Below are 60,948 nucleotides of genomic sequence, written 5' to 3' on the forward strand. Positions count from 1 at the left end.
TCCATTCCGACATTGCGTCAAAACCGCGCCTTCCAACCGTTTAGCCAATAAACATTCAGATTTCTCGTAAGCAAAAATAAAGAGGGAAACTATTTTCCGATTCTTGTAGGAATTTTATTCTAAGAGAGAATTTTGTATTAATAGTTCGCAATCTCTCTTCCTTTTAGTCAAAAACATATAAAAGTAAGGCAGATGGAAGAAAGTGCTGCGTTTAAATAATTCATTTATTTCCTCCAAGTTGGAGGAAGAACTAGTAGCACAGATGTAAGTAAATATTTCAATTTACTTGAACATCAGGTCTATTGTCATTTAAAATCAATCAATCAAAATTCTTTCACAAGTAATTAAAATGAGAATTATAATGCAGAGAAAGCTGAATATTTTAAAACTGTTTAACAAAAAATGAAATATAATTTTTAAAACTATTTTATTTAAGAAAAAAAAACTCAACAATTTATTTACTTTTTTTGATCACCCTGTTCACTAATTAAATTATAAAAGAAGCAAACCCTATAAAAACAACAACTACTGTCTGAAGAACATCCCATGAGCGAGCCCCGACACTGAACTTGTTAATGATGGTCTCTACAGTAAAGATTGGTATTTTTATTTTTAGGTGGGAAGAGTACTGGTACATTAGACTAAAAAAAAATTTTCATTTGGCGGATTGCTTTAGCTAATAATCAACTATTTCATGAAATCAGCAAGACTTTTACTCTTACTGGGTTATATCTGGTGATTGACAGAGAGTATTAGAATTCACAGTTTTGCATAATAATTTGTTATCACTAACTATGTACTTTAAAATTTAAATCTTCCACATAGAATTGCTGCAGTTTTCTAACAAAACAACGATTTCCAAGAAGCTCAGCTTGCGTTCTCACTCACACTCTTAAGGGATATGCGTAATCAGGATGACGATAAACTTTTAAAATACAAGACTTGCTGCTCATAGGATTTAATCGAAAGCTGGAGTGATTTAAATCGAAAAAATAAATAAATGAACGGGCCAATTCTTCAAAAAAATTGTCAAAAAATATTCTAATGCACAAATTCTAAACCACTACAAAAAACCTTTTTTCCTGAAATTTTTTTTTTTAATCTTTAAGGATAGTATAAATCCATATATTTATATATTTTCGTGAATGAGAATGTATATATATATATATATATATATATATATATATATATATATATATATATATATATATATATATATATATATATATATATATATATATATATATATATATATATATATATATATATATATATATATATATATATATATATATATATATATATATATATATATATATATATATGTATGTATAAATCATTTACTAATTATTTTTTCATTTTGTTTTGAATCGGAAACTGATTTTATGCTTGTATTAGTAAACCCTCTAATTTTTTATGAATGAAAGATTTAACTAGTAGCTATTTCAGTAAAATTATTACTAATTTCTGATATAATACTTAAAATTATAATATTCAAGTTTTAATACTAACTTTAATTATAAAGTTAAAATGAATAAAATATTTATTTTTACTAAAATAAATTGTTAAATATCGCTTTGGTTTATTTTTCGGTCACATACTATTTTTACGTTTATTTAAATAGAAATATTTTAACTCTTGAGAAATTTTTAAATCACAAATTTTAGAAAAGTGTATTAAAGAAATCGTGCTTACAATATATAACAAGCTATTGAAAAAATTAAAAATATTAAAAAAATATTATTTATTTAAAAAACGACGATAATAATTTGATAAAAACAAAAATCAATTCTAAGTTGCTACTTTATAACCAATTAATAATTGTTTTAATTTTATAAAAGCACCATTTATTAACAAATAATAAAAATATAATCTAATTACAATTTTATAATATTTAGCTATAAACAAATTATCACTATTCCTGAAATTGAATAAAATACATCATAGCCTCTTTTTAAATTATAAAGTTATTAACATACTATTGAGAATTCAAAAAATATAGTTTATCGTTAAAGAAAAATAACTAGATGTAAATATTACCAAGCAATATGTTTTACTAAATAAAATTAAATTAAAAAATTTTAATTTTTAGATTTTTTTAAATAAAAACATTTATACATTAAAAGAAAAAAAATTTTCTTTGTAACCGGATACAATTAACATTATGAACCCAAATTTCTGCAACGTTACTTAAAGAAATTTAATATTTAATGCTAATTACAGTTAAGTCTATAATCCAAATCTATATAATATAAGGCTTACTACTAATAAGGATAACTTTTAAAGTATAAGGTATGCAAATGACTAACTATATAATGAAAATGTGTTCTTTGTAAACATTGAAAGCTCAATAAATATAAATAACAAAAAATATATGCTTTAAAATTTACAAAATAGAGCTATGGAATATATTTTTCCTACATTTAATATAGTTTAGATTTCATGCTTATTTACATATATTTGATTAAGAAACATTATAGAAACGTGCGATTAAAAAACGTTAAGCAACTGAGTAAAATAACAGGAAATATATATTTAAAGAGACGCGGGAAAAAAAATGTATGAAAATTCTATAACTTACGTGACAAGCCATATTCAGCAAAGATACAGCTCAAAATATTCTGCACGGACACAACTACCACCAGTACAAAATACTTGAAGAGTAATATCACATTCCTTCCCCCCCACACACACACCCCTAAGTTCTCTTTAAAAAGGGATTGCACGCTTAGAACTCTAATGTTCTAAGGGCGGAAATGATAATAGCGCCCTCTTTCCTTTTTCCCGTTTTAAAGATTACGCATTTTAATTTTTGTATTATTTAATCATGTTTTGTTACTTATGATTTAATAATGATCTATCTTAATACCTTTGGATTGTCATGTAAATATTTAAAATTTGTAAACTTTGATTAACAGCAATATTTTAATTTTCTGTTCACTAAAATAAAAATATTTTTTCTTTTGAGAAATTTTTAAATCACATTTTTTTACCTCACAAATATGTTACAAAAGACAATCTATAACAACTTATTCAGAAAAAGAAAAGTTTAAAAAAAACTCATCAAAACAGAATTTTAATTAATATTTCTAGGTTACAGAATAATGTTAAAAATATGTACTCATATTCATGCTACGTTATTTACACAAAATTAATATTTAACACTAACTACTGATATCTCTATAATCGAAAACTATATATTATTGTGTTTACTACTAATTAGGAAATATCTTTAAAATAGTTGTTTCAATGAAATTGTTACTAATTTCTGATATAATACTTAAAATTATAATATTCAAGTTTTAATAATAACTTTAATTATAAAGTTAAAAAGGAATAAAATATTTATTTATACTAAAATGAATTGTTAAATATCTCTTTGGTTTATTTTTGGGTCACATACAAGTTTTACGTTTACTTAAATAGAAATATTTTTACTCTTGAGGAATTTTTAAATCACAAATTTTAGAAAAGTGTATTAAAGAAATCGTGCTTACAATATATAACAAGCTATTGAAAAAATTAAAAATATCAAAACATATAATTATAATAATTATATTTGAAAAAAGGGCGATAATAATTTGATAAAATAAAAATCAATTCTTAAGTTGCCCCATAAGTGCAAAAATCATTAATATGTTTTAATTATTTATAACTAATCAATAATTGTTTTATTTTTATAAATACACCATTTATTAAAAAATAATAAAAATATAATCTAATTACAATTTCACAACATTTAACTCTAAACAAATTATCACTATTCCTGAAATTGAATAAAATACATCATAGCCCCTTTTTAAATTACAAAGTTATTAACATACAATTGAGAATTGAAAAATTAATAGCTTATCGTTAAAGAAAAATAACTAGATATAAGGATTACCACGCAATATTTTTTGCTAAATAAAATTAAATTAAAAAATTTTAATCTTTTTAAATAAAAAAATTTATACATTAAACGAAAAATTTCATATATATTTTTTTTTCTTCTCCGAAACATGTTATTATAGAATGTTTAAAACTTCCCGAAATTCAAACAATAAAATATTACAACTTTAAAAAAAAATCAACCAAACTAAATTTTTATTTAAAAATTCTTTGCAGCCTGATACAATTAAAATTATGAAACCAAATTTCTGCAACGTTACTTAAAGAAATTTAATATTTAATGCTAATTACAGTTAAGTCTATAATCCAAAACTATGTAATATAAGGTTTACTACTAATAAGGAGATATCCTTAAATTAGTTAAACTTTTAAAGTATAAAGTTAGCAAGTGACTAACTATATAATGAAAACGTGTTCCTTATAATCATTGAAAGCCCAATTAAGATAAATAACAAAACATATATGCTTTAAAACTTACAAAATAGAGCTATGGAATATATTTTTCCTACATCTAATATAGTTTAGATTTCATGCTTATTTACATATGTGTGATTAAGAAACATTATAGAAACGTGCGATTAAAAAACGTTAAACAACTGAATAAAATAACAGGAAATATATATTTAAAGAGACGCGGAAAAAAAAATATATGAAAATTCAATAACTTACGTGACAAGCCATATTCAGCAAAGACACAGCTCAAAATATTCTGCACGGACACAACAAACACCAGTACAAAATACTTGAAGAGTAATATCACATTTCTCCCCCCCCCCCTCCACACACACCCCTAAGTTCTCTTTAAAAAGGGATTGCACGCTTAGAACTCTGATGTTCTAAGGGCGGAAATGATAATAGCGCCCTCTTTCCCTTTTCCCGTCTTAAAGATAGCACATTTTAATTTTTGCATTATTTAATCATGTTTTGTTAATTATGATTTAATAATGATCTATTTTAATACCTTTGGGTTGTCATGTAAAAATTTAAAAATTTGTAACCTTAACAGCAATATTTTAATTTTCTGTTCATTAAAATAAAAGTATTTTTTCTTTTAAGAAATTTTTAAATCACATTTTTTTACCTCACAAATATGTTACAAAAGACAATCTATAACAACTTATTCAGAAAAAGAAAAGTTTAAAAAAAACTCATCAAAACAGAATTTTAATTAATATTTCTATGTTACAGAATTTTAATTAATATTTCTATGTTACAGAATAATGTTAAAAATATGTACCCATATTCATGCTACGTTATTTACACAAAGTTAATATTTAGCACTAACTACTGATATCCCTATAATCGAAAACTATATAATATTGTGTTTACTACTAATTGGGAAGCACATAACTGCTAATAATAAGTACATAACTGCTGAAAATATAAAAATGTGATCATTATAAATACTGAAAGGATAATCGAAGCAAATGATGAAAAAATATGTGCTCAAAAGTTAACAAAATAAAGCTGAAAAATATTTCTTCGTACTTCTAATGTACTTTGAATTCTACACAAATTTACACATATACGAATGACGTTATTGCGCAAATAACCTAATAAAATGCGAGAAATATCTCTCTTATATCTTCTCTTTATCATGAGATTTAAGATTCTCTAATATTATATTATATTAAATATATATATATCTTATATAATATAATATATATCTTCGAAAAAGAGATAATAAGAAAATACGATGACTTGAATGACAATATAAAGCCATAGCTCAAGCCACCTGTAGCCGTATGTAGTAATGCTGTCATGAAAAATATTCCGACTTAGTGACGACACAAGCACCACCAACTAGCTCTAGAATACTTATCGCGGAATACCATGTTTCTTCCCCCTCTACATCTAAATTCTCTTTAAAAAAAAAGGGGGTGCCACGATTAGAACACTGATGTTCGAAGAGGGAAATGTTATGATCATTGTTTTAAAGCTCACCCATTTTTAAATTTCTATTATTTAATCGAGTTTTGTCACAAATGATATAATAATAATAATCTATTTTTATACCTTTAAATTGTCTATTGGATAACTTTTACGCAAGAATAAAAATTGCTCAATTTATAAACTTTGATAAATTTTAATAATTCATTAAACTTCAAGGTCGTTCAAATCAAGCGTAATAAGATTTCTTAAAAGTTCTGGACTTTTTCTACTCATATCAACAAAAATAATCAAATTGCACACATGAAAAGAATACAAAAAATAATAATTTTTATGTAAAACTGCAATTGTATATATGAAACTAATTTTGCACTTGATAAGAAATTCTTTAAGTTAAAGAAAATTTAATGTCTTACCTAAGCAAATTGCAAACCTCCTTCTTACCTGTAAACTTACGTACTATTCGTAATTTAACGATATCTCAAAATCTTGGTGTAATCCTTAATCAATATGTTGGCAATTCGATGCAAAAGAATGACTGTAATAATCGTTTAAACTGATGGTAAAGAAAAAAACAGTTTCTTTTAATTGTTTTACTATTAATCATTGAGATAATAAACGAAATGGGTGTTAAAAACAGCAAATAGATCCCCTCTCCGCAATTTAATTCCACTTTGTTTTAATGAATATGAATACTTAGTACAGGTGAGGAAATAAATTAACTAAATTTGACGACTGGCCTATCGTAAATTTTTAATGCGAAAGAGAACCTTTAATGAAAACCTGGCAATAGAATTAAGGAATACACCCCATTTCATTTTATAGATGAGTATAATAATAATACTTTAAAAATATCTATTTATGATAAAATATTTAACTCTGTAAAACAACAAATTGATTTTATAACTTGCGAGGCAATCTCCGAATTTCAACAAGAACTGATAACGAAACTAGTCGATATTCGCCCACAAAAAGAACAAAAGAATTAAGGTGTGCTTTTAAAGTTGCAACCAGTTCTCAGAAGAAATTTGGGAATGAGGATATTTGGGGGGGGGAGTGTTCAGTTCATATCATAATCTCCACGGACATTATTCAAAGTAAAATAATTTATATTTCAACTTATTTTAACATAAAATAATTCTTAAATCAAAAGCATTCGATTTTTTTCCCTAAATAATTTTTCCATTTTGATGAATTTTACTAGGAAGTAAGCTAGCCAAATAAAATAAAAAATTAAAAAAGGTCATGCTACATTGAAAAACTTAATAAAATTTTACTTAATAAAATTCTACTTAGAAAAACGTAAAAAAAATTTTAAAATCTAAATTTGAATTAAATGACTGTTTTTATTCGTAATTTCCTCTAACTAAATTCAACTACTTAAAAAAATAAATGTAATTGAAAAATGTCAAATATATGTATAAATAAATAAAGAAATAAAACTAAAATTTGGAGAAATGGATTTGTTGACGAATTTATTTCCTCGTGCATTTTCAAAATCTACTTCCGAAACCACTTTCTCATTTTTAAGAGGAAACTGTTTTCTGCTATCAATGTAAAGTTTTCTATTGCCCTAAATTGCCTTCTTATGAATCTAAAGAAGCATACCATTTCAAAAAAAAAATCTAATTCTCTTTGTTCAATCAGGGTGGTTATTTTTGAGTCCCATACATCTCTATAAAATTTTTCTCTTTAAAAAAACTGTAAAAAAATATACCAAATAAATATTATGAGCAATACCTTGTGAAATCTAATAAAATTACATTTTATTATCTTTCACGTGAAACTTTATGAAAGGTTTACTTCATATTATGAATGATCTAACTTAATGTTATGACTTTATGAATAGTCTTGAATGGCTTATTGAATGAAATAAATTTATAAAATACTAAAGTACCTTTTCGCGTTTATTTATTTATTTTTTTGAATATATTCAGCCATTTTTAGTAGAAAGTAACTACAGGAGAACAAAACATTCACATCATTTCATGCTTTAGAACCTATTAATATAATTAGTGAATAAACCCCGTTTCATTTAATTGATGATAATAATAATAATACTTTAAAAATATTTAACTCTGTAAAACAACAAATTGGTTTAAAGACTTGCAAGGATATCTCCGAATTTGAACAAGAACTGATAACGAAACTAGCAGGTGTTCACGCACAAAGTGGACAAAAGAAGCAAGGTGTGGTTTTAAAGTTGCAATCAGTTCTCAGAAAAAATTTGTGAATGAGGATATTTGGGGGGGGGGGGGAGGGGAGTGTTCAGTTCATATCATAATCTCTGCGGACATTATTCAACGCAAAATAATTTTTATTTCAACTTATTTTAACATAAAATAATTCTTACATCCAAAAGTATTCGATTTTTTTTTCTTCCTAAATATTTCTTTCATTTTGATGACTTTCACTAGGAAGTAAACTAGCCAAATAAAAAAAAGGTCTTACTACATTGAAATAAATGAAAAATTAATCAATAAATTTCTTAAAATTCTTTAAAAAATCTAAATGTGAATGAACTAAATTCGTTTATTCACCCCTTCTTCTAACTATATTCAACTATTTCGAAAAATTAATGTAATTAAAAAATGTCAAAAATATGTAAAAATAAATAAATAAAATAAAATAACAGGAATTTAAATTTGGGGAAATGGATTTGTTGACGAATTCATTTCCTCGTGCATTTTCAAAACCTACTTTTATTTTTTTAAATACCTTTTATGGTCACTTGACTGGTTTGATTGAATACGATGAAATTGTAATTAAATAAATTGCTATTTAAACATTTATGTAAAACTGCTTATTGAAGTTGTATTTTTCCACTCGGTTATAAAATTTACTGTAACATTGGATGGTAAGGAAACTGAACTGATTAATCATAACTCAACAAGAAACTGTTGGTGTTTTTATAAAATTATGCTTCGTTATCTTTATAATTATTTCTCTGAGACAGTAATATTTAATCTTATATTCAAAATATTTGCGAAATTTTACTTTTTAATTGTATTTAATGCTTAGCATAGCATTTAGATTAAATTAACTCAGTTTTATGATAGATAAACAATTATAATTAAAACTGTCTGTATCATAAAATATAAATGACTTTTAAAGCTACATAAAAATAAATCAATGTTAGTTAAAAATATAATGTAGGTCAAAATATTATTTGATCCCTTCCGAAAAATCTATAATTCAAAACTGTTTTTATACCCGTTTAGTTGATCAATTTATCAAAATCAGATTTTCCATTTCAGTTTTTACTTAAACTTTCATGACTTGCGTATTCCTTTCAAATACATTCAGATTTTATTAATTTTTACTTATTTCTTTCTTTCTTTTTCTTTTCTTATCCTTAATTTGAGAAATACCAAATTAATGAGCTGTTTTAGATTGGAATTTTTTTAAATTTATTACTTTCAATATTGATTTTTTCTCCGATCAGTTCAAATCTATCTTTTTCGCGCTCAATTTGCAACCAACTCAGAGTAATTCACTGTATTAAGCAAAGATAATTCTATTTAAGAGAAAGACACACTGTACACTATTGTGTTAGGTTTTATAAACTCTTTCTTATCAAATGTAACAGCGCCAAACAAGTCTTGACTACAAAACAAATCACTCTGTACCTTTTTTACATTCTAAATAATGTGTGAGTGAATTAAGTCAAAATCCCCTTTTGTTTAGTTTAATGTAAAGCTGGCAGCAAGGTTTGATTAATTTTTGAGTCTAGACCAACTAATGAACAGGAAGTCCCTATTGAAGTAACCGCCTATTGTATCATTGTCTTAACTGAAAAACGGAAATTCCGTTGTAGCTGGTAAAACTTTTCTCAAAAATAAACGAAAATTTTTCACTGCAGTACCTCTACTTTATGAAATTAGGCGGGGACAAATAACAAATGTTTGTTTAAACGGGGAAGTTTAGCATTAGTTCCATAAAAAATGATTTGGTTCCATTTAATTTTATTCATATAAGCCGGTTATTCGATTATCCGATATACAAATCGGTGGGGACGACTACCACTTTACCATTAATTTCATAATTCACTGCATAACTTTTTTTTTAAAACTTAGTAACAGGTGATTTTAAATTATTTACTTTTATGAAAACACATTTTAAAAATCCTATACACCGAATAAATTCGTGGCTTCAGATAAATTTAGAAATAATTATTTGTAACATCTATACTTCGTAAAAAGCGAAAAATAATTAATAGTTGTTGCCAACAGAAATTTGAAAATACGGCTCGATTTGGGAACTATTAATGAAAAAATACGGTGTATTCGGTAGCATTCTTAACTTATATATCGAAATCTCGTCAAAAAATATAGTAAAAAATGCATACAATAGAAATAAAAAATTTGTATTCAAGCGAGGAAGAAGCAAAAACACTAGCGAAATTATTATAATCACTAATGAATAAAGCATCATCAAAATTAAAACGTCAAAAGTAGTTTGATGACCTAATTAGACTTGTGCATATTCCATCTAATTCAATTCTTGTCTGTTTCCTTTGATAATTAAAGGAATTCAGATTTTTCTGTTAAGCTTTTGTTAGTCGTAATTTGTTAGATTTCAATTTTTGTCCGCTAAAATATTAAGATGAGATAATAGATTAAACTATATTTTTGTTCTAATTGAACCATTGAATCGAATGATTAAATAAGATGATTAAATTTACACGAAAATGTGGTTTAAATTGGCAATTTATTATAGTTGTAGCAAATTCGAATGATTACGGCTTATTACGCGGACAAAATTTTAACTGCGCAATATTTAATATCTTATACTAATTATTCCCTACGAATTTTTAAAAAAAATACAAATTGCTTAATTTTAAATTTTATTTTCTTGGAAAATTGTTTTAACCATTTTTCAGAAGAAAAAAAAAAAAGAAAAAAAAAAAAAACATGTAGAGCTCCATGTTTTTTAGGGTCTTAGTAACAAAATGAATAAAGGCTTGCAAATTTTCGCTACGGTTGCTTTAAATTCTTCGATAGACCTAATATAAATTATTTGCTTCTTCTTTATTTAATATTTTTGAACACATTTTAAAAAATTTATTCGACTAAATTATAATAAGTGTAAAAACGTTTGAAAGGCGGGAAATGTACGTTCCTTCCTTTTTAAATGGGTTTCGCACACACGTGTTCTCTTGTAATGATTCTTAGAATTCAGAAAACTCTTTTGATAAGGAACAATGAAAGTGTACACATTCTACTAGGTACTGAAGAATAAATATCACACAATGCGGATTGATATTCATAATTTACTTCCGAAATACCCATCCTTATAACTGATAAGGAATGCAACAACTGGAAGCACCGCCACTGTGGTGGGTGGTTATGATGAATGAGTTTAACTTTTTGAGTGCAATTAGTTCTGCAAATTTGTGAGATGCGCACCTGTGGTGAAAGTGGATTTGACACTTATATTATTGCTTTAATCTTGAATGATACGTGCTGTGAATACAGAACAACTGAAAGTATCATTTACTTTACAAAGTTTATTGCAACATCTGATAACAAATTTGCCATTTTGAAGCAATGATTAATGAATTTAACAGTTGCAGTTTTCTTAATTGTTCATTCCTATTGCTAACTTTAACTCTGAAACCGAGGTGGTATGTTTAAATGCGAGTAGTACATGTAGATCTTGTGCGATTCCTAACCTTACATTAAATATTATTTAAGAGCTCAAATAATTAGATTAATTTCACAGAATATACCAACTTCATAGATTGTCAATATGTGCGTTAGTTTTTATTACACTTTTTTTTCTAGTTAGGAAATTTTCACAAAGTGATATTAGAGTAAGCACCACTGCAAGACGCAATTTATGTGCGATAGCGGAAAAATGTAAATCTGAGGCCCATTGTTATATTAAATCTTCTGTAACATCTTTTTAATAGTTTCAGTGAATCGCGCGTCATTTTTTCTTATTGATGAGGAATAATTTTTTTCTGCATTAAATTGTTTACACGTAATATAGAAAAAAAATCCGTTTATTGTTACAACTGGGTATATATGGTAATATCATGAATTCTAAATGCCTATATTTTTAATTTCAAAGGACATATAATATTCAAAATATTTCACATATAATATTTTTTTTACATTTTTTGTTTTTTTTATTGTTGTTTCAGCCTGCTTGTTACGGAAACAATAGCATGACTTAAATACGTATTTTTTTAATCTCAAGAGAGGTAGTTGCAGTCTAAATCTGTGCAGATCTAAAACTAAGGAGAAAAAGAATAGTTAATTACTATTTTAAAGCTCATAACATAAGTAAACAACTGTTACAGAAACGCAATACTTAGTCTTTACTAGTAATTCCAATTATTCATCCCGATTACAATTCACTTTTGCAAAGTTTTAATAACCTAGTCAATTCTAAAAATTTTTTTAAAAACAAATTTTAATCCTAATTATTTTTTATGCTCTTTAAGCATTAAAATGATCCTTTTAAATTCTGAAACTTAATATTATGTGGAAAAAAATCAATAAAAATTACCGCACGGTTTTGTAGTGGACATATATATGAATAAATGAAAATAATAATTTTGATGATGAAAATCAACAAATGTATTTAAACCATTAATTTGGGTATTTCTCCATTTACATAGTAATGGTTTGCTGGAAATTTTGGTTTTATAAATAAAAGTTCTGATTACCACGCATTTAGTAGAAAATGCAAAACAGAAAAGTAAATTTAACCGAATAAATAGTTTTATGCCATGCTGTAGTGTATCATAATAAAATTACTAAGTGTTTTCACATTTACTAAATTTTATCATATATTATGAAAGAACATTTCACTGTTAATTTTACCAAAATCACTACTAAAGTACTTCGTTAAAAATTACTAAGAAATTTCATATGAATTTTCCCGAGAGGGTTTCCATAGAGCATAAGTTTTGGCCGTATTTTTTCTCGCTCTATTTTCTTTCGAAATTAACAATTATAAACTATTTCGTTAAAGAAAGTTAGAAGCTGGCAGGAAGCGTGCAGCTATTTTAGTTAAACTAAAAGAATTAGACAGTATTACATTTGATAAATATAAGAGATTGCTTTTTTAAACTCGAATTTAAATGACTAATCCAACCTATATCAGCTAAATCGCAACTCTTGGGTCTCAAAAATTTCTTATCAATGAAGGGAAGAAATCTTTTTAAAGTAGTTACACTTCGTTTGAAAAAGAAATTTAAAAATATATTAATATTATAAGTAACAATGATAATTGAAAATTTTTGGCTCATTTCCGTGCTTAGTGTTAATCCTTCAAAATTGCCATTAAAAAAATTAACATATTTTCTTAATAAAATAATTTATACTAAACTGAAAAAAACATTTTTTTTAACTGTTTTTAATTTTTTTTTATTCATTTATTTTTTATTATTATTATTATTATTATTATTTTTTTTGCCTAAAACAATTGATGAAAACGTCATTTTCGTTAAATCGAATCAAAAGCTGCTAAAAAGGTTCAAAAGCTGAAAGAGGGAATTAAAAAACCGGTATTGTTGAAATATGGTTTGGTTTGTGAAAAATTGCCAGATGTTTGATGATATATTTTAAATTTCAAAATGCTGAATATTCTTTTTATTTCGAAATGCTGACAAGTTAGCCACCAGAGGGGGCAGTTTGGGGGAGAGGTGGGTGAAAAGGGGTATTTGTTCAGTAGTCAGTCCCACCAGAGGATATATTTTGTCGTGTTCGTTATTAGACTTCTCATTTACATTAGTTTTTTTCCTAACCATTTTTTTCATAATTAAAACACGCGTTAATTGTGAGATGGCTCCTAGGCATCAACAGGTACATAACATGTTTTTATTTTACTTTATTAGCAAAAAATAATTTTGTTGTGCTAATTATGTATTTAAAACACTATTTCTTCTAAAATAAAATGCTTTTACGTTGAAAAAGTAATTATGAAAAAATTATTAACGCTAGCTATTTCGCCATTTCTTTTTCTTTCTTGTTCCTCTTTTTTTTCTTTTTCTTTTTTTTTAATAGAATCAGAATTGTCATGATTTCTTGTTCATATTTCTAGGAAACATAGGTTTTTATTAATTAGTTTATAGTAGTTCCAGTAAGTATTACTGATAAATAGTAAGGAAAGCCTTAAATACAAAAGACATTTTAAATCATTTTTTATTAAACATTCTAAAAAATTTTAGTTTTAATTTATTAAGAAATCTATTCGTTAAAGATTTCTCTAAAATCAGGACTTTTGCGTGAAAGTTGTTTTTAAAAATAGACATAATAATTAGTTTATTTTTTACTTGTGCATTTAAACAAGTTAATTACAGCAGAAAAGTGAAAGTAAACTTCGTTTATAGACAAAAATCTATGTTATCTTATTTTATCTCTTCATCTTAAATCATTGCCTTTTTAAATATTGAGAAATTATTGGCATTTTTTTTCTTCAAAAAATTCAGAAATTTATTTTTTTAACTCATTCGAAAATTCTCAAATGTTTTAATATTTTCAGAAAATAATTCGATTACTATTTTTAATTACAAGCGGGGAAATTTAATACACACAACAATTTTTTTTTTATTTCTGTCCATTTAATATCAACGATAAATCAAAAAAATTGCATTTAACTTTAATTAATAGCTAATAATTTTTTAAATTATATATAATATCTAGAATGAATAAATCATATTCTATTATTTTTAGTTATAAATTAAAAATATTCAATAATCACGACAAAAATTATTTATTCCAGTCCATTTAATATGAACAAAAAATCGAAAATATTGCATTGAAATTTACTTTATGGTTATTTAGATATTTAATTTCCACTTGTATCTAAAATGGATAGGTCATATTCTATTACTTTTAGTTATGAATTTAAAAGTTTCATAAGCGCAACAACAAATTTCTTTCCACTCTAATTAATAAGAACAATAAAAGAAAAAATTGCATTTAATTTTAGTTTATGATTAAATAAATATTAAAATTATATGTTTTAAGTAGTATCGAGAATATATAAAATTTCTTTTACTACTTTTAGTTAAGAGTTATAATCGTTTTATTTATTGAAGTCCTTTTAATGTGAACAATATGTAGATAATTTTGGTACATTTAATTGTAGTTTAAAGTTATTAAATTATTTTAATTTAATAGCCTTAAACTACAATTAAATGTACTACAATTATCTATATATTTTACTGCTATAGATTTACATTACTTTTTCTCCAGGAAATTTGCATTACATATTTATTCTAATCAGCACTATATTTTAACTCATATATAGGACATTTTCCAAAACAGGAAAGTAAAATATAGTTATCGTTATTCTGGAATTTTAGAGAATTTTTTAACATCATTGAGATCGCTTTTCATCCATTTAAACAATAATTACAGTCAGCTTCAAATAAAATCCGATTATCAAATTTTCAATTTTCTTTTTACATGCATAAATTTTATTTATTCACTATTTTAATTCGTTTACTAAACTCAAATATTTGCATGCGCAATAGGACCAATATCATGGATTTATCCCAAAAACATTTCGTTTAAAAAGCTAGCGCAATTTTAGAAATATATTCGCTCTAATTTTTTCAAACAATTCCTATTTTGTCAATTTTATGCAATATTATATTTTCAATAATATATGTCAAATTTTTCATTTACTCTTTCGTTGTTAAAGTTTTTTTTATTCATTATTTTTGTTTGTTTACTAACAAAAAATATTTGCATGCGCGATAGGATCATTGTAGTGACTTTTTCGCAAACAAAAATTCGTTTAAAAGGCGAGCTTAATTTTAGTAACATATTAAAAATATTTAGTGTTTTAAATTTCTATTATATTCTATATTAAATAAACTATTTCAGGGAAAATTATTCAGGGACGCTTAATATATTCAGTGTTCGACGCTTCGCGGGTTATGAATCCTCGGCGTCGGGCAAACGAAAGAGAATGCAGCAATGAAAGTTAAAAACAATTAGTGTTAAGAATCAAAACGTCAAGAGATCAAATTTAAAATTAAATGTAAATTTTAAAAAGAAGTGAAAGACTAAAAGAGATGAAAGTCATGTATGTAAAATATATATGAAGAGCTGATCATTACATTGTTGTTTTCTTTTGTTTTGTTTTTTCATAAATTAAAACGATATTCAGTTCTTGTAAACAAATATTAGTTATCGTTTTCCATCTTTAAAAATATTGTTGCATGAATTTCAAAGCTATCTAAGACTTGAATATCGTGACAGAGTTTTTATGAGAGGTAAACACTGATATAGATTATAAGTCTGTGATTCAGAGAGTCATATATTTTACAACATTAATAAATATTGATACTCTTTTTTATAGGAAGTTACTTATGATGGAACAACTTTTGCAATCAAACTACAAATTTCCAGTTCTCAACAGGTAAGTTGCTTTCAACTTATCTTTTTTTTCCCCTTCTAAACACATTAAAAAGTTTCTCATTGCAAGTGCTATCCTTCAAGAAACATTTTATGTGATTTTACATAAATAATGAAAATTTGCTTAAATTAAATTAATGGAACTTCTTCCTTTTAATTGTTTTTATATCTGAGATGAGTTTTTTTATTGTCTTTATATTATATATTTGGAATCATTGATGACAAGGGAGTCGAAATTTATTCCATGTTTTAAGAATCCAACGAATCGATATAGTAGAATGCAATATTTGGAACATCAAGTCATGTTTGTTTGTCGATGAATATTGATTGGAATGGGAAACACGAATCTCAGAAATTATCAACAAATTTCATCAGGCAATCAAACTGGTTTTAATTTGTTAAAACCTTATTCAATGTCCAGAAATAAAGAGAAGATGAAGATCTTTTGTAATTTTCAATATATTTCTTGGGGAATATAAAGTTTAAAAAATTGTTTATTAATTCTAACCTTTTTCTAGAGAAAAATCTTAAAAATGTTATTTCATTTTTTAAAATTATTTCCTTTTTATTATTTTTAAATTTTTCTAATTTTGAATTCTTTTAAAGTGAATTTATATGAGTATAAATGAGTGAATCAATATGAGTAAAAATGAGTGTCTTTATTATTTGGAAGATACATCACCAGTAAACAAATTTGCGAGTATAATTCTTTCATGGAATTAAATACGATTTAAAATAAATGAAAAATAATTTAATTTTATATTTTTTCTTGAAAAATATATTTGCGAAGTCAAATTATATTATTTTATATGAATAACATTTCAGTTCATTTTGTGATAATGTTTTTAACGAGAGATATTTTCTTTCTATTTATTTCATTAGTCGAGTTCAACATCTACATCGAATGATTCATCTCCTGAAATTGATTGTGTAAGCATTTTACTCGTAAAATTTTAGATCATAGCATTTTAAAGTGCTTAGTTATTCATTATTATAAATTATTATTATTACTAATTATTATTATTATTACCAATTATTATTAATCTGATTCTATTAATTATTATTTTTATTATTCTATAAAGCACTATTAGATTTATTTTTATTATTCCTACTCTTTCCTCATTTTATTTTAATAGCGCAGCACCTACAGTATCCGCTTTGTTTTCATTTTTTGGTTCGGAAACTATGCCAGTAGTAAATGGTCACAAAACCATATGATTCTGTACTCATGTTTTTTTAACCGTACCAGTTGCAAACGGTTTCAAAATAGCTAAGGTAAAAAATGTTCCTACCTATAAACAATATGGGTATTCAGATGAACAGACTGCTACCGGTTATTTTACCGTATTTTCAGAAAGAAAATTCTTACAGCGTATATCTTTAGCACTTTCGTATCTTTTAACATTTCTTAGATTACGTAAATATGATCTTATTCAATTAATTAAATCTTTCGCACTTTTTATACAAATTAACTAAGAGATACGAAACAAGTTTGCTTACGTGGAGTATTAACTTTTCTTTCAAAAATGACTCTTCTCCTTAACTACTCCTTAGTTTATATAAACTACATTTTTTATCGATTAATTTGAGAAAAGACTTTTTTTTTCATAAACTAACCCTTTAAAGATTTCTAATTAGTTGCCTTTTTTCAGAAATCCGAAGTGTTTAATGATTCATCTCGGAACGTTTCGAAGATTCAAGAAGCTTATGTAAGTATCAACTTTTTGAAATATAAATATGTAATTATGTTGTGGTGGTTGTTGTTAATAAGTGATTAATCCAGTAAAGGAGGTGGGGATGGATGGTGCTTTCTACACTAGGGAGAGCTGCAGGCTCTTTACTGCCTATACTTTCGGGTAAATTTCCTGGTGTATTTTCAGAGCATTTGGCTCACAACATAATCATTGTGCTTTGAGACCTTCTTGCGTAGTATTTCTTGCATACATAGTACTTGTTACATAATTTATAATTTGTGTTTACAGAGAGTACTAAGTCTTAAACTTGAATTGCCTCTTGCTGTGTACCTTAACATTTGAAGAATTATCATTTGAAAAAAAGAATCGTTTTAAAGCACTTATTACCTTGTCACCACTATACCAACTTTAAAAATTTCAACATAAATGATAATTTGCAAAATGAGCTTAGTCTCGCATCTGGAACGATATGCTAACACAAATGTAAGATAGTACCCGGCTTGCAACGCGAACAGGCAGTAATAAAACACAGGCAGTTAAGAAACAGGCAGTTAAAAAAAAGCGAACAGGTAGTTAAAAAAGATCAAATCAGGACTGCCGTAAAAAAAGCGAGTTCATTCCAAATCTAGCAACCATGGCATATTTTTTAATAGTATATCCGTAAATAACTAATAAAAATTTTCATATTTAGCTCTCCAGAATTACTTAATATTTTTAATAACTTATGAAAAAAAGTTGATTTGTGTTCAGAAATCATATAATTCATTTCTTTTTATTGAAAACAAAATTATCTATTTGAAATTATAGTCTCACAGAATAAGCTGTAGTAAGCAGCTGCTAACTTTCTAACCGGAAGTCAAGCAAGTCAAGAGCTGGAGATACTTGTTATTTACTATATTACTATAACTATATTGAAAACATTAACCATAGGTTGGATGAAACTTCTGGTGTTTTGAAATATATATATATATATATATTTGAAATATATATATTAGAAGATTGGAAGAAATAGCGCTTTATAATTTTCAAAACTTTTATAGAACTTTCCACAAAACTTTAAAACAATAAAAATATAAAATTTGTGATGTTTAGTCTGTAGCTTAAAACTATACAATTGTCGGTTTTTAGATTTTTAGAAAATTAATTTTTTTCACAGTTTAAACAGATTAAAAGCGGTTTGTTGCAGCTGAAAAATTCTTTTAACTTAAATTGTTCAAAGCAAAGATATTTATAAAAAATTTAAAAATATATAAGTGTTTATTATTTAACAATTTTTCAACAATTGTTTTACTAAATTTTTGTTTAGAATTTTTCCTCTCCGTCTCTACCTCTTTGACAGTTGAGTTCGATCGACGGTAAAGAGGACTGTTAAGAATATATTTCGATTTTCAATAGGCTATAAAAAAATTTTTTTCAATATAGTATGTTAAACAGTATGAGTTTCACAAACTAAATTCATTTACTTAAAATTTTATCCGTTAAATGATATATATTTATTATCTTGAATTAACAATAACATTGAGTAATTTACTTTATTTTTTATTTTTATGTGCTTATTTAGGAAATTAATCGCATGGAAGTGGATCTTTATAACAGTACAGAAAATTACGTAAGTATTATTTATTTTATATTCTGAAAGACTGACTATTCACTTTATTTTATTTCCTAATTAATTATTAATACGAATATTAACGCATATTTTACAGATTCTAACAGAAATTCAAAAGAAAATGAGGAAATCAGACAAGTATTATGTAAGTATTGTTTCAAAAAACTTTTTTCACGAAATTTTAATATTTAAAATATATTGTCTTGTTTGAAAGTTTTGTTATTATTGTATATATTCCTATTTGGAAAGTGAAATCAAGAACTCAAAGTTTCGAACATTTCACAACTAGCTAGATTTCTCAAATCTTTACTTGTCCAGTGACAATGAAAGTTTTAGTCTTCCGGGGCCACTGCAACAACACTGTAAGATATTTGAGATGAAACTATGGCTATAGTTTCAGCTTTTTGGATACATCATCCGTAAAATTTTTCTATCACAAGATCCATTTATATCGTAAATTTTACTGTAATTTTTATTTTATTACAGTTATTCAGCTATTTTACGATGATTATGGCTGTTAGTAATTACGGGTTATCAGATTTTCTTCCATAACCTGTTTTCGCGAAAATGAATGTTACGTTAAAAAGCACCTTTAATCCAATACATTTTACCGTAATTTGATCCTGAATTTCTTACAGGGAAAACATATCGGCATGATTATCACTAAATAAAATACATACATTATAAAAAAAAAACTTCTTTTAATATCATGTTTCCGATCAATTGAATGAACTATCAATCAGAAACTTTTTTATTTTTGAAAGTTAGGAAACTGAATCTTCCTACTGTTTTAAAATTTTATCTGGCACAAATACAATTATTTTTTAATTTTCTTAAAAAAGAAAAAAAAAACTTTTTTTTTAAATTGTTATTTTATTTATTTTCTATTTATTGATCTATATTTATATAAATGTTTATCTTTTTATAGGAAGTTTTGAAAGACCCGCTTTATTCAGAGCTGTGCAGAATACGAAATGATCGAGAGGTATCTTTAGTCAATAAATTTTAAAAACAATGCTGCTATTTAGCAAAATTTAGTTATTTTTCTACTTTTCATTTAAAAATGAATAAAATTATATTATTTTACTTTTCCCTATTTTTGGCAATATTGTCATACTTGCCACTATTACTTAGGGGCAGAGCGTTCGCCTTCAAATGAGGTGACACGGGTTCGAATCCCATCGATGGCTGTCAACACAAATTCCGCATCCAGCTTGCACCGACCACAGTATTGACATGAAATAGCCTCAGTGGTAGACGGATCATGGGTTAGAATTTCTTTGCCGTCAGGCTAACTGTGGAAGCTTCTCGTAGTCTTCGGAGTTGAACATTAGTAGTCGTAAACCTAAAAAGTGGATCGGCTGTTTAAAGACGGTTATAAAATAAAATATTGTTATACTTACTGTCTTTCTCTGGAATTAGCTTGTAAAAATTCTAATAGAAACATAAATAATATTTTAACGCGATTTAAATCTTCTATTATGTTCTAAACATTTCAAAACTTTTCGAATGGATAGTTATGATTTAGTTTTAATATTCAAAGTTTCTAAATAGAGCAAAATCATAAAGCATTTTAAATCCTTTATTTAACTCTAAGTAATTCAATATTAATATATTTTTGAAATAATATTGAATTGAATTAATTTGAATCTTTTATTCAACTCTAAATATTTCAATATTTCTTGAATTGAGCGAGATATTTTAATTTTTGTATGAACATTTTTTTAATTATTTTTTCATTTTGAAAGTGCTGATTATCATCTGATAAATATTTTTTCTTTATTTAGAAAGTTGTAACGGAACAAGGAACTCTTTTAAAGAAGTTAACGGATACTGAGATGCCCACCAAGTCGGTAAGTTTAAAATATATTATTGACATAATTTTCTCTTATTTATTTAATTGAAATGAGCCCCAAGTGAGAAGGTTCAAACGTATTTCTAATGATTTTTTCAATTATTCCGAACACATATTTAATCAAAGATTTTTAAAAGCTGTGATATTTAGAAGAAAAAAAAATCCCTCAGATTTAATAACGTAAAAAAGCATGAGATTTTTCTATACTTTTTATAGTTTGGTTTTACAAGAATTGTCAAGAGATTAGTTTTTAAACTAATTTTAACATGATGACATTACTGACAATGAATTGGTCAGCAAGCATTAAAAAAAAACTGTACCTCATATTGAAAACTTGATAAGTTTAATATAAGTCTAAAAAACTAAAACAAAATGCACCTTTAGAGACTAAAACTTAGGTTCAACAAGATGTCTATTTATTAAACAAGAATACATTTTATTCAACTCTTTGATAGGTTGATTTTCCTTTGGACGAAGTGCTTTTTAATTTTATGGATGTTGGTATGGAAATCGAGGTAACCAGCAATGAGAAGGTGAGCTTCATTTCTCTCTCTTTTTAAGCATTTTTTAAAGTTCCTTTGTGCTTAAGATATCTTGCTCGGAATGTTTAATTTTAAATAATGAACTAAAAGCTGTTTCAGAACAATTACTATTTAAAGAATTTAGCGTTTATTCTTTATCTGATCAAATTTTAAGTAAATGTGATTATGTTTAGAAAGTACAATTCAGCAATTAAGACATGCTTTCAAATAATAATAATACAAATGACTTATCCATTTTTTTAGCATGCAAGATAGTCTTTGATCTTTATTACATACATTAAGAACACCTCTCACAGCGTTAAAGACGCATTTGAGTCACAAATTTTAAAAGAAAAGTGTTTTAATACAGATGATAAAATATAAATATGTAAATAAAAATATATAAATATGTTAATAGTATGTATTAACGCTTTTTATTTTTATTTTTAGAAATTTGCTGAAAAACCGGAAGTAGTTGAGCTGACCAGCCAACCAAATGCTGAACAGTCGACCAAATCGGTAAGTTAAAAAAATTATTTCATATTTTTTAATGTAAGTGCATGAGATGATTATATTATTTTTTATAGTTATGCTTTGGTTTTGTAAGAATTGTCAAAAGATAACTGTATAGAACTGAATTTAAAATGGTGACATTACTGTGCATAAATTTTAAGTGAATCTGATTATGTTTTGGAAAGTACAATTCAGCAATTAATACATGCATTTCAAATAATAATAATAGAAAAAACTTATCCATTTTTTTTTACATGCAAGATAGTCCTTGATCTTTATTACATACATTAAGAACGCCTCTGTCACAGCGTTAAAGACGCATTGGAGTCACGAATTTTTTTAAAAAAAGTGTTTTCGTACTGATGATAAAATATAAATAGGTATATAAAAAAATATAAATATGTTAATAATATGTATTAACTTTTTTTTTTTTTAGAAATTTGCTGAAAAACCGGAAGTAGTTGAGCTGACCAGCCAACCAAATGCTGAACAGTCGACCAAATTGGTAAGTTAAAAAAATTATTTCATATTTTTTAATGTAAGTGCATGAGATGATTATATTATTTTTATAGTTATGCTTTGGTTTTGTAAGAATTGTCAAAAGATAACTGTATAGAACTGAATTTAAAATGATGACATTACTGTGCATAAATTTTAAGTGAATCTGATTATGTTTTGGAAAGTACAATTCAGCAATTAAGACATGCATTTCAAATAATAATAATAGAAAAAACTTATCCATTTTTTTTTACATGCAAGATAGTCCTTGATCTTTATTACATACTTTAAGAACGCCTCTGTCACAGCGTTAAAGACGCATTGGAGTCACGAATTTTTTAAAAAAGGTGTTTTCGTACTGATGGTAAAATATAAATAGGTATATAAAAAAATATAAATATGTTAATAATATGTATTAACTATTTTTTTTAGAAATTTGCTGAAAAACCGGAAGTAGTTGAGCTGACCAGCCAACCAAATGCTGAACAGTCGACCAAATCGGTAAGTTAAAAAAATTATTTCATATTTTTTAATGTAAGTGCATGAGATGATTATATTATTTTTTATAGTTATGCTTTGGTTTTGTAAGAATTGTCAAAAGATAACTGTATAGAACTGAATTTAAAATGATGACATTACTGTGCATAAATTTTAAGTGAATCTGATTATGTTTTGGAAAGTGAAATTCAGCAATTAAGACATGCATTTCAAATAATAATAATAGAAAAAACATATCCATTTTTTTTTTACATGCAAGATAGTCCTTGATCTTTATTACATACTTTAAGAACGCCTCTGTCACAACGTAAAAGACGCATTGGAGTCACGAATTTTTAAAAAAAAGTGTTTTCGTACTGATGATAAAATATAAATAGGTATATAAAAAAATATAAATATGTTAATAATATGTATGAACTTTTTTTTTTTTAGAAATTTGCTGAAAAACCGGAAGTAGTTGAGCTGACCAGCCAACCAAATGCTGAACAGTCGACCAAATCGGTAAGTTAAAAAAATTATTTCATATTTTTTAATGTAAGTGCATGAGATGATTATATTCTTTTTTATAGTTATGCTTTGGTTATGTAAGAATTGTCGAAAGATAACTGTATAGAACTGAATTTAAAATGATGACATTACTGTGCATAAATTTTAAGTGAATCTGATTATGTTTTGGAAAGTACAATTCAGCAATTAAGACATGCATTTCAAATAATAATAACAGAAAAAACTTATCCATTTTTTTTTTTTACATGCAAGATAGTCCTTGATCTTTATTACATACTTTAAGAACGCCTCTGTCACAGCGTAAAAGACGCATTGGAGTCACGAATTTTTAAAAAATAGTGTTTTCGTACTGATGATAAAATATAAATAGGTATATAAAAAAATATAAATATGTTAATAATATGTATTAACTTTTTTTTTTAGAAATTTGCTGAAAAACCGGAAGTAGTTGAGCTGACCAGCCAAGCAAATGCTGAACAGTCGACCAAATCGGTAAGTTAAAAAAATTATTTCATATTTTTTAATGTAAGTGCATGAGATGATTATATTATTTTTTATAGTTATGCTTTGGTTTTGTTAGAATTGTCAAAAGATAACTGTATAGAACTGAATTTAAAATGATGACATTACTGTGCATAAATTTTAAGTGAATCTGATTATGTTTTGGAAAGTACAATTCAGCAATTAAGACAATCATTTCAAATAATAATAACAGAAAAACCTTATCCATTTTTTTTTTTTTTACATGCAAGATAGTCCTTGATCTTTATTACATACTTTAAGAACGCCTCTGTCACAGCGTAAATGACGCATTGGAGTCACGAATTTTTAAAAAAAAGTGTTTTCTTACTGATGATAAAATATAAATAGGTATATAAAAAAATATAAATATGTTAATAATATGTATTAACTTTTTTTTTTTAGAAATTTGCTGAAAAACCGGAAGTAGTTGAGCTGACCAGCCAACCAAATGCTGAACAGTCGACCAAATCGGTAAGTTAAAAAAATTATTTCATATTTTTTAATGTAAGTGCATGAGATGATTACATAATTTTTTATAGTTATGCTTTGGTTTTGTAAGAATTGTCAAAAGATAACTGTATAGAACTGAATTTAAAATGATGACATTACTGTGCATAAATTTTAAGTGAATCTGATTATGTTTTGGAAAGTACAATTCAGCAATTAAGACATGCATTTCAAATAATAATAATAGAAAAAACTTATCCATTTTTTTTTACATGCAAGATAGTACTTGATCTTTATTACATACTTTAAGAACGCCTCTGTCACAGCGTTAAAGACGCACTGGAGTCACGAATTTTTAAAAAAAAGTGTTTTCGTACTGATGATAAAATATAAATAGGTATATAAAAAAATATAAATATGTTAATAATATGTATTAACTTTTTTTTTTTTAGAAATTTGCTGAAAAACCGGAAGTAGTTGAGCTGACCAGCCAACCAAATGCTGAACAGTCGACCAAATCGGTAAGTTAAAAAAATTATTTCATATTTTTTAATGTAAGTGCATGAGATGATTATATTATTTTTTATAGTTATGCTTTGGTTTTGTAAGAATTGTCAAAAGATAACTGTATAGAACTGAATTTAAAATGATGACATTACTGTGCATAAATTTTAAGTGAATCTGATTATGTTTTGGAAAGTACAATTCAGCAATTAAGACATGCATTTCAAATAATAATAACAGAAAAAACTTATCCATTTTTTTTTACATGCAAGATAGTCCTTGATCTTTATTACATACTTTAAGAACGCCTCTGTCACAGCGTGAAAGACGCATTGGAGTCACGAATTTTTAAAAAAAAGTGTTTTCGTACTGATGATAAAATATAAATAGGTATATAAAAAAATATAAATATGTTAATAATATGTATTAACTTTTTTTTTTAGAAATTTGCTGAAAAACCGGAAGTAGTTGAGCTGACCAGCCAACCAAATGCTGAACAGTCGACCAAATCGGTAAGTTAAAAAAATTATTTCATATTTTTTAATGTAAGTGCATGAGATGATTATATAATTTTTTATAGTTATGCTTTGGTTTTGTAAGAATTGTCAAAAGATAACTGTATAGAACTGAATTTAAAATGATGACATTACTGTGCATAAATTTTAAGTGAATCTGATTATGTTTTGGAAAGTACAATTCAGCAATTAAGACATGCATTTCAAATAATAATAATAGAAAAAACTTATCCATTTTTTTTTACATGCAAGATAGTCCTTGATCTTTATTACATACTTTAAGAACGCCTCTGTCACAGCGTTAAAGACGCATTGGAGTGACGAATTTTTTAAAAAAAGTGTTTTCGTACTGATGATAAAATATAAATAGGTATATAAAAAAATATAAATATGTTAATAATATGTATTAACTTTTTTTTTTTAGAAATTTGCTGAAAAACCGGAAGTAGTTGAGCTGACCAGCCAACCAAATGCTGAACAGTCGACCAAATCGGTAAGTTAAAAAAATTATTTCATATTTTTTAATGTAAGTGCATGAGATGATTATATTATTTTTTATAGTTATGCTTTGGTTTCGTAAGAATTGTCAAAAGATAACTGTATAGAACTGAATTTAAAATGATGACATTACTGTGCATAAATTTTAAGTGAATCTGATTATGTTTTGGAAAGTACAATTCAGCAATTAAGACATGCATTTCAAATAATAATAATAGAAAAAACTTATCCATTTTTTTTTACATGCAAGATAGTCCTTGATCTTTATTACATACTTTAAGAACGCCTCTGTCACAGCGTTAAAGACGCATTGGAGTGACGAATTTTTTAAAAAAAGTGTTTTCGTACTGATGATAAAATATAAATAGGTATATAAAAAAATATAAATATGTTAATAATATGTATTAACTTTTTTTTTTAGAAATTTGCTGAAAAACCGGAAGTAGTTGAGCTGACCAGCCAACCAAATGCTGAACAGTCGACCAAATCGGTAAGTTAAAAAAATTATTTAATATTTTTTAATGTAAGTGCATGAGATGATTATATATTTTTTTATAGTTATGTTTTAGTTTTGTAAGAATTGTCAAAAGATATCTGTATAGAACTGAATTTAAAATGGTAACATCACTGTACATAAATTTTAAGTGAATTTGATTGTGTTTGGACAGTATAATTCAGCAATAAAGACATGCATTTCAAATAATAATAGAAAAGACTTATCCATTTTGCTTTCACATGCAAGATAGTCCTTGATCTTTAATACATACTTTAAAAACACCTGTCACAGCGCTAAAGACGCTTTGGAGTCACAAATATTTTTTAAAAAAGTGCTTTGATACTGATGATAAAATATAAATATGTATATAAAAATATATAAATATGTTAATAATATGTATTCACGTTTTTTTTTTTTTTTTTTTTTTTTTTTTAGAAATTAGTTGAGATACCGGAAGTATTTGAGCTGACCAGCCAACCAAATGCTGAACAGTCGACCAAATCGGTAAGTTAAAAAAATTATTTCATATTTTTTTAATGTAAGTGCGCGACATGATTATAAAATTTTTTATAATTATGCTTTGGTTTCGTAAGAATTGTCAAAAGATAACTGTATAGAACTGAATTTAAAATGATAACATTACTGACAATGAATTGGTTTAGTAGATTAGCAAATATATTTATAGCGTGATAAATATTAAAAAATCAATGATTAATAAAAAAGTTTTAGTACTTGTTATTAGCTCAACAAGTATTAAAAAAATTTTCCCCTCATATTGAAAAACATACATTTTTCACTGATTTAGGTGAAATATAGATAATTTCAAGCAGCAGTGTTTCACCATTGTATATATTTAAGTGTATATGAATATATGTGTGTGCATAGAAAATTCAAAATCTATATTTTACTTTATTGATGCTATGGTAAATACCTATACCTATCATTAAGCTACAGTTTATTTTTTAAAAAAATCATTCTTACACAACATATACACTCGATTTTCTTGTTTTTGATAATTTAATACTGACTTTCTATCAAATAATAAATAATTTTGTTAAGATACTCTAGCAAACTTTTTTCTTAATTATAATCGGAAACAAATGTTTCGTTTTTTCAGTTGCGGGAGATTTATTAAACAGATTTTGTATTCCTTCACCTAACTTATTTTAAATCGGCAATCGGTTCATTTTTTTTCTTAACTACATTTTAGTCTATGTTTTGTCGTAATGTTCAAGTTTTAACGCGTTATATGTAACAAGGGTTTATATGAATTTCTAGCAGGTTTAGGGCCCATGATCAGGATTAAAATTACATAACACATAAAATTAGAAAATGAAATTACATTACTCGCACATGATGACATTGTCTGGAAATGTCATCATGTGCGGCTAGGGGCGGTTTCTCTAATATGTACTGTTTCCTCGTATGCTTATGAACAGATAATAATAGGGGTTGCTCCTTTCGCCGCATACCGTGACCGTTTTCGGGAATGGGCTTTTATTCAGTTTTTATCCTGATAACACTCCCGGAAGTTTGCTGAACATTTATGTGACCCCATGTTAATTGTAACGTTTTCAATTTTGTACAAAGCCGACAAAAGTAGGCTGAAAATGTCATTAAAAATATAGGTTTAAAATCAAATCAAGTTTCAAATTAGGAAACCCCACACCAAAATCAGTAAAGATGAAGTATTTGTTTAAATGGTTCAAAGAATTAGTTCCCTTGTGTAATTCATTTAAAACTGCTTTCTTGAAAATAAATTTTACACATAAAAATTGAAATACTTTCAAAAAAATAATTATAATACTTTTTTAAATAAATATATATACTTTTGATCTTATTTTTTAAAAATCAGTTTCAATAATACCTTGAAGATATTTGGAAAAAAAATATTTTACATTTAAAATTACTTTTTCTTTGAAAAAAATCTTGTATAATTGTCACTTAACACTTGTTTTTCTTTCAGGCTAGTAAACGTCAACGTAAAAGAAAGCGCGCAGATGAAAAAGAAAACGTAAGATATTATTTTTTAATTAATTAGTTAATTATTTTATGAAATCAACAACGCATTCAATTGCTTCAGTTATTTAGTTTATTTAGTTACTTTAACTTTAATTTTTAAATAGTTTTGCATCTACTTGACAGTTTCTGGGATAAATTAAAATTTTCAAATAATGAAGAGGATTGTTTATAAATTTTCTTAGTTTTATGAGAATGACCAGACATTCATTTGTACTTAAAAGTGTCCTTTCGTACTAAATTAGCACAACTCGTTCTCGAAATAAATAGGCCTACAGTACGAAATAGATGATGCTTTCCTTTTTAAAACAACTTTAACAACTTTTATCTCGAATATTTTTATAAGGGAACTTGTAAATTTATTACTCATTTTTTATTCCCAAATTAATGGAGAAAGTAAAATCGGAAGGATACTTATGCATACAAAATATTTAGTTATGCATAAATTATTTATTCAATGATATTAACTAAAAACTCAACGGGAAGTTTTCCATAAAGAGAGGGAAAAAATCCGCAACGATGTAAACAATTAAAAAAAATCATGATTTTTATATATTCTTTTCTTAATTTTCATTTTTATTTTTCTAGATTATCTGAATTTAGTTCAATTATACGGTTTGTTTACTATAAAGCATGTAACCACATAGTTTCAACTACAAAAACAGCATCAATATTTTTCAATCACCGCATCTCTCTATCTTAATAGTTAGGAAAATAAAATCTTGGTCAAATACTATTACTAAATCAATATTTATTACTAATTAATTATTACATTGATATCTTCCTTTTGAACTATTATGATTACTTTTAACAAATAAAAATTCAATAATTGAAAAAAAATTTAAAGTTTTTAATTTTCTTGTTTAAAGAAGAAGAAAAAAGAGAAAGAGTATAACAATTTTTTTTTTTTTGATCAAATTAAAAAAAGTAATTCTTTACTTTGAGTAATTCTGAAAATAAATAATGGATTTTTTATTTTTTATTTAGGATTTTGCATCATATTTTGTCTCTATTTCCGAGCGGACTAAATTTCACAAAAGAAGTTGCCGAAAATGAGTAAGTTGGTTTTATGTTTAATGTATTAATACTACTCTTTTTTTTCCTTTTTCATATTTTTGTAATCAAGACATTTCATGTTAAACTTTAAGCCATCTAAGTACTATTTAATAAATTATAAACAAAATAAATTTTAAGACACATTTTACATAAGAAAATTCTAAAAAAATTACAAAAAGTTAATTTTGAGTAGAATATATTTGAATAAAAAAGAAAGCTATTTTAGAATAAAATATATTCAGAGATATCTGGTAATAAAAAAATATGGTAGTGACTCTTAAGTGTTAAAACACCATTTTTAAAATAAAAATTTTAAAAGTTATGAGGTATAAAATAAAAATTAAGAATGCTGCAAAATATTTTCTCCTAAGTCTTAAATTTAGACAAACAAGTACATGGTTGGGTGCCAATTGTGCAAACATATTCCGCTTGTGCCAAACGCATTGCTAGCCAACTCACATGCATATATTTCTGCATAATTAAGTGTGTATAATGTCAAGTACGAAGACAGCAAAATGTTTTCATCAAAGTTATAAATAAATTACTGTTTTGCTCCATTATTCTATGTACAGTTCGTAAAATTAGTAACAGGACACCCAGAAAACCTTTGTTCCAGTGATTGACTTTTCGCGAAAAGCAATGCAAATGGATTAAAAGGCTCACAAATTTTTTAACACAAAAACTTTCTTTATCTTAATAAATAGGCTTATTTTTTGTTGAAATCTTTGGATATTAGAACAGACAAAAATATAAGAGGGGTGAGAGATCAGCAATTTGTAAATATATGGTCTTCTCACTAGTTTGCTAGGAGACTGATTGTTAACTTATCGTTTTGCTTATTTCACCATCTCTCTAGAATTAGTAATATGATTTTCGGATATTTTCCACACGAACGTAAAATTTGCTTAACCAAAGACATTTGTACTGAAAAAATTACGTCAAAAACTTTTTGAACTCTTTAATGACAAAGTCGAAAATATGAAAGAAGTTGGTCGAATGGTCCTTGAGAACTAAAACTTATAGTACGCCCTGTTAATGAAGGTGAAATTCTGAAAATGTAATATTAATGTTAAGGGGTCCAAAAATTTGACCTGTCATCTAACCAAATTCCTGAAATCAAAATTGGACGAAAAAAAAAGGCATTTTTATTCAAATGAATTACATTTTTGGGACTAATACTCTTAACTTTAAATATCGTTATGCTAATGAATTACGTATTAATACTCGAAAATCTGACTAACACATTAAAAGCTATATAATTTTCTTCTTCTTTTTTATTTGTACTGTTCAATCCATGTTCTGCTTAACTCTTGTTTGATGTACGGCGTTCTCAGTATCTTATTCTGAGTTTTTTAACAGGGAAAAATTTCTTATCTGTCAGCGCGAATTTTTCGCTCAAGACAAAAATTAATATTTAATTACAAAAATTACTTATATTAATTCGCATTAATTTTCGAAAATAATTTAAAGGACTTTTCGAAATAGTTTAATTTATGAGCATCTATTCCAATCTGGGAATGGCGTCGATACCTAAACAGTATCTCGATTTATGAGATGGTCCTCCAATTGAAAGTTAAAGGGTGGGAAAAGGTTTCTGTTCAGAAACTTTGTGCCAGATAAGTTTCTGAAATTCTTTTTTACAAAACTCACGTGTATAAAATATTGTTGATCACGCAAGATTTTTATATTTTTCTACATTATTTATTGCACAAATAAATTAAAACTTGCTCCTAAAACCTCGCTAATTGTTGAAATAAACCTCTCTAAAAATTGAGGTGACAAGTTGTATTTAATTTTTATTTCTAATTTTTTATTTGTTTATTTTCAGATTTTGATTGCAAGATCAGCAACATGCGAGATCAGTAACAAAATACTGACATCATAGACAAAAAAATGGAAAAAGAAGGATTAAGATAGAAAAAGAAATTTCGATCTTTGGATTCAGTGAAAACACTATTTTGTTTTTTAATTTTGTGGACAAGATCTTTAGTGAACATGTTACTGAATTATACACTAAGCAGTTTATTTGTAAATGATTATATGCTATTATTATTATTAAAATGATTTCATTATTTCACTTTTAATATTTTTCATGTTCATCCTATTCAATGTTCAATTTAATCACAATTAGAGTGAGATGAAAACGACGAAAATTATCTGTCAATTTGAAGGAGTTTTGAAATTGATTTTAATAAAATTTTTTGTATTTTATTACTTGCCTTGCGTGTGTCATACTTTTTTTTCTTTTTTGTCTCACTTAGATTCAGATTTTTGTTAAAAATCCTTATAAATTTTATTTGAAATACTAAAAAATTGGCAAACGTAACAAATCTAAAACTCTCTAAAAATGGCGTGTTTAGATTTTCATTTTAGATACTCTGCATAATTATAGTTGTCAATTTAAGAATACAAACATCACCTTAGCATTTTATACAAGCATCTCCCTAGAATTTTAAATCCTATAAAACTTACTACGATCCAAACTTACTATAATTAAAGGGGGGAAATTAAAATTATCTTTTGCTTTAGTTGGGCTATTATTTTTAACTCTAATAATATTGTACTACTAGATTAGAATCTTGTTGATTCATTGTTGATAGAATTAAAATTTGATGCAATCTTTGATAGTAATTTGAACCATATTATTGTATTTCCAAAAATTGAATGTGATATTGTAGCTCACTTTAACAGAAACAATATCAAATAAATTTTATTGTATTTATATTTATATAATAAAATTTTTTTGATAATGTTTATTAAGCAGAATTGTGAACCTAGCTGTAAAATATCTACCTAGTTGGAGGCGCGATATAGCCAAGACTGGCTCTTGCGCCAAAAATCCAAACAAACAAACAATATATATATATATATATATATAATATATATATATATATATATATATATATATATATATATATATATATATATATATATATATATATATATATATATATATATATATATATATATATATATATATATATATATATATATATATATATATATATATATATATATATATATATATATATATATATATATATATATATATATATATATATATATATAAAAATAATAAAGGATAAAAAAAGAGGGAAAGGAAAAAAAAATGAAACGGCACAAAACGAGCGAGCTTATTGGTGTATTAAAGAAATATATTCGTTAGCAATCCTCTTAGTGTAGTTGCGTCAATACTATTGCAAAACAATATCAACACCAACTGAAATTATCAATATAATTTGATAGTAAACATAGAAAATAATTAATTAAATAGCATTTCAATAAATAATGTAATTTATGAAATTAATTTCTTATAAATTTATAGTTATCATTAATTTATACAACAAATCATCATAAAATCAATGAAAATAAAATCATAAGCCAGTCAAAAGAGATACTTTTAATCTCTTGATAAGAAAAGATTAAGCCTTGCAGATAATCCCTTCCTCCCTGGTAAATCCTTTCTTAAATAGATTTTTACATGAAACTTCATGAATGGTTTACTTTACTTTACGAATAATAGAACTTAATGTTTTAACTTTATGAATAGCCTTGAAATAAATTTATAAAATACCTAAGTATCTATTCTCTTTTTTATTATTATATTAATTATTTTTGATTAGTGGTAGGTAACTGCAGGAGAACCAGAAACTCAAGTTGTTTTGTGTTTTAGAGCCAAACAATAGACTTAATGAATAAACCCCACTTCGTTTAAATAATGATGATAATAATACTTTAAAAATATCTACTCAAGATAAAATATTTAGCTCTTCAAAACACCAAATTGATTTAATGAATATCAAAACATTTTAAGAATTTGACTAAGAACTAGTAACGAAGCTAATAGGTGTTCATGCACAAAATGAACAAAGGAAGTGCGTGTGAACTTTTAAATTTGCAACCAGTTTAAATTTGCAAACAATTTTTAAATTTGTGAAGGAGGATATTTGAGGGGGGGGGGGGGGTAGTCCAGTTCATACGCATACTTTCTGCGGACATAAACTTATTTCAACGTAAAATAATTCTTACTTCAAAAATATTCTGTTTCTTTTCTAAATATTTCTATTTATTTTGATGAATTTTACTATGATACAAACTAGCCAAATAAAATTAATAAACAAATTTTACTAGGAAGTAAACTAGCCAAATAAAATTGACTTGAAAACCAAATTTTACTAGGAAGTAAACTAGCCAAATAAAATTGACTTGAAAATCAACATTTTTTCTGCAACTTTCATGTGACGCAATTTCTCACTGGACACGGCAACTTCAAGGCATATTTAAAAAGATTTGGCTTAAGTTTCAGTGATCTGTGTGATTGCAATATTGGAGGAACATAAGACGTTGAGCATTTTATTGTAAAATGCTCACAGTTTGAGAAAAATGAAAAAAACTTAATAATTGCCTTAAAGTCACACAATATTAACTTTCCTCCCCCGCTTCGCACTTTTGTGGGAAACAAAACCGCTTTCAAACTTTTCTGCGAATTCATTGATTCAGTTTTTAATGTAAATTTATAAATCACTTTGTTTTGCATACTATTTTAAATTTTTCGTTTTTCTCATCCTTTTTGTAAATGTTTTTATTTATTTTTTATTATTATTTTTCGTTTCTAAATTTTACATGAGTATGCAATTCTGTTTAAATATCCTGCATTGTTTGCTACCATACTTACGTCTGTAAACCTCGTGTTGTGCTTCTTAAGTGGTGCACGAGGAACCATTTTGTTCTTGAATTTAAAAAAAAAAATAAAATTAATGAATAAAGTTCGCAAAAAAATTGAAAAATCTAAATTTATGAAATTAATTAGTTTATTCACCCTTCTCCGAACTATGTTCTACTATTTTGAAAAATTAATGTAATTACAAAATGACAACAATACGTAAAGATAAATAAATAAAAAAAAATAATAAAAAAAAGGAATTGAAATTTGGGGGGAAAGGGTTTGTTAAGGACTTCCTTCCCTCATGCATTTTCAGAACCTACTTTCAAAATTTTTTAAACTGAGCAATTGCATTATTATAAATTTTTATTATAAATTGTTATTCTTACTATAAATATAATTGAAAAATTAAATGTAAAAGATCAAGATGTTTTGAATCAAATATGTTATTTGCATGGATTTTGTATTTCTGGGAAACTATTTAAGTTAGAATACACCTTTATTTCATTTAAAAGTTAGATTAAAAAGAGAAGAAAAAATATTTTAAGTTAAATGCGATTTTAGGAAGAAAAAAATATTAATGAGTAAATAAATATATTATAGTTCACATTGGACACGCTTTCATTTGTAATTGCTATTTATTTATTTTAACGTTTTGCAATGTTTTACTTTTACAAATTTTTTGCAAAATTTTTTACAAATTTTCATGAAGTAGTTTTTGAGTAATTACCACTCGCCTATAAATTATAGATAGCAAATAATATCGATTAAATAAAAATCCAAAACCCCATTCTTGCTGATTAAACTTACTCTAATGTATTTGATGTAGCTTCACAGACTCATACTGGACACTTTCATTTCTAATTGCTTTTTATTTATTTTAAAGATGTGCAATGTTTTGTTTTTCTCAATGTTAAATAGTTTACATATTAATGCTTTTTTTTTCAGCAATTTACAAATTTTTATGCCGTAGCTTTAGAGTAATCACCACTCTCCTATGAATAGTAGAAAGCAAATGATATCGATCAAATTAAAATCAGAACCTCATTCCTGCTGATTAATCTTAATCCAATATATTTTATGTAGCTTAACTGATTCACACTGGTCACTCTAATTTCTAATTGCTTTATATTTATTTTAAAGCTCTGCAATGTCTTATTTTTCTCACCGTTAAATTGTTTACATATTAATGTTTCTTTTTCCGCAATTTACAAATTTTTATGCTGTGGCTTTAGAGTAATCACCACTCTCCTATGAATAGAAGAAAGCAAATAATATCGATCAAATAAAAATCCAAAACCTCATTCTTGCTGATTAATCTTAATCCAATATATTTTATTTAGCTTCACTGATTCACACTGGACACTCTAATTTCTAATTGCTTTTTATTTATTTTAAAGCTTTTCAATGTCTTATTTTTCTCAACGTTAAATTGTTTACATATTAATGCTTCTTTTTCCATAAAAATCCAAAACCTCATTCGTGCTGATTAATCTTAATCCAATATATTTTATGTAGCTTCACTGATTCACACTGGACATTCTAATTTCTAATTGCTTTTTATTTATTTTAAAGCTTTGCAATGTCTTATTTTTCTCAACGTTAAATTGTTTACATATTAATTCTTCTTTTTCCGCAATTTACAAATTTTTATGCTGTGGCTTCAGAGTAATCACCACTCTCCTATGAATAGTAGAAAGCAAATAATATCGATCAAATAAAAATCCAAAACCTCATTCTTGCTGATTAATCTTAATCCAATATATTTTATGTAGCTTCACTGATTCACACTGGACACTCTAATTTCTAATTGCTTTTTATTTATTTTAAAGCACTCCAATGTCTTATTTTTCTCAATGTTAAATTGTTTACATATTAATGCTTCTTTTTCCGCAATTAACAAATTTTTATGCTGTGGCTTTAGAGTAATCACCACTCACCTATGAATAGAAGAAAGCAAATAATATCGATCAAATAAAAATCCAAAACCTCATTCTTGCTGATTAATCTCAATCCAATATATTTTATTTAGCTTCACTGATTCACACTGGACACTCTAATTTCTAATTGCTTTTTATTTATTTTAAAGCTTTGCAATGTCTTATTTTTCTCAACGTTAAATTGCTTACATATTAATGCTTCTTTTTCCATAAAAATCCAAAACCTCATTCGTACTGATTAATCGTAATCCAATATATTTTATGTAGCTTCACTGATTCACACTGGACACTCTAATTTCTAATTGCTTTTTATTTATTTTAAAGCCTTGCAATGTCTTATTTTTCTTAACGTTAAATTGTTTGCATATTATTGCTTCTTTTTCCGCAATTTACAAATTTTTTTGCTGTGACTTTAGAGTAATCACCACTTTCCTATGAATAGTAGATAGCGCGTTTTATTGATTAAATAAAAATCCATAGTGGAAACCCCATTCTTGCTGATTAAACTTACTCTAATATATTTTGAGCAGCTTTACTGACTCACTCAGGACACTTTCATTATTAACTACTATTTACTTACTTTAACGTTTTAAAATGTTTTGCTTTTTCTCAACGTTAAATTGTTCACTTTTAAATGCTTTATTTATTCATTATGCATGCATATTTATAATTTTAAAAAAGATAATTGCATATCAAATCTCGTAGAAAAATATTAATTACCAACTTGAAGCCCATAGTTATCAAATATTGGAGAAATTACAGTTAGCAGTTACTCGTAATTTTAATAATAAATATGTTTATTCTTATTGTCATTATTCAAACAAAAATTTGATTTCAAGACATTTATTTTAATCAGCTCTAATAAAAGACTTTTTTTTTTACTAAATTTTTAAACTTTTTTTCTCTTTTTTCTTTCTTTTTTTAAACACAATTCCTTTAATTCTGAAACGTTAATTTTTATCTTTGAAATGAAAATATAAACATTGAATAAAAATCATTTTTAAAAAAATATCAAGAATCAGCTAAAATATTAAGAAACATAAATGACACCTTTGAGCAATCGAAGTTAAAACCTTTAAGTTGAAAATAAACTTTGATTAAAAAAAGAACATTTTTAGCGATTTCCTCTGGTACTTAACCCTTTAAAAGAAAACCCGTTAAAAACCTCTTTTCACACTATCTATAATAAAGCTTCATAATATTTTTGCAGTTTTAATAGTCATCAAGTGTACTAATATTATTCATTATATCTATATTGCTATATTTGGTACCTGTTAAAACTGCACCAATTACCATAATGCTAGATGTGCCAAAATTTGTTCCGTAATTGACCAATTCTATCGTGACAATGCTGAGCAATGAGTTTGTAAGACATAAAAAATAAAAACCAATTAAGCATAAAATTCAGTGCAAAAAACTTCTTTTTAATGAGAAAAGCTAATAAATATCGCTAATAAAATCTTTAAAATATTAGAAAATTGAAAATCGCCTGCTGTCTCATTTTTATCAATGGTGACTCCTAAGCCTATGAAAAAATTTCATTTTTCGTTTGGCTAAATCGAGCAAACTAATTAAAAATTTCGAATGAGTCTTAGGATCGCAGCCGCAGTTTGAATATCAAGACAATAGGAGGAACAGAGTTCTATTAATTCTGAAAATCGATATAGTACTAAGAGAAACTCACACGCAGATTAACTCTTCATTTTAATAGTTTAGAAATACGTTTGGAACATTTCAAAGCTTTTGATTATTTTATAGCATTTTTTTTCTGTTCACTCATTTTAAAGAACAAAAAAAAATTTCTTTTTTAGAAATGCTTATTATAAATTTAATTTCGTATTTTAACTATATTTTATATATCATAACTTATATTTTACAAATAGCAAAATTGAATTTTGAAATTACATATTTAAAAGAAAGGCTTTATTTCTTAAAAAATCCTTTTAGAGGAAACAGTACCCGTATTTTCACTAACTCAGTTGAAAAAAGAAAAACTTGTTAGAATTTTCTTTGCCCTAAAAACCGTGACTCCCACTAAATTTCTTATATTGAGAGCTTAACAATAATTTTAATAATAAAAATACACACTAGGAACAAAATTATTGTGAAATTTATTAAGTTCCTTTACTCTAAGAAAATTTTGTTCAACTTAGAACTGAATCTAATTATTAAACCATAATACTGTGCAAACTTTTGACAGCCTTAATTGAATTCTTAATTGCGACCATATTTTCACACAATTTTTTATTAATTTATAAATTTATTCTGTTTTTTTTTTTTTTTTTTTTTTTAACAAAAACGAACTTGGAATTTGGATACGTATTATAAGATCTCAAATCATATAAGGAAATGTATGTTTATCTGTTTAAATTGATAAAGACTAGTACAAAAAAGCATCCTGAATAAATATCTAGGAACTAATTAAACTTTTCGAATTGCACCATTTTCCTTTATCTTATAGTCCTTATGAAAATTATCAGGATTTTCAATTCGAATTGGAATGATTCGCTTAATAATCTGTATAATACAAAAACAAAAGTGTTTATTAAACTTATTTACAAAAATCTTTCAAATTTACATGATTATCGTCATTTGTGTTGTACTATAACTGTGAATCGATGAATATTTAATAGTATGATAATGAATAATTTGAACATTTACATCAATTAAACATGCATATAAAGACATACACAATACATTTCATTCAGGACAATATATTCATTTCAGTTCTAATGATGTGAAAAAAAAATTTCTTTTTCTTCTTTTTTTCTATTTTTATTTCTTTTTTTTTTCTTCTCATGTTGATATTCTATTTTCCATTTCTTATATCCAATCTCTCAAACAGGATTTTTCTCAAAATCTAAAAATAAATAAATTAACAAAATTAATAATTTAAAAAAATTGCATGCATCTTTAAATACTGTTTTGGTGTTATCTCAGTCAGGTTCATTTCACCACTAGCTTTATTAATTGTAACAGAAATCAGCTTAGAAAATATTTAAATAAACATTTTTATTTACTAAAGCTTATGAAAAAGAATTTTAAGGGCTATTTTGTTCGACGTTGCATGAAATGATGCTTTTTTTGTTACTCATGACCGCTTGATCAAGCTTAGCCTATTTTTCACAAGCGCCTTCATGTTCGTTATGAAAATGGTGCAAAATGGAGAAAAGCTGCATTTTGAAGAAAATGAAAGCCGTTTGTGGTCTCATTTTTAAATATTTTGAAATTTACTCCGAAGCTGCATTTTCTGTGCTCATAAAAATTTCTAAAAAATAAGAATAAGGCACTGATTTTGATAATCTTTATCTGAGTGAAAAAAAATTCAAAAAAATTGGTGATTTTTAAAAATGGTTAAAAACGTTTCAAATATTTTTTTATTATTTGTCCGTTATAAAGCAGAGATAATTCTTTACAGCAAGATGGTATATACAGTTTAAAATTATAGATTTGCTTCAAGCGTAAGGCACTTAAACTACGTTTTTTTTTCTTTTTTTACCATTGGAGGTTTTTATCACCGTGGAACGAAAATACGTGTTAGTTCCATCAAACGGTCCTCTACGAAGTTTACCCCAATGCTTGATCAAAGAGTTCCCTTGTCTTCAGGGTTGGGTTTAAAATTGCAACACTACGGTGCTGAACATTAATAGTCTTAAACTCAGAATTGGTTCAGCTGTTCAGGGCCAGTTACAAAATAAAATAAAATGAAATGAAATGGAGAGATTAGAAAGCAAAATAATGTCATACAAGGTTTTATGAGGAAGAATGCGAAGTAAAAAGAACGTCCAATCCAAACTAAAGAAAGAATAAAAAATTTTATTCCAAAATCGGAAGAAAAATAGTTAATAAGAATATTAGAAAATTTCAAAAAATAACACTGTATTTTTTCCCCCCGAGAGGCATTCCCAGACATTTTCTGTTCGTCTCAAATGGTCCCGCAGTGGACTGATTGTAAAAGACACGGTTCCCTGAAGCATCACTGAAGGATGTTTCCCAGATCTTTATCAAAATCTCATTGTGAAGCTCTAGGGCGACATAAATAAAGTACATACCTACCGCCTGAAGTGTTTTTATCCAAAAAGTAAAGAAAAATTCAAAAAATTCATTTTTTTAAGTGTAAAACATTTAAAAAGTTATTTGCCCATAAACAGCGATAGATATTTCAATCTGCTATGCGAAGGTAATAAAGAAAAGAAAAAGAACGCCTAAATCCTTACGCACGCATGGACACATTGAACACTCAGTAGCTACACCCACCCCTCTTTGTATTACAGAATATCTCTGATTATACAGTGGAACCAGTAAAAGTGACCACCTGGGTAAAGTGAGCACCTGAGTAAGGTATTTAAAGAGTCCTTTTTAAAGAGTCTTCATAAAGTGACCACCCCTATATAGCGGCCATTTGACTTGGTCCCGAGGGTGGTCAATGAGTGGGTTAGACAGGTTCCACTGTATTTTATTCAAAAATACTTTTTCTTAAAATGAACGAGAATTATGTAAAATGTGTCATTGGTTATCTTTTTAATAAAGCTGTAGTAATCAAACAAATAGTCCTTGAAAACTAAAGTTGTAAGATCTTACCCGATTAAAAACTTTTTTAGTTTAAAAAATATATAAGAAGAAAATATAAATAAGAAAAAACAGTCAACATATTTCAGTTGGTACCGACATATTGAAGTGAACATATTGAAAATGAATACCACCTTCTTTTTTTTGCTCATGTCGACTATTTTTTTTCCTTCCTTTTTGTACATTTTTGGAGTGTATGAATTGTATAATCAGGAAAATTTATATTTAATCAATCGATTCCTATAACCGTTTAAAGCTAAACATGAAATGTTTTGAAGGCGAATGTGTGAAAAACTTAAAAATAATGCAAGTAATAGTAAGAAAAAAAAGAAGAAAAAAACTTACTCATTTTCGACAGCTTCTTTTATTATTCTTCGCACGCTCAGAGATGGAAACGTAAAAACCATCTGAGCACTCCTAAAAAAAAATTTCCGACTATTATTTTTAGGCATTTTAATAAAACTGATCATATAAAATGTACAACGAAAAACTTGAGGCAGATAGTAATACTACTGCATTATGTGTTCAGTACACAAAATAAAAAATTAACCCCTAAATAACTTTTATTTTAAATATCGGATTTTCGCGTTTTGGGACTCAATCTTAATGGCTCGAGGGAGTGACCTCGCTTAAACTAATTAATAGGATGATTTAAGTTATAAAATCAGACACAAAAAGACACTTTCTTCTGAATTCACATGTCTTTTTAATTTTAAAAATATGACTTTTTCAAAATTTGATTTATCAGGAGCTATTCAACTGACTTCGTTAAAAAGAAAAAATTTACTTTTGCTATTTAAAATTGTATTTTTTAAAATGATATAAAAAATTGCATACCTTAAAATTTAAAAAAAAATTTCGACTGTTTTTAAATAAAATAATAAAAAATAATCAATATTTATTAAAAGTTATATTTTGCTTTAGAAAAATATATTTTATAATTGTGTACAAACATTCTTCAATCCACTTAAAATGTTCTTGAGACATTGTGAAATATCCAAAAAAAGTAAAATTAACATTAAGGGGTTCAAGCTTTGGAGCTCTCTCCTGTCCAGACTATTGAAACCGCATTTCCCAGATAGCTGCTATCCCTTTCCTTAATCTGTCGTCAAAAAAGTATGTTAATTCAGAGAAGGTATATTTCTATATCTGAAATCATCTTTCACTGATTTGTAAGTTAAAATATGAACTATCGACATATTTAAATTAATAATTGTAAATTAATTATATCAACTAATTTATTAATTTAATTAACTAATTATGAATATAAATAATGAATATGAATAATATTAAAATTAATAATTATAAATTAATTATATTAACTAATTTATTAACTTTCAACTAATTATAGTTATGATTATAAATAATATTAAAATTAATAATACATAGTAAATTAATTAGAATATATATTTAAAATCAACCTACTTTCGAACCACTTTGAACAAATGTGTTTCTGTATCTGATTTCGTAACTTAAAATATCCTCTTAACTAACTAATTAGCATATATAAAGTTATTCCCTTAAACCATTAAGATTGAGTCCTAGAACGTGAAGATCCGATCATTGAATCGAAAGCTTTTTAGAGCAGTCCACTTGCTTATTTATTTATTTATTTATTAATTTTTATTAATTAATTAATTTATTTATTTTGCTCATTGCACATTAATCCATAAAAAGAAAAGATTTTACCCTCAATAGTTTTTCTAATGATCAAATTTCATGATCGAATTTAAAAGCAATCTCCGAAGTTCTACAAGGTGATCTCAAATGTGACAGTTGAATTAATGCTAAATATTAATTAAATAACGGAATCAAATATTAACACATGCTTTGAAAAAAAAATTGAAGAAGGTGAATTTTTAAAACTCAAATCCTAATAATCAAATAAAGTGTCGATGAATATTTATACATAAATAAATTAAAATAATATATTTCATACATAAATAAATTTAAAAAAAAAGAAAATATGAAGATGTCGTAGAAAAATTGATATTTAGTTTTACACGCTTAGAAGATTTTACCGTCTAATTAATATTTTCTTTTTTCCTAAGAAAATTTTCTGGAATTGGTTTTAAGTTCAGTTTTAAAAAAAAGAATGTTTAAGTAAATATTACTTACATAATAATCCTCTCTAAAAGTAAAAATAATTTAGTAATAAAAATAATGTATTGAAGTTGCGAGTTTCTTTGCTTTACCTGGTAAAAATATGCGAGATAAAAATTAATAAATGTAAAATTGTTTGCCTATGTAAAGCTTATACGATTTGCTACAAAAGGTCTATTTTACATCAAAAGGCTTATTTTACAGAAAACGGGCCCATCAGAGACCGATTTAGTAAAAAAAAAAAACAGTCTAAAATTTTTTTTTAAATTCACTGTTTGAAAATTGCAATACAGTTATAATAGTGCTAAAAAATTATAGATTATTTTTAATTAAAATTAGAGTAACTAAACAAAAATAATGCTGTAAAATTATTTTCATTATTTATTTTACACAGAAAAGAAAAATAATAACTTACATTTTCCTTATCATTTTTTCTTTTCCTTTTTCTTCGTGGCTTATGATCCTGAAAGAAACATTTAAACATCTTGATAAAATCATCTTAATTTGATCTTACATCTTGTGGGACATTTAAAAATAAAGTTTTATTTCTTAACGAACCAAAAATATTCCAATTGTAAAATACAGTTTTTGTTTTAATTGTTTTATTTGATGAGTAAAGCAAGTTTCGGAAAAATGAAAAGCTTTTTTTTTTTTCTTATTATCTTTTATTTTGCAATGTATTTTAATATTCATCTGTAAAACTCTTTAATATTTACATATACAATACATTTGTAGAGTAAGTACTCATAGTACTCAAGTAGTACTCATTCAAAACATATAAAATCTTGCAAAAATAAAATTCTGTAAATAAAGTTTACAAATGTAGTAATAAAATAAAAATAAAACACTGTCCTCTTTATCAAATAATGTTTAAAAGCATGAATTTAAAAAAAAAAAAAACACAATTCGTATGATTTTTAAAGGATGATTTCTAAGATAAACTCTTTGTTCTCTTAATATGTATATATTTATTGGAAAATGTAATTTTAAATGTAAGAAAATAAAAGAATTAAAGGGAATTACGACTTACAGATTCAGTAACTTTCTTTGCTTTCGTCAATTTCAGTATTAAAGCTTCTTCCTCTTCTACTAGTTTCTAAAATCATAATTAATAATTTTCAAGAGGAAAAAATAAATATTTATGAGATCAAATGAATTCTTGTTCATGAAAACAAAATAAGATAACGATAAATATTTGAAACCTAAAGCTTACTAACATAATTTTAAAATTAAAATTAAAAAAATCAAGTGAAAAATTATTTGAGTTTTAAAAAATACCCGAAATTGCTTGATTTTTAATTAAAACTTTTTGGGAAATTAAAGCTGTTTTATTATAAGATGGCATCTCAGACATTAAATATTAATTATTAAAAAAATAAAATGTATAATTTGATCAACTGAATGAAACCATTTTTTTTTTTTTAAGTTTTTAATATTGCGTATCAATTTGTTGTTTTTATCTGCAACAAAAGCCTTGAAAAATAAAAGAATTCTCAATGATAAAACATATTTCTAAGCAAGTTGATAAATAACATGAAAGTAATTTTCTGGTTAAACATGAAGTTTTTTCTAAACTCAATAAAAAACAAAAAAAAAATGTTTTTTTTTTTTTGAATTTCATTAATAGTTGTAAATTTTATCATTATATATTAAATTGTTTCTATAAAAACGCATGAAAATATTTGTTTGATTATGTATTCAAAAAAATTAACTCAGAATTTTAAAATATTCAAATATCGAATAAGAATTTAATTTTTAGAATTTTAGTCTACAAGTATGTGTGTTATGGTCTCTAGAAGTTGAAATAAGTGCATCATTTGACCTACTATTAATGGGAGCTATTAATGAGAGCGACATTGAGTATAATAATAATTTTCTTAAAAATAAAGGAAGAAAAATAGTGAAAATATAAAAATAATAGTTTAAATGTCTAAAGAAGGTAAAAAAATAATATTCGAATTAATATCAGCATTTCTTTTTAGGTAAATGCTCTCAAGATATTCACCTTCAGTTCCTCTTCGACATGGCTAGCCTTTTCAAATATATTATCTTCCGAAGCCTTCTGTAAAAGATAAAGATGAGCAATTACTAACAAGTAAATACAGTGAATGAAATGAAAGATGCATCTGAACTTTCACAGCTAAAAAATTATTTTTAGTATTAATTTTAATAGTCAAACACGAAATTATTAATAGAAAACACGAAATACTTACACATTCTTTTTCGAGATTCGTAATATTTGTTTCTTTTTTCGAAATCATCTGTAAAAAAAAGAAGAAAAATTATTAAAAATACGTAATTAATAATCATCAAAAAATATTTGTATTTAATAAGAAATTAAAAACCATTCTTACATAATTCTCAGAACTTCTGAATAGATCAGCCTTTATACAGTCTATTTCCTGAAAAAAAAATTTAAAAGAATGAAAAAGAAGCTAATTTTTCAATTTAAACAGAAAATATAATAACATTTTATCAGACATGATTCAATTCGTAGTTTAATCTTTTCGTAAAAAAATATGCAGTTGAAGAACAAAATTTATGTATCGAAGACACAAATGTAAAATTTTAAAAAAAAGGCGAAAATGATTTCTATAACCAACTAAAAATTAACGTGTAGATTTCTCCAAATTTTTACCAGGATTAATTTTTTCGCATGATTATTTTTCTTTCATACATTTAATTGCTTAATAAAATGGAGAGATTAAAACAGAAGGGTTCATTTTAAAAAATAATAATAATTCAAACATATTTTTATTGTTACAATATTCTAAGTCGTAGAATTATAAACAGGCTTGCATTCACTTACATGCAAATTTGATGGTTAATATTAAAATATTAAATTTACAAATAAATTAAAATATCAAGAAAAGATGCCCTAATACCCTCTTTCACGCAGTAGGAGTGGCCAGCCATGGTTTTACAAGTTAAAATTCAAAAAAGAAAAAGAAATCAAGAATATTAATAAAGAAAGAAAAAACAGACATCATATAATAGGCTTATGACAATGCCTGCTTGACATTTACGTTATTTAACATTTTTATAACAAGTAAAATAAAAAATAAACTCTGGTAAATATTGTGTGCCTTTTTTGTCGTATCACGTGCATTAATAACTTTACTAACTGTTGTAAAAATATTTGTAACATATAACGTAATTAATTGTAAATAAAGATCATATTTCAGCAATAGACTTATCACATTAATCTTTTTTACGAATATTTCAGTAAAAAAAAAAAAAAAAAAAAAAAAAATTCTGAGAAAAGATGTGGCTTTTAGATATAACTTTTGATTCGAAATTTTTTTGGCATTGTTGTGCCAAATACATTATAAGTAACTATTTTTTACAACAATGAATGAAAATCGGAACTTACGTTGGTCATGTGAGCAGTCATTTACTTTTACATATCATAAATTTTGCGTCATTTATTTTCGCGTCTTGAAATATCTTTTCGTCACATGCACTTCAGAAAGTTTATTGTAAAATTAAATGATTCACAACAATAAATATATAACTTCTTATTCAGAAATTTAAAACATTTTTTTAGAAGATGCAGGTAACCTATTTTCCCTTAACAATAAATCAATAATCAATGTTTTGTTTTAAATTTCAATCATACTATACTTACATAAACTTCGTTTATCTTCAAAATTTCCTTATACTCATCAGTTTTCTGCTAATAAAAAAATGCTATTAGTTGTTATTGATTTTGCGAAGAAAAAAAAATTAAAAGCACTCGATTAAAAACATTATTGTATTAATATTTACAAGTATGTACGTTATAATAAAATAGACTTTAAGAATTAATGAAAAAAAAGTCTAAGGATCATCTACTTAATTACAATTTAATAAAATAATTAAAATTAATCATAATTTATTCATAATTTACTCATCAGTTTTCTGCTAATAAAAAAATGCAATTAGTTATTGATTTTGCAAAGAAAAAAAAATTAAAGGCACTCGATTAAAAACATTATTGTATTAATATTTACAAGTATGTACGTTACAATAAAATAGACTTAAGAATTTATGAAAAAAAAAAAGTATAAGGAAATGAAATTCATCTTCTTAATTACAATTTAATAAAAAAATTATAATTTATTATAATTTATTCATAATTTACTCATCAATTTTCTGCTAATAAAAAAATGCACTTAGTTATTATTGATTTTGCAAAGAAAAAATATTAAAAGTATTGTATTTATATTTACTTATTGTATTAATTATTGTATTAATATTACATTATTGTATTAATATTTACAAGTATGTATGATATAATTAAAAAGACATTCAGAATTTATGGAAAAAAATCTAAGGAAGTAGAATTCATCTTCTTAATTAGAATTTAATTATAATTTAATTATAATTTAATTAAAAACAAAAGATCTTACCATAGACGCAGATTTTTCCTTCTCGTCTTTTGCTAAAAGCTTATCAATGAAAATAGCCAGAACCTGTTTTGAAAAAAGTAAAAACGATTAATTATGCAATGTTCATTATTTTAGCAATTCAAATAAATCTTAATTTTTAAAAAAAAAACTCTATTAATTACATTTCTTAAAAAATATTGCTTTCAATACATAAAATTGTAATTGTAAATTTTCAGTTTTTGGATTATTATCTAAATTAAAATCTCACAGCAATGGCGAATAATAATACCAACAAAAATAATATTCATTACGATATGCTTAAAACGAAAAACAAAAAAGAATGTTCAATAATAATACTTAGTTTAACAAAAAAAAATTTATACAACTAATTATTATTATGACTAGCTGAATCGAATAGTCATCAGTAAGAAACGAAATAATCATCAATAAGAATCTGTGTCAATCAACACTACGAAGTTATACAAACAGCTGAAAGACTTACTGACAAAGTTACCAACTGACAGACATCTGGTGATGCAATTAATTTAACTAAAATAGTTGCAGTTTTTGTTATTATTAGTATTAATTATTACCCTTCCCTGTAATTTTATGTTATCAGATTAAGCATGGCATGTTTTTAGAAGTTCGCATAATCAAAATAAAGATTAATTAGATTGAGTCAAATTGAAATATAACTATTGGCATATAACAATTAATTTGGCAGATAGCTATTGTTTGACTTCAACACCTGATAGTCAAAAAATCACCACAATCAACAATTTCAACCTTAGTTATCTGTTTCAAAGCCTATTTCTACAGTACCAATAGTAGGTGTACTATTTAAAAGCTTCAATTAACATTATTGAGACTAATAATTATTGCTGAAATTAATTAAGCATCATTAGTGACAATAATAATGAGGTAATTTTTTATGCTTTTTCCTCGATGAATCAATTTCTATTCTCCAATAATTTAGACTTTTAACGACCCTAATTAACCTATTAATTTAACCTATTAATTAAATTAATCAGTATTATTTTATTTTATATCCGTCGTTGAACAACCGACGCAATTTTCGGGTTTAGGACTACTAATGTTCAACTCCATAGCCTTGTAATTTCAAACCCAATCCAGATAACAAAGAAACTCGTGAATCTAGTATTGGGAGAAAATCGCCATCGAAAACTTTTTGATGGAACTAAATCGCATTTGCGTTGCATGGAAAGAAAACCACGAAAACCTCTCATGCTTATCCTGACGGCAAAGCGGATCCCTCTACCATTCAGGATCCGTCTACCATTGAGGGTATCTTACGTCATCACTGTGATGTGTGCGTGCCGGGTGCAGAATTCCTATCAATAAGCCATCGCTGGGATTCGAGCTTGGTTTAACTCATTGGAAGGTGAACGCTCTATCCCCTGAGCTACCACGGCACAAGTTAGTCAATTGCAGTTATCGAATATTATTAGTAAAGATACTAATATTTATGTAATTATTTTTGAATCGGTGTTCATTTTAAAGTTCGCCCGAGTCTTACCGACGCCTTTAATATTTAACCTAAGATACCAGTTTTTATGACGCCTTTTATTTAAGAATTAAATATAGCCTTAAATACTACTGGTATTGCCGTTCTAAGTATTAGTGGTATAATGTTTAATATAGGCACTGTGGTATTAATTTTTTTATCATCCTCCAACACGGATACCATACTGTGCGCACCTAATACACAATCTTTAACTCTTAATTATATGTTGTATATTCTGGTGCGGTTTTATTCTATTAGATTTACTATGAGCTAGAAGTTTAACTCGCCAAAAGAAAGATTAACTATATACGTATAATTTGAAATGTGATATTCAAAATTTATTTGTAATTTTAATTAAAATTATCGTTGAGCAAATGTGACAAAATTTATACTTTTAAAATATTTTGTCACTAAATAGTCACTGAAATGATAATTGAATTGGACATTTTGTCACTAAAGAGAGAAATAAAAACCTGATAATAACAAAATTATTCTTACTTCCAAATCATCTTCAGGTACAGGAGACGAGTTATCAGGTGCTTCTTTCTAATTTTTTAAAAAATAAATGAATAAATAACTTTTTTCACATTTTTATTTTCTATCATTTTGATAATTTAAACAGCAAAATAAATGTAAGTACATAATTTCCTTAAACGTTATATTACAATTTAATACACATCCGGAGAATTTTTTTTTTCAAACATAGCTCAAAATACGTGTTTAAAGAAATGGACTCAGCTCAAAATGCGTTTTTACGAAAATGGGCAACTCAAAATACGTATTAAGAAAATAAACTTAGCTTAAAAAATATATTTAAAAAATGGTTGTTGAAAATGCGGTAAAGGGAAATAACTAATTAAGGAAATGTTTTTAACTCTTCAGTGACATGGACATAACATTTTATTCTGTTTTTCAAGATTCTCTTACGAAAATTGCGCTTTTCTTTTAAAAAAAAAATAAAAGCCCTATATTTTTAATTACTTAGCACATTAAAAAAAAAAATCTTTTAAAAAGCAAAAATCAACATAGTTTTTTTAGAAGGCTGTCACGAATCATACGCATTTAAATCAGTGGTACTAAATTTATGTGGTAAAAGTTTAGATTTTAAAAAACCATAATATCAGTTAGTGCACTGTTAGAAATTTCTGGGTAAAAATGGTTAACTAGCGATTTATTCAATTGTTGTTTCACCCTATTCAACCAAAATGGTTAAATTACCATAAAAAATAATATTCAAGCTGTTAAGCGTGAAAAAAAGCTTTATCGATCGTTTTTTCCTGATATGATTAAATAACCAGAATTCCACCCGCTTCAAATGGAAGCCATTTTGCTCCGTAATACATACTATAGATGAGAGGGCTAAACCAAAGCCACCTAGAGTAGGAGGCTTTGGCTAAACGGTCCATCACATGACCGACTAAAAAGGGGTTCGAATCCCAGTGTTGATAGTACAATATTGCTCCCATTTCTACAGTACATAAATAGTTTCCAGAGTCCTCCACTCTTCAGTGATCATGCATTATATATATTGAACCATTCCCACATAAATGGCTCAACAGCAGCAGAGCTCCAATTTCCGTTCAAGTTTAATTTTAGAATCTATGCTGGTTGTAAATGGTTACAAAACCGTATAGTTTTGCATTCATGGATTTTTAACAGTAGCAGTCGTAAACAGTTTTAAACCGGTAACGGTAAAGAAATGTCTCTAACCATAAACTTTATAGTTAATCTGATGGACAGACTGCTGTCGGTTATTTTACCGTAATTTCAGAAGGAAAAATCTATCAGTAGGTTCTGAATAATACAAAGGGATCACCTGAAAAGTAATGTACTCATCCATTCCAAATATGAAATCTGAGAAAAAATTTTAAACGCTACCAATTTTACTATATTTAAATTAAATAATAAAATTTGAGTTTTTGAAAATAATTATATCGAAAAAGTTTTTTAAAAAGTCTGAAATCATATTCAATTAAAATTTTAATTAGATTCTTTACTCAATACTTACAATCTTCTCTTCTCCCGACGATTCATCAGTATCAGGAGTCAACTAATAAAGAGAAATAAAATTTAAATTACCAGAAATTGAAACGCTTATATCTTTTAAAAAATTTACTCAAGATACATGTGAAACTCAAACAATATTCAAGTGAAACAACAGAATTTAACAACATTCTGCTTTTATAGAGAAAAAAATTTGGAACCAAAATTATTATTTAAACAATTGTATCATTTTCGATACTTCAAAAATTTAATACTTACTGAGATTTTTTCTTTCGACGAGTCATCCGAAGAATACGATGGACTTGACTAAAAAGAATTTTAACAAATAAAACGGTGTTTTTAAAAATTTTCACAAAATAAAAAATTCATAATATAGTATATATTTATTTATACGTCAAATTCCAGAAAAAATGAAAGTTATGACAAAATTTTTCATTGAAAGGAAGATTGTTACAAACCAAAGACCCATTTTTACAAATAGAAAAAGTGAAACCTGGTAAGTTTTTCCATAATAATTTAATGCTAATAACAATTTATATCTCAGAAAACCCTGATTAACATCAACTTAAATATATAATTCTAAAATCTCGGTCTAAAAAAAAATTCAAATTATCTACACAATAGTAGGCTTAAATTAATGTTTAAGACGAGAAAAACAAAGAAGTGTTTCAAATCTAACGAATCATTATTCAATAAAGCTAAATTAAAAACAGCAAAATCAGGTTCTATATCAAAACATTTTTGTGTTTTTTTTCTTCTTTTTTTTAACTTGAACAAACATTTGCGCATCATTTCATGATGTGTGAAAGAGATTCTTAAAATTAAAAGCGGTGCTTACAAAACACCTTGCATTTTAAAGCAAAAATGAATTATTTTTTTAATTACTTGAAATGCATTTCTTTTATATAATACTACTACTTAGACTTAATCAAATTAAGGCGAAATTTGATCACTTTAGCATTTATCATTAAAATCTTTTAAGCATTATTTATTAATAAACCGAATTTCGTCCATTATTTAAAATTGGACAGTTGCTGCAAAACATCTTACACGTAAAGAAACTTTGAAATGCTTGTCAATAATAATAATAATTATATAACATTTTTGTATTTTTATTTGAAGATAAATTGAATTTTAACTGTGAGAACTTGAACATAAACTTATGCATCATTTTAAACTATGATAGATATTCTTAAAATATATAACAGAAGCGGTGATTTTAAAAAGGAAATTTTTTATTACTTGAAATGCACTTCGTTTTAATTGAATAGTGCTATTTAGACATAAGCACATTGACACAAAAACTGGTTATGTTAACATTAATCATTAAAATATTTCACCAAAACGTAAGGAAAAATTTAAATTCTTGTCAATAATAATTTGACTAATAATAATAATTTAGTATCAAATATCTATTACTCACCTGCTGTTCATCACTTAATAGCAACTCGATTTCCGCAGCAATTCCGGTCGCATCATAATAGGGATCAATGGTTGGAATATCAATCTATCAAAGAGATAAATTACATTTTTTTCTTGTGCATAAAATAAATGACCTATACAGCCTTTGCCTTATTCTCTATAACAGTTTTCCCCAATATTTTTGCCAATGCGAAACACTTATTAAAATATTCAAGTTTTAGGAAACATCAGGGTCCATGTAACATTATTTTATATTTTTTACTTAAGTATTTTATTTTTTTCTTTAAAGCGACACTTATTTTTTTTTCCCATAAGAAAATGTAAGTTTTTTAAAATAGTCAATATTTTGCAATATTTTTTTATTAAAAAAAAATACCTACTAATGCATATAAATAAAACTCAAATTTTATTTCGCATGCTTAAGCAATTGCTTGTCTTGAATATTTCAAAATGCAATGCTTTGTTTAATGAAAACAGACTGTCGGCTTATTTAAAGTTCATTAATGGAAAGGAAAAAAAAAAGGAAAGGTCCATCTATATTTCGCTTCCACTAGTAGGCAGGACAAGAGAACTCTTTGCTCCGCCTTCTACAAAAATAATCCATTCCGACATTGCGTCAAAACCGCGCCTTCCTACCGTTTAGCCAATAAACATTCAAATTTCTCGTAAGCAAAAATAAAGAAGGAAACTATTTTCCGATTCTTATAGGAATTTTATTCTAAGAGAGAATTTTGTATTAATAGTTCGCAATCTCTCTTCCCTTTAGTCAAAAACATAAAAAAGTAAGGCAGATGGAAGAAAGTGCTGCGTTTAAATAATTCATTTATTTCCTCCAAGCTGGAGGAAGAACTGTTCTTAGTAGCACAGATGTAAGTAAATATTTCAATTTACTTGAAAAACATCAGGTCTATTGTCATTTAAAATCAATCGATCAAAATTCTTTCACAAGTAATTAAAATGAGAATTATAATGCAGAGAAAGCTGAATATTTTAAAACTGTTTAACAAAAAATAAAATATAATTTTTAAAACTATTTTATTTAAGAAAAAAAAACTCAACAATTTATTTACTTTTTTTGATCACCCTGTTCACTAATTAAATTATAAAAGAAGCAAACCCTATAAAAACAACAACTACTGTCTGACGAACATCCCATGGGCGAGCCCCGACACTGAACTTGTTAATGATGGTCTCTACAGTACCTAAAGATTGGTATTTTTATTTTTAGGTGGGAAGAGTACTGGTACATTAGACTAAAAAAAATTTTTGATTTGGCGGATTGCTTTAGCTAATAATCAACTATTTCATGAAATCAGCAAGACTTTTACTCTTATTGGGTTATATCTGGTGATTGACAGAGAGTATTAGAATTCACAGCTTTGCATAAAAATTTGTTATCACTGACTATGTACTTTAAAATTTAAATCTTCCACATTGAATTGCTGCAGTTTTCTAGCAAAACAACGATTTCAAAAACGATTCAGCTCAGCTTGCGTTCTGACTCACACTCTTAAGGGATATGCGTAATCAGGATGACGATAAACTTTTAAAATTCAAGACTTGCTGCTCATAGGATTTAATCGAAAGCTGGAGTGATTTGAGTCGAAAAAATAAATAAATGAACGGGCCAATTCTTCAAAAAAATTGTCAAAAAAATAAATATTTTATTCCTTTTAACTTTATAAATAAAGTTTGCATTAAAACTTGAATATTATAATTTTAAGTATTATATCAGAAATCAGTAATAATTTTACTGAAATAGCTACTATCTTTCATTCATAAAAAATTAGAGGGTTTACTTATACAAGCATAAAATCAGTTTCCGATTCAAAACAAAATAAAAAAATAATTAGTAAATGATTTATATATATATATATATATATATATATATATATATATATATATATATATATATATATATATATATATATATATATATATATATATATATATATATATATATATCTATATATATATATATATATATATATATATATATATATATATATATATATATATATATATATATCTATATATATATATATATATATATATATATATATATATATATATATATATATATATATATATATATATATATATATATATATATATATATATATATATATATATATAAAATTATTACTGATTTCTGATATAATACTTAAAGTTATAATATTCAAGTTTTAATACAAACTTTAATTATAAAGTTAAAAGGAATAAAATATTTATTTTTACTAAAATAAATTGTTAAATATCTCTGTGGTTTATTTTTGGGTCACATACTATTTTTACGTTTATTTAAATAGAAATATTTTTACTCTTGAGAAATTTTTAAATCACAAATTTTAGAAAAGTGTATTAAAGAAATCGTGCTTACAACATGTAACAAGCTATTGAAAAAATTAAAAATATTTTTAAAAAAATAATTATATTTAAAAAACGGCGATAATAATTTGATAAAAACAAAAATCAATTCTAAGTTGCTACTTTATAACCAATTAATAATTGTTTTAATTTTATAAAAGCACCATTTATAACAAATAATAAAAATATAATCTAATTACAATTTTATAATATTTAGCTATAAACAAATTATCACTACTCCTGAAATTGAATAAAATACATCATAGCCTCTTTTTAAATTATAAAGTTATTAACATACAATTGAGAATTCAAAAAATATAGTTTATCGTTAAAGAGATAAATATTACCAAGCAATATGTTTTACTAAATAAAATTAAATTAAAAATTTTTAATTTTTTTAAGTAAAAACATTTATACATTAAAAGAAAAAAAATTTTCTTCTCCGAAACATGTTATTATGGAATATTTTAAAACTTCCCGAAATTCAAACAATAAATATTGCGAAGAAAAAAAAAATTCCACCAAACGAAATTTTTATTTAAAAATTCTTTGTAACCGGATACAATTAACATTATGAACCCAAATTTCTGCAACGTTACTTAAAGAAATTTAATATTTAATGCTAATTAAAGTTAAGTCTATAATCCAAAACTATATAATATAAGGCTTACTACTAATAAGGAGATATCCTTAAATTAGTTAAACTTTTAAAGTATAAGGTATGCAAATGACTAACTATATAATGAAAATGTGTTCTTTATAAACATTGAAAGCCAAATAAATATAAATAACAAAAAATATATGCTTTAAAATTTACAAAATAGAGCTATGGAATATGTTTTTCCTACATTTAATATAGTTTAGATTTCATGCTTATTTACATATATTTGATTAAGAAACATTATAGAAACGTACGATTAAAAAACGTTAAGCAACTGAGTAAAATAACAGGAAATATATATTTAAAGAGACGCGGGGAAAAAAAATGTATGAAAATTCTATAACTTACGTGACAAGCCATATTCAGCAAAGACACAGCTCAAAATATTCTGCACGGACACAACTACCACCAGTACAAAATACTTGAAGAGTAATATCACATTTCTTCCCCCCCACACACACACCCCCCTAAGTTCTCTTTAAAAAGGGATTGCACGCTTAGAACTCTGATGTTCTAAGGGCGGAAATGATAATAGCGCCCTCTTTCCTTTTTCCCGTTTTAAAGATTACGCATTTTAATTTTTGTATTATTTAATCATGTTTTGCTACTTATGATTTAATAATGATCTATCTTAATACCTTTGGATTGTCATGTAAATATTTAAAATTTGTAAACTTTGATTAACAGCAATATTTTAATTTTCTGTTCACTAAAATAAAAATATTTTTTCTTTTGAGAAATTTTTAAATCACATTTTTTTACCTCACAAATATGTTACAAAAGACAATCTGTAACAAATTATTCAGAAAAAGAAAAGTTTAAAAAAACTCATCAAAACAGAATTTTAATTAATATTTCTAGGTTACAGAATAATGTTAAAAATATGTACTCATATTCATGCTACGTTATTTACACAAAATTAATATTTAGCACTAACTACTGATATCTCCATAATCGAAAACTATATATTATTGTGTTTACTACTAATTAGGAAATATCTTTAAAATAGTTGTTTCAATGAAATTGTTACTAATTTCTGATATAATACTTAAAATTATAATATTCAAGTTTTAATAATAACTTTAATAATAAAGTTAAAAAGGAATAAAATATTTATTTATACTAAAATGAATTGTTAAATATCTCTTTGGTTTATTTTTGGGTCACATACAAATTTTACATTTACTTAAATAGAAATATTTTTACTCTTGAGGAATTTTTAAGTCACAAATTTTAGAAAAGTGTATTAAAGAAATCGTGCTTACAATATATAACAAGCTATTGAAAAAATTAAAAATATCAAAACATATAATTATAATAATTATATTTAAAAAGAGGACGATAATAATTTGATAAAATAAAAATCAATTCTTAAGTTGCTCGATAAGTGCAAAAATCATTAATATGTTTTAATTATTTATAACTAATCAATAATTGTTTTATTTTTATAAATGCACCATTTATTAAAAAATAATAAAAATATAATCTAATTACAATTTTACAACATTTAACTATAAACAAATTATCACTATTTCTGACATTGAATAAAATACATCATAGCCCCTTTTTAAATTACAAAGTTATTAACATACAATTGAGAATTCAAAAATTAATAGCTTATCGTTAAAGAAAAATAACTAGATATAAGGATTACCAGACAATATTTTTTGCTAAATAAAATTAAATTAAAAAATTTTAATCTTTTTAAATAAAAAAATTTATACATTAAACGAAAAATTTCATATATAATTTTTTTTTCTTCTCCGAAACATGTTATTATAGAATGTTTAAAACTTCCCGAAATTCAAACAATAAAATATTACAACTTTAAAAAAAAATCAACCAAACTAAATTTTTATTTAAAAATTCTTTGCAGCCTGATACAATTAAAATTATGAAACCAAATTTCTGCAACGTTACTTAAAGAAATTTAATATTTAATGCTAATTACAGTTAAGTCTATAATCCAAAACTATATAATATAAGGTTTACTACTAATAAGGAGATATCATTAAATTAGTTAAACTTTTAAAGTATAAAGTTAGCAAGTGACTAACTATATAATGAAAACGTGTTCCTTATAAACATAGAAAGCCCAATAAAGATAAATAACAAAACATATATGCTTTAAAATTTACAAAATAGAGCTATGGAATATATTTTTCCTACATCTAATATAGTTTAGATTTCATGCTTATTTACACATGTGTGATTAAGAAACATAATAGAAACGTGCGATTAAAAAACGTTAAACAACTGAATAAAATAACAGGAAATATATATTTAAAGAGACGCGAAAAAAAGAAAATGTATGAAAATTCAATAACTTACGTGACAAGCCATATTCAGCAAAGACACAGCTCAAAATATTCTGCACGGACACAACAAACACCAGTACAAAATACTTGAAGAGTAATATCACATTTCTCCCCCCCCCCTCCACACATACCCCTAAGTTCTCTTTAAAAAGGGATTGCACGCTTAGAACTCTGATGTTCTAAGGGCGGAAATGATAATAGCGCCCTCTTTCCTTTTCCCGTTTTAAAGACTACGCATTTTAATTTTTGCATTATTTAATCATGTTTTGTTAATAATGATTTAATAATGATCTATTTTAATACCTTTGGGTTGTCATGTAAGAATTTAAAAATTTGTAACCTTAACAGCAATATTTTAATTTTCAGTTCATTAAAATAAAAGTATTTTTTCTTTTAAGAAATTCTTAAATCACATTTTTTTACCTCACAAATATGTTGCAAAAGACAATCTATAACAACTTATTCAGAAAAGGAAAAGTTTAAAAAAAACTCATCAAAACAGAATTTTAATTAATATTTCTATGTTACAGAATAATGTTAAAAATATGTACCCATATTCATGCTACGTTATTTACACAAAGTTAATATTTAGCTCTAACTACTGATATCCCTATAATCGAAAACTATATAATATTGTGTTTACTACTAATTGGGAAATATCTTTAAAATAGTTAAGACTAAAAGTACAAATTAAGCACATAACTGCTGAAAATATAAAAATGTGATCATTATAAATACTGAAAGGATAATCGAAGCAAATGATGAAAAAATATGTGCTCAAAAGTTAACAAAATAAAGCTGAAAAATATTTCTTCGTACTTCTAATGTACTTTGAATTCTACACAAATTTGCACATATACGAATAACGTTATTGTGCAAATAACCTAATAAAATGCGAGAAATATCTCTCTTATATCTTCTCTTTATCATGAGATTTAAGATTCTCTAATATTATATTATATAAAATATATATATATATCCTATATAATATAATATATATCTTCGAAAAAGAGATAGTAAGAAAATACGATGACTTGAATGACAATATAAAGCCATAGCTCAAGCCACCTGTAGCCGTATGTAGTAATGCTGTTATGAAAAATATTCCGACTCAGCGACGACACAAGCACCACCAACTAGCTCTAGAATACTTATCGCGGAATACCTTGTTTCCTCCCCCTCTACATCTAAATTCTCTTTAAAAAAAAAAAGGGGGTGCCACGATTAGAACACTGATGTTCCAAGAGGGAAATGTTATGATCATTGTTTTAAAGCTCACCCATTTTTAAATTTCTATTATTTAATCGAGTTTTGTCACAAATGATATAATAATAATAATCTATTTTTATACCTTTAAATTGTCTATTGGATAACTTTTACGCAAGAATAAAAATTGCTCAATTTATAACCTTTGATAAATTTTAATAATTCATTATATTTCAAGGTCGTTCAAATCAAGCGTAATAAGATTTCTCAAAAGTTCTGGACTTTTTCTACTCATATCAACAGAAATAATCAAATTGCACACATAAAAGAATACAAAAAATAATAATTTTTATGTAAAACTGCAATTGATTTGTATATATGAAACTAATTTTGCATTTGATAAAAAATTCTTTAAGTTAAAGAAAATTTAATGTCTTACCTAAGCAAATTGCAAACCCCCTTCTTACCTGTAAACTTACGTAATATTCGTAATTTAACGATATCTCAAAATCTTGGTGTAATCCTTAATCAATATGTTGGCAATTTGATGCAAAAGAATGACTGTAATAATCGTTTAAACTGATGGTAAAGAAAAAAATAGTTTCTTTTAATTGTTTTACTATTAATCATTGAGATAATAAACGAAATGGGTGTTAAAAACAGCAAATAGATCCCCTCTTCGCAATTTAATTCCGCTTTGTTTTAATGAATATGAATACTTAGTGCAGGTGAGGAAATAAATTAACTAAATTTGACGACTGGCCTATCGTAAATTTTTAATGCGAAAGAGAACCTTTAATGAAAACCTGGGAATAGAATTAAGGAATACACCCCATTTCATTTTATAGATGAGTATAATAATAATACTTTAAAAATATCTATTTATGATAAAATATTTAACTCTGTAAAACAACAAATTGATTTTATAACTTGCGAGGCAATCTCCGTATTTCAACAAGAACTGATAACGAAACTAGTCGATGTCCGCCCACAAAAAGAACAAAAGAATTAAGGTGTGCTTTTAAAGTTGCAACCAGTTCTCAGAAGAAATTTGTGAATGAGGATATTTGGGGGGGGGGAGTGCTCAGTTCATATCATAATCTCTACGGACATTATTCAAAGTAAAATAATTTATATTTCAACTTATTTTAACATAAAATAATTCTTAAATCAAAAGCATTCGATTTTTTTCCCTAAATAATTTTTCCATTTTGATGAATTTTACTAGGAATTAAACTAGCCAAATAAAAAAAGGTCATGCTACATTGAAAAACTTAATGAATAAATTTCGTAAAAAAAATTTAAAAATCTAAATTTGAATTAAATTACTTCTTTTTTTCGTCCCTTCCTCTAACTAAATTCAACTACTTAAAAAAATAAATGTAATTGAAAAATGTCAAAAATATGTATAAATAAATAAAGAAATAAAACTAAAATTTGGAGAAATGGATTTGTTGACGAATTCATTTCCTCGTGCATTTTCAAAACCTACTTCCGAAACCACTTTCTCATTTTTAAGAGGAAACTGTTTTCTGCTATCAATGTAAAGTTTTCTTTTGCCCTAAATTGCCTTCTTATGAATCTAAAGAAGCATACCACTTCAAAAAAAAAAAAAAAAAAAAATATTCTCTTTGTTCATTCAGGGTGGTTATTTTTGAGTCCCATACTTCTCGATAAAATTTTTCTTTCTAAAAAAACTGTAAAAAAATATACCAAATAAATATTATGAGCAATACCTTGTGAAATCTAATAAAATTAAATTTTATTATCTTTCACGTGAAACTTTATGAAAGGTTTACTTCATATTATGAATGATCTAACTTAATGTTATGACTTTATGAATAGTCTTGAATGGCTTATTGAATGAAATAAATTTATAAAATAC

General features: G+C 25.5%; 3 protein-coding genes and 1 long non-coding RNA gene across 11 annotated transcripts in view; 2 read left to right on the forward strand and 2 right to left on the reverse strand.

Annotated features, from left to right (window-relative positions):
* LOC147814580 (uncharacterized) overlaps nt 1-4,709 on the reverse strand; it is a 19,185-nt gene extending 14,476 nt beyond the window's left edge. For 4 of the 5 annotated variants that reach the window (XM_087155629.1, XM_087155625.1, XM_087155623.1 and 1 more), the window contains exon 1: nt 4,561-4,709. In XM_087155629.1, coding sequence (XP_087011755.1) covers nt 4,561-4,572 — 12 coding nt within the window. In that variant the 5' untranslated portion in view covers nt 4,573-4,709. Of the gene's footprint in view, nt 1-2,581; nt 2,691-4,560 lie in introns of those variants that run through there. The other variant, XM_087155620.1, reaches the window with a different exon arrangement.
* An 8,581-nt stretch (nt 4,710-13,290) lies between these two features.
* On the forward strand, nt 13,291-22,157 carry LOC147814581 (uncharacterized). 2 transcript variants are annotated; one of them, XM_087155632.1, is made up of 9 exons: nt 13,295-13,598; nt 16,108-16,167; nt 17,046-17,093; nt 17,816-17,872; nt 19,419-19,466; nt 19,564-19,611; nt 20,395-20,451; nt 21,254-21,319; nt 21,777-21,930. In XM_087155632.1, exons 1-9 carry the CDS (start codon nt 13,578-13,580, stop codon nt 21,879-21,881), a joined length of 510 nt encoding a protein of 169 aa, XP_087011758.1. In that variant the 5' UTR covers nt 13,295-13,577; the 3' UTR covers nt 21,882-21,930. The 2 variants fall into 2 exon arrangements, with proteins under 2 accessions (XP_087011760.1, XP_087011758.1); XM_087155634.1 differs by lacking the exon at nt 17,046-17,093 and having other exon boundaries at nt 13,291-13,598; nt 21,777-22,157.
* Nucleotides 22,158-28,736: 6,579 nt separating this feature from the next.
* Nucleotides 28,737-31,999, forward strand: LOC147814582 (uncharacterized). Its single transcript, XR_015430726.1, has 3 exons — nt 28,737-28,854; nt 29,847-29,915; nt 31,744-31,999. It is a non-coding gene; the product is annotated as an uncharacterized LOC147814582 (long non-coding RNA).
* A 7,102-nt stretch (nt 32,000-39,101) lies between these two features.
* LOC147814583 (uncharacterized) lies at nt 39,102-58,008 on the reverse strand. 3 transcript variants are annotated; one of them, XM_087155640.1, is made up of 14 exons: nt 57,871-58,008; nt 52,513-52,596; nt 51,348-51,395; nt 51,094-51,135; nt 49,584-49,631; nt 47,582-47,644; nt 46,819-46,866; nt 45,545-45,592; nt 45,404-45,451; nt 45,196-45,252; nt 44,221-44,286; nt 43,606-43,653; nt 41,433-41,504; nt 39,102-39,378 (listed from the first exon to the last, which is right to left on the reverse strand). In XM_087155640.1, exons 1-13 carry the CDS (start codon nt 57,880-57,882, stop codon nt 41,433-41,435), a joined length of 684 nt encoding a protein of 227 aa, XP_087011766.1. In that variant the 5' UTR covers nt 57,883-58,008; the 3' UTR covers nt 39,102-39,378. The 3 variants fall into 3 exon arrangements, with proteins under 3 accessions (XP_087011766.1, XP_087011772.1, XP_087011761.1); XM_087155646.1 differs by lacking the exon at nt 57,871-58,008 and adding an exon at nt 55,888-55,992 and having other exon boundaries at nt 39,104-39,378; nt 46,819-46,863; XM_087155635.1 differs by lacking the exon at nt 57,871-58,008 and adding an exon at nt 55,888-55,992 and having other exon boundaries at nt 39,104-39,378.
* Between the last annotated feature and the right edge of the window lie 2,940 nt (nt 58,009-60,948).

This window comes from Parasteatoda tepidariorum, chromosome 2, assembly GCF_982258835.1.
Source record: "Parasteatoda tepidariorum strain Cologne lab strain chromosome 2, Ptep-v5.0, whole genome shotgun sequence".
Taxonomy (NCBI): domain Eukaryota; kingdom Metazoa; phylum Arthropoda; class Arachnida; order Araneae; family Theridiidae; genus Parasteatoda; species Parasteatoda tepidariorum.

What these genes read in the sequence shown, in the direction of transcription:
- LOC147814583 (XM_087155640.1), bottom strand. An exon ending in CAAAGAAAGTTACTGAATCT is followed by an intron (nt 43,654 to 44,220) that starts GTAAGTCGTAAT and finishes TGTTTCTTTCAG; the next exon opens with GATCATAAGCCACGAAGAAA. An exon ending in GAAAAAATGATAAGGAAAAT is followed by an intron (nt 41,505 to 43,605) that starts GTAAGTTATTAT and finishes ATTTTTTTTTAG; the next exon opens with GAGTGCTCAGATGGTTTTTA.
- LOC147814581 (XM_087155632.1), top strand. Translation starts at nt 13,578, where the DNA reads ATGGCTCCTAGGCATCAACAG. An exon ending in TGGCTCCTAGGCATCAACAG is followed by an intron (nt 13,599 to 16,107) that starts GTACATAACATG and finishes TCTTTTTTATAG; the next exon opens with GAAGTTACTTATGATGGAAC. An exon ending in GGAAATCAGACAAGTATTAT is followed by an intron (nt 19,612 to 20,394) that starts GTAAGTATTGTT and finishes ATCTTTTTATAG; the next exon opens with GAAGTTTTGAAAGACCCGCT.